The sequence below is a fragment of the Dendrobium catenatum genome, unplaced genomic scaffold (genome assembly GCF_001605985.2).
Source record: "Dendrobium catenatum unplaced genomic scaffold, ASM160598v2 fragScaff_scaffold_372, whole genome shotgun sequence".
Classification (NCBI taxonomy): Eukaryota; Viridiplantae; Streptophyta; class Magnoliopsida; order Asparagales; family Orchidaceae; genus Dendrobium; species Dendrobium catenatum.
The window spans coordinates 639,702-690,646 of NW_021318834.1; the positions used below are offsets into that span (position 1 = coordinate 639,702).

At 37.1% G+C, this 50,945-nt stretch overlaps 3 protein-coding genes across 3 annotated transcripts; 1 reads left to right on the forward strand and 2 right to left on the reverse strand.

The window, feature by feature from the left end:
* Window positions 1–6,705: 6,705 nt before the first annotated feature.
* On the reverse strand, window positions 6,706–7,584 carry LOC110094246. Its single transcript, XM_020819435.1, has one exon. It carries the CDS (start codon window positions 7,582–7,584, stop codon window positions 6,706–6,708), a length of 879 nt encoding a protein of 292 aa, XP_020675094.1.
* A 6,324-nt stretch (window positions 7,585–13,908) lies between these two features.
* LOC110094252 (CLK4-associating serine/arginine rich protein) lies at window positions 13,909–33,678 on the forward strand. The gene is made up of 13 exons (XM_020819446.2): window positions 13,909–14,230; window positions 21,446–21,484; window positions 21,560–21,708; window positions 21,900–21,975; window positions 30,357–30,654; window positions 30,741–30,847; window positions 30,934–30,981; window positions 31,077–31,283; window positions 31,844–31,942; window positions 32,445–32,572; window positions 32,667–32,823; window positions 33,264–33,368; window positions 33,449–33,678. The coding sequence occupies exons 1-13, from the start codon at window positions 14,034–14,036 to the stop codon at window positions 33,471–33,473; spliced, it is 1,635 nt and encodes a 544-aa protein (XP_020675105.1). The 5' UTR covers window positions 13,909–14,033; the 3' UTR covers window positions 33,474–33,678.
* Window positions 33,679–38,301: 4,623 nt separating this feature from the next.
* On the reverse strand, window positions 38,302–41,078 carry LOC110094244 (pentatricopeptide repeat-containing protein At4g33990). Its single transcript, XM_020819427.2, has one exon. It carries the CDS (start codon window positions 40,986–40,988, stop codon window positions 38,667–38,669), a length of 2,322 nt encoding a protein of 773 aa, XP_020675086.1. The 5' UTR covers window positions 40,989–41,078; the 3' UTR covers window positions 38,302–38,666.
* Window positions 41,079–50,945: the final 9,867 nt, after the last annotated feature.

Sequence of the window (50,945 nt, forward strand, 5' to 3'; positions counted from 1 at the left end):
GTTGTGGTTCTCTGCCAGCTTCAGGAGGAAGCAAAAGGAGGTAGGTTCTCTGCCTTGCCGGGGTGGCAAAAAGGAGGTTCTTGTGAGGGCTTCTCCGCCTAGTTGTGGGGGCTAAAGGAGAGTCACGTTTTGTAGTGCAATACTTGGAGGGTGCCTCCAAGGAGTGGACGTAGGTCGAGTTGACCGAACTACTATAAATTTCTGTGTTCTTATTTTTTGCTTCCGCACTTTTAATTCCGCATTTATTTTTATGGTGTGATTTTGGTTTATGCAATTTTTATTCTTTGTGAAAAGAAATTTTAAAATACCAATTCACCCCCCCTCTTGGTTAGCTTGGGCCAGTTCTATAGGGCTTAACATCCCTAACGAACTTTCACACCTATTTTCTGAATTGACATGCATCACAAAAGTGGTCCTTAATAAAATCTAGTTTTGGTATACCTCTCACTAAGTTCTTTTGGATAATCCTCCTAAGATTTTTCATGTTAAAGTGATAAAGTCTCATATGCCAAAGCCATGACTCATCAAAAATTGTTTTTAAATAAAAAGCAGTATGAGTTTTAATGCAATTCAAGTTAGGATATATACATTATTTACCCTTATACCATTCAAAACATCATTACCATTCAAGCTTAATATGCAGCTGGTAGGAAAAATTTTGCATAATAACCTTTATCATATAGCTGACTAATACTTAGAAGATTATGTTTCAAGCCTTCTACCAACAAAACATTTTCTATAAAAAAGTTTTTGAAATTTTCAATCATACCTAACCCTACCACCTTCCTTGTAGTGTTATCTCCAAGTGCAACCTTTCCTCCACTACTGGCTTCCAGTGATATGAATTGTGCAGTATCTCTAGTCATATGCTTTGAGCAATCGCTGTCCAGGTAACATATGCTCTCACAAGGCCTTGTGTGAGAGCGATCCTACAAAAACATCAAACATTAGACCTGAGAACCCAAATAAGTTTGAGTTCACCTTTTTGCAACTTATAAACATATGCATGTATGATATGTCTAGGTTTATGCATCTTAGGTTTCCACACCAAATGAGTTTTCTTCTTCACTGTACAGGTGTGAGCTATATGTCCAATTAATCCATAATTATGACATTTGACTCCTGAAAAAAGGTTTCTTAATCTTATATAGTTTCTGTATCTATTTATGAATTACATAAATTTAGGATACAAAATGTGATTGGTAAAATATTCAAGTCTTGGTGATATCATATTATCCTCGAGAGCTTCTATTTTTAGTTTATAAAATGAATTCATATCTTCGAAGATACGATTTATATAATTTACTCGATACATCTTGCTCTCAAATTCATCATTATTATTTTTTATTTCTTTTTGAAGTTCTGCATAGGTTGATTTTAAACTTTCATGGTTCTTATTCAAATCGTCAAACACATCAAGCAATTTCATGTGGTTGTTATCAATTAAAGCATGATCTTTTTTAAGGATCTCCTTTTCTCTTTGTAATTCCTAAAATTCTAAGTTCAGACTAGCATGCATTTTCTTTAACTTTCTATATGCATCATGTATGCATTCAGAGACATCAAAAAGTTCATTATAAGATAAGTCACATTCCTCTTCTTGATCTGACTGATCAAGATTATCTGCCATTAAGCATAGATTAATGACTTTCTCTTCCTTTTTAGAGTCTGACGAGTCTGAAGTTGAGTCCGCCCAGAAAGCTCTTTTGAATTTCTTCTTGTCCTTCTTTACAATTGGTTTCTCCTCTACCTTTTTCTTGCTAGGAGTGGCTTTGAGTTTTGGGCAATCTGACTTAATATATCCAGGTTTCCTGCACTCATAACAAATAACATCATTCAAAATCTTGACATTTCTATTAAATTTACCTCAATTCCATTGCTAGCATCTTTTTTGCTTCCTCTTCAGAAAGCTTTTGAACTGTCTAATCATCAGTGCGATGTCATCTTCATCCTCAGGTTATGAGAGATCACTTTATGACTCCTCCACTTTTAGTGCTATGTTCTTCTCCCTTCATTGTTCACCTGCATCAATCTTTCTTTGACTCACCCCTTGCTTGTAAGTAATTAGTGATTCAAGAAGATTGTCAATAGAGTAAATGTTTAAATCTTTAGACTCTATAATTGTAGTTATTTAAGCATTATAAGCAGTAGGTAAGCAACAAAGTATTCTTGTTAAAACTTGTTAAATATGAATTAGGTTGTTAGACCTAAGCTTATGTCACAGCAGCTAACCAAGAAAGGGGGTGAATTGGTAATTTAAATTTTTTCCTTTTATAATTTTAAATCGATTCAAACTTTTTAATGAATTTTTTTGAAAAGATTTTTCAACCACAAATCAAATAGAAATAATAAAGTAAAAAGCAGTGGAAAAGTAAAAAGATACAAGATTTATAGTGGTTCGGTCAAACACGACCTACATCCACTCCCTGAAGTCTCCCACTTAAGGTATTGCACTATTACCACTTAGTGTCTCTCCTTTTGCCCATACAGCAAGGCGGAGAAGCCTTCACAAAAACTCTCTTCCACCATTACCCGATGCGGTAGAGATCTGTCATCCTTTTACACCTTCCAAGTGTAGGCAGAGTACCTCCCGTTGCTCACACACTCTTCAAGTGCAGGCAGAGAACCTTCCCGTTGTTCACACTCTCCAAGTGTAGGAATAGAACACTTTATCCTTTCACACTTCTCCAAGTGTAGCCAGAGAACCCTCCCACTGTTCACACTCCTCGAGTGTTAGTAGAGAACCGGATCTCCTTGACAAGATCTTCTCATGAAAAATCTAGAAGGATAAGAAAAAGAGTGAAGTAATCATAATTCACAAACTAAGATCCTTACCTTTGAGTACCAAACGAACACTTTACTCTCCAATAGTAATAAATCTCCTTCTAACACTCACTCACACTCTTTCCTTCAATCTCTCTTCAGTTTGCACGAAGACCAGTTGACAAAAAGATTACATGACAGTTTTAAGTGGACCTTTTATAAGAAAGACACGAAAAACTATTCAATAATTGTAATTTTTCAAATATGTACATACTTAATCATCCCGTATAATCAAAATTCGTATGTACGAACAGTGTAAAAATTGTTGTGTATGAACTCCATGTGCATTGATACAAAATGACTTTGTACCCGATCATCATTTCGTACGAACATAGTTCGTCTGGTACGAATGGTTATTTCCAAGCTTCATTGAAACAAAACTGCATAACAGTCCATATATTTAAGGAACAGAGAATATTTTCCAGGGACGAATGTACAAGTTCGTCTGGACGAACAGTACGAAGCATGAGTCCAGAGAATATCGTCTGAGGACGAACATGGTAAAATTGTCTGGACGATTAGTTCAAGTTATGGGTCCAAAGGACATCGTCCTGGGACAAAATGGGCAAAATTGTCTGGACGAACTGTTTAAGTTGAGAATATAGAGGACATCGCACAGGGATGAATTGTTGTAAATTTGTTTTCATAGATTATGATTTTGATGATAGCAAACACTCTTATTTCTCTACGACTATCTTACTTACTGACATTTCAGGTCCACAAGATCAGACTGCAATTGGAACCAGGTCAAGATTTTGGAAAACTATTTTACTTGTAATTCTCACTAATTTAATTCTATATTCATGGGTTTTGTAACCTTGCACACACACACTTGGGAATTTTTTGTCTGATTTAGAGTTAACTGTTTTTGGTAACATCTTCTGAGACGATATTTATATTGGCCTGGATGATCAGTTCAAAAATAAAAACTCTAATTAGAGCATCCTTTTTAAGGCAGCCATCACTAAACACATCATCTTGAATGATTTTGTATTGGCCAGGATGATAGGCTCAAATTAGAAGGAATCTTCCATTAGATCTATTTAGGATTTGCTTATTTTTGGACATCATCCCGGGGATCAGCCTGGCCTATCATAGATCGGCCTGGCCAATCCAGCATAATTTTTCCTAAATAAATATAGTATTTAAGAAAAGTTATTAAGATTTTATTACATGATCACATCATCCTGGACGATCACAGGATTGGACGGGATGATCCACTAAACGATTGGACATCCGACAACTCTTATTCAGGGAAATGTTCAGGACGATATTCCATGATTTATACTGATCGGCAAGGATGATATATTATCGTCCTAGATGATATGAACAAATTTATTCTGATCATCCCAAATCATCCCGGCTGATTGAGCTTATTTTGCACTGATCGGCTAGGATGATATTCATATTGGCCTGGATGATAAAGTCGGTAAGTTGCATTAATGAGCTTATTTTGAGATCTTCTATTTAAGCTTTGACAAGAAACTTGATAAGTGTCTTTGGCAACCATTGTAGCTTCGTTCTTTTGGAGGGAACTTGAAGAGAGAGCTTGAAAGGGAGAGAGGAAAGGGTGGAATTTGAGCGAAGGAGAAAATCCTTGGAGGGGGTTTCAAGGGAGTGTGGAGGGGGATTCCACACGGTTGCTCCGGCGAGCATGCACCTTAGTACCATCAGATTCATGGCTTGTCTTGAGGGAAGTTCTGGGAAGAAGAATATCTCTTTGGTGTCAAAGGACCCGGCTACTCCGCCGCATTGGAGAAGGTGGATGTGATTTTGTAAGGGCTTCTCCGCCTAGCTGTGGGGGCTAAAGGAGAGACACTGAGTTTATCAATACTCGGAGGGAGCCTCCGAGGAGTGGACGTAAGTCAAGGTTTGACCGAACCACTATAAATCTAGTGTGTTCTTTCCTTTATTATTTTCATATTTAATTTTCACTTTGTGTTTTCTTTGTGGTGGATTTTGGTTTGGCTTATTTATTATGAAAGATTTTTTAAAATTCCAATTCACCTCTCTCTTAATTAGCCTTGGGCTAGTTCATAAGGGCCTAACATCCCTAACAAACTTTCATGAATGAGATAATTCATCTGGACGAACACTACAAATGAGAAATCAGAGAACATCATCCAGGGATGAATGGGGCAATTCATCTGGAAGAACAGCACAAAGTGAGAAATCAGAGGACATCATCTAAGGATGAATGAGATTATTCGTCTAGATGAACAGTACAAAATGAGAAATCAAAGAACATTATCTAGGGACGAATGGGATAATTCGTCTGGACGAACATCACAAAGTGAGAAATCAGAGGATATCATTCGTCTGGACGATCAGGACTTAGAAAATTTTTCTCACTTCCTATTCGTTCCATTGCTCTCCGAGGTATATAACTGACCTGGTCGTCCCGTACGAACTTGGTTCATCCCGTACGATCAGTATAAGAAATTTTAACTTTTAAAGATCTCCCTCAATGTGTGTGTGCTAAGTTACTCAATTACAATCACACTCTCTCTGACTCAAAGATGAACAAAATATAGACTCCAAATTACAAAATATTATAATCAGATCTTTATTTGAAGTCTTCAATAATCTAGAGTATGATTTTCCTGAAATGTTAGTACACACAAGTGCCAAAACTATTTATTCCAAAATGTGTTAGGAGAAATTACTAATCAATACAATAATATTTGGAATCATCAAAATAATAAGTTGCAAGAATATAAAATATGCAAAAGCTAAGTAGCAACCCTCTTAACATCTACCACTATGATTGTTTTAGAACATAATAATGCCTTTATCCCATTACTTGGGGTAAACTACAAGAATCATTTTTCTCTATTGTGTCCAAATAAAACTGCAAAGGCAATACTAAAAAAGTATTATGATATCTCATATCATATATGTGGATGATCTCTTTGTCTTTTGGGAATCAGTTCTTGCTATTTTTAATCTCCATATTGATGCATATCTAAGAACTTGATTCTTATTATTCTATACACTTAGCATGACTTCAAAACATTAATAATATTAAAGCACCGCCTTCAGGTCTTAATTGCAATTGAAATTATCCTCATTATTCTTCCATAGTAGCATTTATAAGATGCTTTATGATGACAACCCTTATATTGGTTGGGTGGGATATACTTACTTGGTTTATATTATGTGTATCTAAAGTTATTATTTTTTTTCCTAAAAAGATTAAATATGTGGACTTAAAACTAAGGATGCTTTGGTTGGAAGATGTTTTCATGCAATATTTTATAAGGTTTTAAAAATCAGATCGGACCGGCTCATTCAATCTTTTCAACCGTGAACTAGTCCTGTGGCCAATTGGGAATGCTGAAATAACTGGGTAAGCAATGAACCTAGAAAAAATTGGTTAAGAATCTGGTTAAATGGAGAGCCAGAGGATCAGGCAATTTTAGAAGAACTATCTGGTTCTTAAAATTATAAGTCTCAACCACATGGTTAAGATCGAATGGCTAAGATTTAGTAGGGAATTATATTACCTCAAATGTATGCCCTAAGGTTGTGTATATTGTCTCCCAGAGTACGTGTATTTTGTCTTCTCTCATTTCAAAATTATCTCAAAGCCGAAGGTTCTTTCACGATCTATATCATGCTCGAACGGCTGCCAGCACCGCTCATCATACCCGACTACTCTTGCATTTGGTTCCCTGAACTCATAAATTTTTTTGATCATGCTCGGGCATCTTATCATGCCCTAAGATATACTCTAATTGTGCTCATGCATTCTATAGTTTTGTGGATTTTGCCTCTGTTATAATAACTATTTATAATTTAAATGATCTTCTACTCCAACCTCTTCTTTTTTTTTTTTTTAAGACTTGCAACAATTGCATTAAGAGAACAAAGTAAAGCTAATTACACTTGAAAAGAATGAAAAGCATCACATTCCTCCTTGATAGCAAATAAAAGAAAGGAAGGAATGCTACTAAAAGTAAAGCTATCAAAGAAAAAGCTCCTACTACTAGCCATGGTATTACATAAGTTGGCCACCTTATTACAATTTCTATGAACATGATTAAAAACCACTTTATGAAAGTCATTTACAAAGAGAATCTCCTCCAATGGCCATCTGTCCACGATCTGTTTATTCTTCTTGAATGAGTCTTGAATGAATCTAATAACATTGAGATTATCACTCTCAATAATCACCCATTTGTACTCAAGCATCCAACTCCTAATATAATCTTTGACCGAGAAAACAGCCTCCATCTCGAGTTTGGTAATGTCCCAATGAATCTTCTTCTCCCCAAAAGCAAGAATAAACCTTCCCTTATGGTCTCTAAAAATTCCCCCCACTCCAGCATAATTGGATCTAAGCAGTGAAGCATCAACATTTATTTTCATCCAATCTTTCGGAGGAGGGCACCAAGACACACAAGACTCCCTAAGGAGATTGGTTCCCCAGTTTGAAAGATAAGGACTACCTTTAATACTAGCCAATGCCAAAGAATTGGAAGCCGTCACAGAAGAAGGCAATGCAGATTTCCCATGCTTCACACAGTTTCTATTCCTCCATGACAAATACACAACAGTGCAGTAAATCTTAACAATACCAGGATTTCGGATGGACATTCTCCTCAGCTCCTCTAGACAGCTGTTAATTGTTTGAAAAACAGGAATACCTATACCCCAATCTTGTATCTGTTTTATAACATCAATCAAATAATTGCAACGTACCATAATGTGCTCATAGCTTTCAATACTATTACAGCCCCTAACACAGGCCTTATCCATCACAAGTCTGTGGTAATGCAGAAAAACATTTGTGGGAATAGCAGATTTTCCAAGCCTCCACCAGAAAATTTCGACTCTCTTGTTGAGTTTTAGCTTAAACAACCAAGTGAAGTTTTCCTCACAATCAAAATTATAAGTGCACTTCAGAGTAAATTCAAAAGACAGCTGAAATAGACTTACCCGACAGCATCCTTATCAATTCTCTCCGATCCTCCATCCCAGGAATGATCTAAACATTACTGATCAACATGACAAAATCTGGATGAAAAACTTCCTTAAGCAACGTATAATACTCCAACCTCTTCACTTATATACTCGATTCACATTTTGTTTCTAAGTTAAAGACACTCATCCTACTAAGCATTCCATTTTGTTAAACCTATTGAGCATGCCCTTTCTAGTTTCTGAAAATTAGAGGTTGAGATTAAGGTTGGCTATAAAAAACAAATGTTAAGATTAAATTATATTTATTATTCTGAAAATATGTTAGGATGGAGAATTTTTGAAATTTTCCAATGATATAGTAATGGAATGTATTCATCCAAAGAAATAATTAAATTGTGAAAGTTCAGGGAGGTTATAAGACCTAAATGAACTATCCTGAGGTGCTCCAAGAGGGGGGGGGGGTGGTGTGAATTGGTACTCTTTTAAAAAATATTGCAATAATAATATTTTTTGTGTTTTATGCTAGAAAATAGTTTTAAAAATAAATCAAGTAATTAACTTAAAATATGCGAAAGCGAATCAGAGTTTAAATTTTTTTTTGTTTTAAGGCACAAATATATCAATTAAGATATGAAAATTTTTCTTTATCAAATCACAAATTAACCTAATTGCAGTTGATAACAAATGATGAGATTTGTGTAGTAAATTCAAATTGTATAAATAAAAATGCTGAAAAGTAAAAAAGTAAATAAGAAAGAGCACATTAGAGATTTTATAGTGGTTCGGTCAACCTTGACCTATGTCCACTCCCCAGAGTCCTCTACTCTAGGTATTACACTAACATTATAGTGCCTCTCCTTTTTTCCCCCACGGTAAGGTGTAGAAGCTCTTACAAGAATCACTTATATCAAACTTAGTGCAGTAGAAAACTGAAAGTTATGCCACCCTCCTGGTGATGGTAACTGACTTTCAATCCTTTATCGCACTCTTGGTTAAGGCAGAGAACTTGGAATCCTTCTTTACCCTCCCGGTGATGACAGAGAACCAAAATCCTTTTTCACTCTCCTGGTGAAGACAGAGAATCTAAAATTATTCTTCACCCTCTTGGTGATGGCAGAGCACTACAATCTTTTTTCACCCTCTTAATGAAGGTAGAGAATTATAGACTCTTGACTTTGAAGCTTCTCTCCCAAATAATTTTTAAGAACTCACCAAGGCTATAGGAGGAAGTTAGGTGCAAGCTTGCTTGGAGCAACCGTGTGAAACCCCTCATACACATTCTCCCTCACACACAACCTCACATTCTTCTTCCTCTCTAAGCCCAAAGTCTCTAAAGAACAATCTCCCTCAGAGTTCCTTCATAACCAAAGTCCTTATAAAAAAGTCTTTAAAAGGATAGTTAAGTACAAGGCTTAAAAAACTCTAAAATTTTAATTTGGATGTCTATGTTCGTACAATACAATATAGGTTCATATAGTGTGATTAGTTCAAAAGAAAGACTCATCCAATACAATGAAAATGGTCATTCTGAAAAACTGTTTAATTCAACAAACACTTCATACAGTACGATCGTAAGTTTGCATAGTATAATTAGTTTAATTTTTCTATATTCATACAGGATGATTAAAGGGATGATTGGAAATTGTCTTTGTCGATTGTTCGGTATGATTCACATCATATAGTATAGTCGGTGTAATATCAATATTTCATATCTCTTTCAACCGTATGATACGATCAAGATTGTATGGTACAATTAGCCACATTTAATAAGCCTTGCTTTAATTAACTAATCACGAGGGATAATTGAAGCAATATTTCAAATATCATACAATACGAGTAGGATCGTACAGTACGATTAGCTAATTTTTTTTTAATTCTTACTTAATTTATCTTACAACTAGGGTTTCCTAGATCGAAATAAATAGTATAGTATGATTGCTAGTGTATAGTACAAATAGTTCATTATAATTAATGATTCAATTAGTGATTAAATCTTTTTTTTCAAATAATAGATCGTACAGTATGATTGTAATAGTACAACATAATTAGTTCAAAAAATTTTCATTTCAAACTTTTCACAATCCCTCTGTATATGTGTGTACAGTTGCCAATTTTGCATACACCCTTATATGGCCAGACTAAAAAAATAGAAAATATAAGAAAGTTAAAATTACACTCTTTTTTATTGACAACTTATTTTACCCAAATTGAGTCATCAATAATTTTGAGCGGTGTATGATGTACCTAAAATATTTGTGCACAAAGACAAAATAATATCCAATATATATGCTTGGAGAAATAAAACCTCAATCAATAATATTTGTTATCATCAAAATCACAAGCTATGGATCCTAGATTGCAACAGATTGATTTGTTATTATTGATTTTACTAAAATTTTAGTATGGATTGAATGGTCTCCAACTATCTATATTAGACTTTTAAGATTTGGTTTATGCATGCTAAAATTTATTATTTTGGTATATGATTCTTCATCTGATTAAATTTAAGTTTTAGACTTTTAGAATAATAGAACTTATATTGCACATTGTGAAAAAAGGAAATATTATTATAATGCTAATGATATTAATTAACTTGTAATAAGAGTTCATGATTATTGAAATACAATTTGACTTTTAATAAGTGAAATTTGATGATGAAGCTTTTAATAAGTGAAATTTGATGATTAAGCCTATAATAAGTTGATGATGCTTGGTTATGCATGATTTTTTATTTAGATATTAAAAATGAAATCATTCATAACTAGAGTTTATATGAGCGGTTAGAATAGAGTATATCATTATTGATGTTTATTATAAAGCCAGTTGTCATTCATTTCATTGCTTTACTTTAGAATGGATCCACCAATAGCTTCAATTCATGGTGTACGTAAAAAGAAAAAAGATCTTGCTTGGAACCATTGTAAAGAGTCAAAAGGACTAGATGGAAAGAAATAATTTAAGTGTCTTTATTGTGTAACAACTTACAAAGGTTGAGGCATTAATAGGATAAAGCATCACATTGCACGAATCAAAGGAAACATTGCTTCATGCAAAAAAGTTCCATATGATGTCCAACATTAGATGCAAGAAAATTTGAAAGAAATATCTAAAAAAGAAACTAACATAAGAGGAGTTGGAGCATAATACACCTTTATTTGGTGATGACCCTATTGATGAAGAAAGGGGCTCCTTGTCACTTCCAAAGTCATAATCTTTATATGCACATCATAAAGTGATTGCTAGAGAAGTTGGTTGTTTGGATTCTTACCCAAACTTATTCATCTTGAGGATGTGAAAGAAATTGGAATGTGTTTGAGCAAATTTGTACGAAGAGATGAAATCATCTTGAACATCAAAAGCTCAAAGATCTTGTATTTATTCACTACAACCTCTATTTGAGGAATATGTATGATTTTCATTTATATTTAAAATATTTTTTTAGTTGAAGGATGCACAATATATTAAGATGACTCACATTAACTTATAGGTTTCAAAATAAAAAAATAAACTATGATCCATTAGACTACTCAAGTATTGAGATGGTTGATTTTTGGGTTCTTGATGATGAACTTGTTCCATAGCTTATGTTGGAGGATTTAGAGACCACAATTTACATATAGGGGATTACTCCAACTACTAAAAAATTGAATATGACTTATACTAGAGAAGCTCAAAGTAAGTTATCCATTCGAATTACTTATATTTTCTGAATAAAAGTTTTACAACGACATAATTTTTTATAATTTTATTTTACAGATGATGATATCTTAGAAAATGTGGGAGATGATGACATACTTTGAAAGTGTTGAAGTCGAAGCATTTGGTCGGGATGATTTTGATGATGGAGGATTTCGGGGCTCAATATTTGATATTACAAGGAGACAACTTTTATATTTACTTAGATGTTTTTTTATTTTTCTTATGTTTAAACATTGCATTGTGAATTGTTAAGAATAGTTAATTGAGAACTACTATTTGTTTTGCCTTTATTTCATGAATATGTGTTTCCACTTTTCATTATCTTCAAGAGTTTTATAGTGTATATGCATTTTTATAGTTTTTATTGTTTTCATTTTAAGACCATCAATGCATTCTCCTTATTTTACTAAAAATTATATTATTTTTTTCATGTTATTTACTTTTTTAGTTTGCCATGATTTATTTGTTATTTTCCAATTCTTCATGTAATTTTAGAATATCACCTATTGGAGGAAGAGATAAGAAGCTTTGGTGCAAAAGGTGTATTTATTATTTCCTATCATGAAGGGTTGTGCAAAAATCTAAGGTATGCATTACTCACACAATGCAATGTGGTAATAACAAATTAGTTGATTTGACCAACCTTTGCAAAAACCGAGAGCTGTGGGATGGCCAGACCACCTCGTGCTGAAACTTGAAGCTGCAAGGTATATCGTTTCGTTTTTGTGATTTTAAATTGCGTGTTTAAGTTTAATTGCTAAAATTGATATTCATATTTATTGAAATTGTGTTTTGTTACTTTTGTATATGATGAAATTGCATTTCTGTTATATTGAAATCAATCAAATGTACATATATTAATTCTAATATTTGCTAAAAATCGATATTATTACTTATATTGTCATATTATTGTGTAAAATGTATTAATTTTTAATAATATTATAATTCATTATGTCATCTGGTTCAACCTCAGTTCAACCGATACAACCGGTGGAATCGTGAACCTTTCCTTCATCTAATTTGTTGTGCGGTCCGATTTTCACAACTTTGATATTTTGGTCTGATGTCTATATCCTTTTGATATCTATTGTTTTGATATGTAACGAGTTTGTCTTCATTAACATATAGGTAGTTCTATGATATTCCTATTTTATTACTATGAGCTCACTTTAATGCTAGAAGAATTTTGATTAAATTTTACTATTTTACTCCATTTATTTCTTGAGATTTTTACATACATAACACTTGAAACTATTGAAATACATATTCAACAATTGAAACTATTGAAATATACCATCTAAAATTCTCCTTTTCCTCAATTCTGCTACTCCTTTTAAGCACCATCAAAAATCTTGTCTCGCGTCATCTTCCTTTTGTTCGCGTGAAGGAAATCATCGAGCAGTTGAAGTTTCATAATTATTTTCCTATCAAATACGATGTGCACAGAAGGCCTTGTACCTCACCATCGCGAAGACGATTGGGAATTCACCACCACCGCCAGCAACTTCCAGCTCCTCCCTTTGTAGCCATCTCCTAAACTTGCCATCTCCCACCACATCCTCATTGCAAAAATCATCTCCCTCTGATTAGATGTGGAAATTATGCTCGTTTCTACGCCAACAAACACAACAACAGATAAATTACTACAAACAATAGGAGGGTCGTTCCTCTAACAACTACTTCCATAATATAATTCCAACTTCCAAGTGTTCTTGCTTTTGGATGAGCTGGAGCTTGAGTTAGGGGGAGGTGAAATTGGATTCCCATACCCATCATAGGTTATCCCTCTCTCCTTATAGGTGAACTTAGATTTAAGTGATAAATTTCTATTAGCACTATTGTGAGGTACATAATATTGCTAGTAATTATCTTATAGATCCACATAAATAAAAGTAGAAACAGGATTGTAAAACCAGAAGAAATAGAATCATACATGAGATTATGCGATACATTAAATGAACCACCACTGGAGCCATTGGCTTTGATCTTTGAAAGCTTCGGCAGACTGCCCTTAAAGTTGTTTTAGGCGACATCAAGAATTGTCGCAAAGCTACTATCTTTGAAGCCAATGGCTCCAACGACACCAAGAACTACCGCACCGCTGGAGCCATCACCGTCATGGCAATCACTAACGAGGGAAGAAGCGACAGGTCGAGAATTTGGTTGAGCAATTCCACCGTTGGAGCCATCGTTGTCATGGCAATCGCTGACGAGGGAAGAAGCGGCAGTCACTGAGGAGTAATGGAGTGTTAGAATAGATGAAAAATAGGATTTTAAGTTGTATGTTAATAAATATAAAAATTTAGATGTTGAATATGTATTTACAATAATTTAAAGTGGTATGCATGTAAAAATCTCTTATTTGCTTTAGTGATATTATAAAGTCACATATTGTAATTTTTTATTTGATTTAAATAAATAAATTGGGCGTGGCTCTCATTTTATAGGCCGCAGTTTTTGTTAAAGGGTTCGATCCATATTTCCCCCTTTCAAGAGCGAAGCCTACCGCGACGAGAATTGTAAGGTTAGGGTTTTGACATCGGGAAGTGATTCTTGCAACTGGTGGGTAAGGCGCGACAGAACAGATGTGGCACGAGGCGAGGAGGTCAGAGAGGAAGGTCCACGATCTGATGGACGCCGCCCGACGGCGTGCCCAGCGGCGCGCTGTTTTCCTCGCCAAGAGGCGCGGCGACCCTCAACAGTCGCTTCAGGTCGTTGGATCACGGTGCCGCGTCCACCGAGACGAAGGACTCTACCAGGCCGCTCAGGACCAACAGGGCCTGTACATTCTTGCCTCTTTTGTTCTTATTGAATGATTTCTATGGCATATTTTGATTGTCATTAGCTTTTCTTTCAATTCATTTTGATCGTGGCAGATGCCCCATATCGCCCATATTTACTTTATTTGCATTGAGCTGATTAATGGATCACTGCCCTTATATTCAAATTCTCATATAGTTCTTGAAGTGTGTACCTCAAAGCTTTAGCAGACAGATATAGAGGGATAGCACCAACTTTAAAAGGGTATCAGAGAAGAGTTATGGATGATTTGATGATAACTTATATCTGTTGAATTGAGAGGAAAACGGTTGATTTGCTGTTGACAAGATGTTGATCTATAAATCAGCCTACTATCATCATAAACAAATGGTTTCATTTGACGATTTCTATCTGTTTACCATCCTGATGTTCTGTTTTATTTTTCCAAGATGCTGTATCTGATATCTTGAGTGTGACGGCTTATAAGCTGACTTGGAAGCTATCCAAGATCCGTGTTTCTTACCTAAGCATTAACTTCTAAATTATATTTATTATTGTTGCATGTCTAATTCGTTTATCTAGCTTGGTGGATAGCTTTATGTGAGGATCTCATGCAATTGTAGTTGAAGCAAGTGGTCAATATCTTATCAAAGGCTTTAACACATCGACAAGTGAAAAAGACAATGTGAACTGCAAGTCATTGCATGTTCAAAGTCCAAGAAGGCATCTTATTCCTTACAAGGATTCTTCTGCAAAAGTGAAAAGGGGATGCATTTTGAACTTAAAAATAAGGTTAAAGAGTAGAGAGGGAAATTGATGCGCTCTTATAAAAAATCCATTAAGATCAACATGGGTATGAAGGCATGCATGGATCCTAAGGCAAAGATTTTTATGTACTAATGAAACGACTAATGAAAAAGAATAATAAATTTTGGTGTGGTTTGAATCTTCTCCTTCCTCCTGTAAGACCCTTAGGAGCTTCTTTGAAAACTCTTTATCACATCTTGTTGATACCCCTTTGAAAACTCTACATGTCAAGGCTTTGCATTCATTGTTGATTCAACTCACCGTCACTCTCTTATGTCACCTTTGCCTCCAAACATCATTGATTGCAATTTTTGGATCACTTGATCTCTTTAGGTGCTTCGTGCTTGGCAAGTCATTATTAGATGCAAAGAGTTTAGATCTTGCCCTGCGCAAATATATTGAGTGAGTTGGTCTTATTGGTAAATGATTGCATTGAAGTGCACTTTTTGCTTGGAGTAGAGTTTGATGATGAAGTTTCCTAATGTTAGAGACCACACATTTCTTTCATGCTTGTATGGAGAGAAAGCTTGCCTATGATAATCCCTTCCAATTTTGGAATTTTGGTAGTGAGCTTGCATGTCGTGCTCCCCTTAGGGAGATTCGTTAGAAAGTAGGCATGTCATGTTCTCGTTGACCATGATGGGCATTGCAGTTTGCTTATTTTCTTGAGCATTGGAGTCTTCTCTTTTGGAAAAAATTCTCTTGAGAGGCACTTACCACTTGGCTTCAATTTCATGTATGCTAAATAAATTTTGAACTCATGTCATGACTTTCCATCTATACAACCATCTAATGACCTCAAAGATTTACAGAGAACCTAAACAATATTTATTAGGTATTCATAAATGTTTATTCAGTAACTATATTTAGTTTCCACAATTTTATTAGTTGCTTTCAAAATTAATTAGTGAACCATTTAAGCAATGAAACAAATAATAGTTAGTATATCGTTACTTCTCAAACAATGCTAATGCAAATGGGTTACTGTTACTAAAAATTATCAGAAACCCTTGCAATTATATGCTAAATTGGGCTAGTAGTTATGGTTAGTTGTCGTCTATTTTATTATTTTGAAATTTTGCGAGATGATTTATTGTAAGGAAGTTTGAAGTCTTGTAAAGAGTTTACCCAACAAAGAAAAATAAAGCTTTTAATTATTTATGTAGTTAGCTTAATATTAAGGAATGCAAGAATGAGATATATAGAATAATTAAGGAAATAGATAAGAGATCTAAAGAGTAGTTAAATTAAATGTATTAAAAATGAAAATGATAGGATCATAATTAAATTTGTAGAAAAATGAAAGATGTCAAATTTTACTTTAAGAAATCATTAAATGGGGTTTTAAAAGAAGAAATTTCCTATTAAGGGAATAATGAATAAAAAAACAAGTGCTTGATCCAAGAAGTGAAGTAGAATTAACCCTGACAAGAATGGATATTGGTAAAGTTTTTTATTAATATTTGGTGCCCATTAAGGTTTGGAGATTTATGGGAGATAATGAAGTGGTTAGGTTAGTAAATATTTTAAATAAAATTTTGAAGATTAAGAAGATTCTAAATGAATCGAAGAAGTATTTTGTTATCAATATGAATAACAAAAAAGATGTTCAAGATTATTCTAGTTATAGTGGAATTAGACTTATGAGTCATGCTATCAAACTATGAGAGAGTGATATAGCTTCTTACCTCATTCCTGCAACTTGACTTCAACCTTTGTGACATTAGATGAAGTATGAGGTTATTGCATTAATCATTTCATTTGTAATTTTATAAGTTATTTTTTCTATGCAACAAATTCACTATAGTTTTGGAGATTTTTTATGCTAGAAAGATTTACTATGGAAACAAATATATTTTAAGACGAAGGAAAAGTATACATAGAAAATATATGATCTTCAAATAAATTTATTTATCTTGAGAAAGCATATGGTCAAGTCAGAAGTTTGGTTTGCATTAAGGAAGAAATGTGTGTAAAAGATATGTTGAAGTTATTAAATATATGCATGATCAAGTACTGAATAATATTAAAGTATTTGTGGAGTGTCTAAAGAGCATTATGTACAATATGATTACATTAAGTTTCAACATTGTGTTTGTATTTTTTTTAATTGGTTATGGTGATGCTTATAAAAGATATTGCAAATTAGGTGACTTGGCATATTTTATTTGGATATGACAATTGTAGTTGGTGAGACATTTGTTGAAATAAGTCCACTAAGGTTGCTAGGGGATAAGGAGCCGATTAAACAACATAAGAAAGATGAGTTGAACTAGCAGTGTCAATGACTTTTGGATTAGGCTGTAGTGGAAGAACTTCGACATGGTGGTGAGTGAAAGTTTGTTAGGGTTGTTAAGCCTTTATGAACTAGCCCGAGGCTAATCAAGAGGGGGGGGGGGGGAATTGGTAGTTTTAAAAATCCTTAAACAAAAAGCACAATCTTTTTGAAATATTTTAAAACATTAAACCATGCAATGATCCACATGAAAATAAAGTGCTGAAATTAAAATGCAAAAACATAATAAGAAAGAATACACCATATTTTATAGTGGTTCGATCAACTTGTCATACGTCCACTCCCTGAAGCCTCTCCTCCAGGTATTGCACTAAAACAATAGTAACTTTCCTTTTTCTCCCACAACAAGGCGGAGAAGCCTTTACAAACTCCTTTTCACCGACCCTAGTGAGGCAGAGAAACCGGACTTCTTTTGCTTCCTCCTGAAGCAGATAGAGAACCCAGACTCCTTTTGCTTCCTCCTGAAGTAGGCAGAGAACATTGACCTTGTGCTGATGAAGACCTCCCTAGAGCCACCAAGGAACCAAGGACGAAGACTGAAGAAGACGACTCAGATCCTTGCTTGGAGCAACTTTTGTGAACCTCTCACAAACTCCCCCTCATAAGATCCTCTTTCTCTCTCTCTCTCCCAAGCTCTCCCTCTCATTCTCTTGGCTCTCTTAGGTCAGGACAACAACAAAAGATCTCACCTTGAATAAACAAGAGATCTTATAAAGAAGGGCTTAAAATATCGTCCTGTGTACGATCAACGTATTTTGATCCCTTTCACCCAGGACGATCTGGGGGGGTTGGATGATTAGAAGCCTTGTTTGTTCTTATCGTTCAGGACGATGTGGACATCGTCCTGTACGCTTAGTTCAAAATCATACATATCGTCCAGCACATCATTCTGATCATCTAGAAGATATATGTTGGACAGTGAAGAAATATAACTTATCGTCCAGTACGATTCTTTTAATCGTCTCGTACAATTAGTTCAAAACTAGGGATTTTCATTCAGCACATCATTCTGGTCGTCCAGGTGATACACGTGGACGATGGAGAATTTCAACTGACCGTCCAGCATATCGTTCGGGTCATCCAGTTGATTCAGGAGAAGACTAAGGTTTTTCTAACTGATCGTCCGGGACGATCCCGCGATCCTTAATTGTTTTCCTTAATCACCTGACTAATTTAGGCATGATTGTAATGAATCGTCAAGGACGATATGGGATTGTCCTGTATGATTTCAAAAAATAATATCATACCTAGAAGAGTTTGGCGGCTGATTCTTTTTTATTTGAGTCTTTCGTCTAGGATGATGTTAATATCGTCCAGAACGATTTGCTTAATTCGGTTGTCTTAACATGGATGCCCTAATTATGGTTTTTGTTTTTAACTGATCGTCCAGGATGATTTTGGATCGTCCCGGACGATATGATCAAAAATAGAAAACTTTAAAACATACAGAATTTCTCCCTCTGAGTGTGTGTGCAAGATTGTTTAGCATAAGGATCCACCTTATTACATTTGACTCAAGAACAGAAAAAACAACAGAAATTACACTTACAAACTGACTCAGTCCTAATCTACCCAATTTTGAACTGGCTTAATTTGCAATTTACCTTGTGGATCTAAAACGTTAGTAGGCAGACAATAGTAGATAAATAGAAATGTCAAAAATACTTGCTATCATCGAAATTATAATCTTTGGATCTAGGTTTGCAACAGTGAGGTCTCGCATGAGTGTCCTCAAATTAATCAATACTATTATGTTGATTTTGTGGTTGGAAAACTCCATCATATGCTATGATGCTATTCTCTACTAGCCGGACTCTTCTAGCAATTAATGTATTTGAACTTAATACTCTTCCTCCTTCGGCATGTGATCCTCTAGGGACATACCTTGAGGTCCTTCACTTGTTTGCCAAGTCCTTAGTTGAGGAATTGGTTTTGGATTGATGAGTGTTGGAATGAAAAGCCCTATTGTTGTTGGTGTTACTCCTATCATCCATCTTTCTGAAGTTTATAGGATGCTGAGATATCTTCCCATAAAAAATGCCAAAATGTTACATGCTTGAGAATTTGTGGCGATGGAGTGAGAGTTTTATGTATTAGCTTTTTACGAAGATTCCACACACACAAATGAAAGAAAAGTTCATAGGAGGTACTAGAGTTTTCATGTGGAAAACTTGGGAAGGAAAAAAAACTATGGGGCTTGATCCTCTTAATTAGAGTAGATGAGATTATAATGTTTAGAATGCTAGCTCAGTCTCCTATGATTGTAGTAGAGAATGCTAAACATACAATGAATGGTGACAATTTTGGTCAAGAGATAATGATCAAATAGGTAATCGGACCACGGTGCTTGAGTGATGAAGGTTGGGCAATTATTGTTGAATGATGGCGGCTGTGCAACGTTGGTCCGACGATAATGATCAGACTAACAATATGGCGACAATGGACTGGCTATCACGGTTTGGTGTTAGGTGGTTCAGTAACGATGGCGGAGCAACAATGCTAGTGTGACAGCAGTTGCTGGTAGTGATTGTCTACGTCTATCATTAGACAAAGCTCTGGCTTTCAATCTCTTAGCTCTATCCAATTTTAAATCACTTTTGTATAAAAAATGAGGGGCTATTTATAATTTTTTAGATTTTTTTGTCTATTTATAATTTTTTAGATTTTTTTGGTAATTTTATCGAAAATCCGCAAACATATCATTAGACAATTTGTGTGATTCTCTTGATCATATAATATTTTTTCGGTATTTAAGTGTTCTAATGATCTTGAAATTGAGCGATCTTGGACTTGATAGATTCATTCCATCGAGACTCTTGTTTTAAATGTAAGCATATATGATTCAGAGGATTTTTGTTCCTTCAATTAATGTCACAAAATTTTCAACTGCATCTCAAGCGCTTAATGTAGTCTCATTTAGACTTTCTTATATTAAAATGCTTTTGGTGTTATTTGACTCATCTCATCGAAAATTAATTTCAAATATAAGTTTGCTAAAATTGGAGTTTGGATGGTTTTGAATTTACTTTTAGAACTTTTCAATTCAAATATTGCTTCGTGATTCATGCCTGATCAAATAGATTTGTTGATGATTTATCATTTTAAAGATATGTATTGGAGCTGTTTGATTAGCTAATTTTTTTATGTTTTGTTATGTTATTAATTTATGTTGTTATTTGGTTCTCAGAATCTTGAAGGTGTTTTAATTCACATGTTAGTTTAACTTAAGATGACCATTGCCTAAATGAAGAGACAATTAACAGACATCAACCGATCTACATAGCCACCATCTGGTGCTCTAGTAGATTTGACAGAATTTAAACGAAAGAATTTATGTTGATCATCATTGATAGCATTGCACTATTTACATTCGATAGCATTAAATAGAGCAAACTGGAATTGATAAATTGCTCTGACATTTATATTACACAGTAATCTATATAACAGTGCATTCCAAATAAGAATATACTAAACTGCACGTATTTATTTTTGTGCAAATATATTGTAAATAGAGGCAATACTAGAGATCATTAACTGATACAGTGAAATTACAGCATTCAAACCCTTTCAAGGTCCAAAATTGAAATTGATTTTAAAACATTGGGAAGAGAGTAGACATGCTGTTCTTTCCGGTTATACTGGCTGGAGCCCTTCTAATGATTTTTTCTCTACAGGACCATAATAGATTATGCGTTTTGATTAGCTCAGTACAGAGTCAAATTTCTGTATAACATTATAGACAGAACGCACCATGATAATAAAAGCTAGTAATATAATTTAATATATACTTAATGGGGGAAGATTAGAGTGGTAGAAGATGATGGTTGCTCTTGATATATAAACTTTGAAAAATAAATATAAGTCAGGTTCAACTTAAGCAAGAAATCATACATACATATCAAGAACAATCATAAAGTTAGGAACACTTTTTATTGAAATCATAAAAATTAGGTGAGAAATGGTAATCTTTTGATATTTTATGATATCAATTCTTACATTAATTAAATTTTCTAGTAGACTTATTTATCATATTTGAAGTTTGAACATTATCTGGAATGTTCTAACAGCGATGATATTTTGATTCAGCATTGGTACTTATATATATGTTACTTGTTGCACGTTGTCAAATTGCAGGATACCTTGGAACGGGAAGCAGGATATTTTGATTGACAGGTGGTTATTTTGGCTTGTATACTTGTCATCAAGTGGAATGTTCCTGCCGCCTACAGTTTGCTTCTTCCTTGGCAGGTTTGATGGCCGTGCGCTTCTGGATTTCATACGGGATTCCAGCACTCGGCCTTTTCGTGCACAGCAAAAGTCTGAAGAAGAAGAAGAACTAGAAGAGTTTGTTAATTTTGAGCGTTACTGGGATTTAATTAAGCATCGACGTAGAGGATGTCGGTACTTTTTTTATATTTTTTTCTCAATTGTAGTACATAAAAGATTTGTTTTCTTGCATGACCTATAATGGAAATATTTGCGTCTCTCAACACTGCATAGTCCCTTATATGTAATTAGAATTGGTCTTCTAATTTTAATCTCGTATGTTGTGTCTTTATATTGCATACAACGTTATACCTCTCAACAGATACTGATGAAGAGGCCCTTCGCCATGTTTCTGAAGAATTAGAGACAAAATCTACTCCTTCCTTCATCTTTGAAAGGTTTGTCCTTTTGATCTTAAGTACTGTATTTTTGTTGTTTTGGTTAGTTTCTTTCTTAGGTACTTATGATGTTCTTAAATAATAAAATATTTTAGAAAAAAAATACAAGTACACGTTGCTGCATTCATTGTTGCTTGATATTCACTTTCTTTTTGATATTTTATTCACCAAATTCCATTAGTCTAATTGGAGCCATTTTGTTTGATGTCAGTTTGGAAATGAGAAAGCTTGTTGAACTTTGAGCTTTATAGGTGGATAGCCAGTTATAGCCATTTTGTTTGATAGCCAGTTATAGAAAATTTCACTTCAACTTAAGTTACCGTGGACCGTGTTTATTATGAAATGATGATGTGTTTTGAACTTAGTTATTAAATTAAATGTTTTTTTATGACTTGAATTAAAACTTTGTTTTTGAAATTTTCATCCTAGGGAAGACTAAATAGTAATGTGTACTATATTTGACGTGCATAGATGTTAACTTGGACTCCCATTAACTGGCTAGATTGTTGTGATAGTAGCTGAACAAAGTGAAGTTAGAATGAATATTTTTTATATTTGACAGCATTTTGTGCTGCACTGTTGTCTCTCGTCAGCATATTTCTTTTTTCCTACCTTTAAATATTAGGTCTTTTTATTGTTTAATGATTTTCTAGTCTGTTCTAGTTTTTGTAAGGACCTGATATCTTGCATCTCTGAACCAACCATTGTCTCAGTTATAATTACGTGAGTGCAAATAAATAAAGGAAAAGGATCATATCAATTACGTGAGTGCATCTCTGGTTTCACATCTAATAAAAGCTTGTTATAACTAAATAGTAAATATTTCATTGATAATTTGTTTCTATTTGAGGCTACTTTGATGATATTGTTTAAATTCATGTTATAGATGGGATGCTATAGGCGCTTTCAGTGAGGCTTTATCACAATGAATTTTCTTATTGTCATCAACATCAGCTTGTGGGCTTTGCAGCTTATTTGCATGGATTGCCCATCCTTGTGAGCAAAGGGAAATTAGAGTTTAATTGACTTCTGAGACTTGGAATACTTGGGAATGTGATAGGACTCAAGCATCAAAAAATCAGTGAACAAACGATAAAATTTAGCAAACCAACAGATTTTATTGATAAGAAAAGAAATACGAACAAGCAAGATACAATGATTCTCTTTTGAGAGGAGACCTTCTATCGCTACTCTCATAGAGTATCATTCACTACCTCCCCATGAAGACTATCGCTATTGAGACTGTTGTATAAGGTTGGCGAAGGGGAATGAAATGAGCATACTTACTCAACCGATCCAATACCACCACTATCGTAGAGTATCGTTCTGGCTTTTGCAACCCTTCAATGAAGTCCATGATCACCTCCTCCCATACCTTTTATGGTAGAGCTAACGGCTGGAGGAGCCCTTATGGAGACAGTTAAATACTTGTGCCTCTGACATATATCATTGCTAGCGACCATCTTTTTGACATCCTTTGACATATTCTCCTAATATAGATCTGCAGACAACCAACGATGTGTCTTTTTGACCCTTGAATGTCCTCCAATGATCGTCCCATGAAACTCCTGAAACATGTAGGGAATGTAAGAAGAGGTTTTTGGAAGCACAAAATAGCCCATAATGAAGCAAATTCTATCCCACTATTGAGTATCATGTATGGTTGTCCTTATTTTCCACCAGCTCCTCCCTAATTTTCCTCAACCCTGCAACCTGTTCATTCTCTCCTCAATGCTTCCCAATCAACCACTAAGGGCACAAATAATGCCATCATCTGGAGGCTACCCCATGCACTTGATAAACCATATGCTGCTTTGTTTTTAATCCCAGATCGATACTGAATCTCGAAGTTATAGCCCAATAAATTGAAAAGCCACCTTTGATACTCCTCAGTAACCATTATCTGCTCCAACAAATACTTCAAACTCGTCTAGTCAGTTCTGACGATGAAGTGTCTTCCTAATAAATATGGAAGTAGCAATTTTTGAATGGCCAACACAATTGCCATTAACTCTCTCATAGACTGACTTGAGTCGTGCCTTGGCCGTCAACACCCGACTGAAATAGGCCATTGGTCTTAGGTTCTGCATGAGCACCGCTCCCAACCCAAAACCTATGGCATCTGTCTCAACTAGAGACAACAAAAGGCTGGCTGAAATCTAGGAGTGCTAATACTGGCACACTGATCATAGCCTTCTTTAACTCCTCAAAAGCCTTTATGGCTAACTCTCCCCAATTGAAGTTGTCCTTCTTGAGCTGTTCCTTCAACAGCCCTATTATAGAACTATATCCCTTCACAATTTTTCGATAATAGCTTGTGAGCCACAATAATCCTCTCAGCTCCTTCAAAAACTTGGGTATGGGTCATCTGAGCGTTGCCTCAATCTTACCCTGATCAGCTGCCACTCTCTCTTGAGATACCCCATGCCCTAAATACTCCACTCTGGGTTGTGTAAAAGAACACTTCTTCTGATTGTCAAACAACGAGTGCTCTCTTAAGGTAGACTGCACAACTCCCAAATGCTTCAATTGCTTCCCCTTAGACGTGCTATATACCCACATATTGTCAAAAATACCATCGCAAACCTTCGTAAGTAAGGCTAGAATACCCTATTCATCAGATATTAGAAAGTGGTTGGTGCGTTGGTGAGACCAAATGGCATCACCAAGAACTTATAGTGTCTCTCGTGCATCCTAAAAGCTATCTTGTATGTTTCTCCTGATCACATTCTGATATGGTGGTACCCGAATTTTAAGTTGATCTTGGAGAATATCATAGATCCATGCAACTCATCTAACAGCTCGTCAATGACTGGTGTGGGAAACTTGTATGGTACAGTTTCCTTGTTCAACACAACCTACATCTTCCATCCTTTTTCACCAACAATACCGGATTAGAGAAAGGGCTCATGTTGGACTTGATAATTTATGCTTCGAGCATCTCCCGAATCAGTCTCTCAATCTTGTCCTTTTGTATCTGTGGCGTAATACTAATGGGGGAGACTCCATCCTTCAAAGCAATGGTATGCTTGTGCGCACATGGGGGTGGCAATCTCTGGGGAAGCTGGAATACCTCTCTGAATTGCTGAAAAAGTGGTTGGACAATGTTTGGAATGTCCTCTATCTCTTCCGCCTGTCCTTTCTCCAAACTCTAGAGCTTTTTTTAAAACCCCCCTCCTTCCTCTTATATGGCATGAACTATGATTTTCGAAGAAACCATTTTTGTAGATAAGTCGAGGCCTCCTTTGATTACCACATTTCTCCCCTCCACTTGGATCTCCATAACTAATGCCCTCCAGTTTATCTTTAGTCTCTCTCAAGGTTTATAGCCATTTCTTTCCCAAAATTAAGTCAGTACTTCCCAACTCTAATGGAAGAAAATTCTCCCTGATAAATCTCTCTACTCTTCTCCATCTTTCATGTGCCCATCATTACTCCAAAACATCTCATGTTCACTAGTTTCAGCCCTATTTTATTTACTGCTTGGTTTTATATGAAATTTTGTAGCCTCATTGTCCACTAGGATTGCCACTGCCTCTCCTCCTATATGTCCGCTGGCCTTCATAATGTGATTTGGGGTGAATCCCACAACATAGTTAAATGAAACTTCGACCACCTCCAAGTGTAAGGGCTCCTCTTCTTCTACCTCTTCTCTTGTTGTCTCTGCCTTATCCATCTCCTCATCGTCACATAAGAAGAGAACCTACAATGTATGATTTTTGCATCTGTCCCGGTGTAAATTTCTCGTCGCATATGAAATATAGCCACTTAGCCCTCTTGTCTTGTAGTTCAGTATATGTTAGCCTCTTTAAGTTTCCTCTTTGTCAAATTCCCGAACCTCCCTCCTTTGGAGCCTTCCTTTGAACTGGTATAGTCTGCACCCTAGGCGCCAGAAAAGTGGTCCTTGTGTGGAAGGAACCCTCCCAAACTGACCCCTTTACTACTCTTCTGTAGTGAATTCTTATCCTCAACCAGCTAAGTCAGCTCTATTGCCTCTCCCAAGCCACAGGGCCTTTCCACCTGCACCCCTGCTCTCAACTCTGGTTTGAGGCCTTTCATAAAATTACGCTCTATTACTATCTCCGGTAGCCTCCCTACCTGTCTTGACAAAAGCTCAAATTTTTCCTAATACTCCATCACAGTGCCTTCCTGTGTCAATGCAAAGAATTGTTCATAGTAATCCCCATCCTATTTGGCTTAAAATCGCTCCAACAAGCGGTCCTTAAACTCCTCCCACGAACGGATTGGGTGCCTCGTCTCCCTCTATTGGTACCATGCCAGTGCCTTCCCCTTAAGACATAGAGTTGCTGTCATAAGTCTCTCACCTTTCATTAACTCTTTCACCGCAAAGTATCTCTCCATCTTATATATCCACCCATGCGCGTCCTCCCTTTCGTTCCCCGTCCCATCTCTTCTTGTCGTATCCCGCTTGCTTTTCCTCCTCTTTCTATTCCCTCCTACCTCCATTTCCCTTATCTATACCCCTCCTCAGTAAAGGCTCAAGGGGGATATTCCTCCCTATTCTTCTCCAATTTCCACCTCCTCCATATCCCCTATCCATATCACTCCTTGACATGTCATTTTTCTAATTACCCCTTGCTTCTGATGGAGCCGCTTTAGTTTGAAACTTCAACATCTGCTTCATCATCTCCTCTAAATTCTCAAACTTTTCTTTCATCACTGAAGAACGCTCATTCAGCGATTTTACATCTGTTCACAGCTGCTCTACTTCCCTCTCAATCTTTTCTTCCAACGCTTCAACTCTTCTCTCGACCGTAGGTTCCCAAAACTTGCACTGATATCAATTTGATAGGACTCAAGAAAAAAAAAATCAACAAACAAAAAGTAAAATTTAGCTAACCAACAGATTTTATTGATAAGAAAAAAATACAAGCAAACATGATACAATGATCCTCTTTCGAGAGGAGGACCTTCTCTCCCAAATCCTATATGCCGTTAGAATTAATCACAAAAACAGTGGACAAAAAACTCACAAAAATATACGTACGAAACATAACCTTAACCCTAGGGTAAATCAGCTACTTAAAGCAAACAATAAACAATAAATATCAAAATAGCCCTACCCAAATCAACCCCCATATTTGCCCTATTTCCTTAATTATTTTCCTCCCAAATCAGCTCTCAAATTTGCCCCCAAATCAACCTTCTTCAATTAGAAAACGTTTCCGAATTAATCCCCTCCCAAATCAGCTCCCAATTTTGTCACTTTTCAATTAGAAAACATCTCCTAATTAATCCTCTGTTAGACCAGTCCATTGCTAGCCCATGCGGGATCGGCTCACACTAACAGAGGCGGAAATTTTTCGCCTCCTGAACGTGCTGAATGCACGCATGGCATGCGTGAGCTGTTTTAGGAAGGATTTTTGAGAGAGTTAGGAGGGAAATTTGAATGTAGAGACTGTTTAGAGATTTCCTTTTGAATTGTATGCATTAAATAATATGTTTTCCTAGGGTTAGGGCATCTTGAATTTGGCTGAAATTTGAGATCTCTTAGATTTAGGTTTTCGTATGGGCACTAGCGGCGTCTAGAGATTGGGAGAGATCAATCCTCCTCTCGAGTAGAGGATCAATTGTATCTTGGTATTTTCCACTTCTTTTTCATCAAATAATACAAATTATTTACTATTTTTGTGGTTGTGTGGATTTTTGTGGAGGATTTTTGTTGTTTTCTAAAGATTGATAGAAATTACTTGAGATCTACCGGTGTTTCCTATCAAATTGGTATCAAAGAGCTTTCTTGGGCAGAAAAATAAGATATCTTGGCTGTTTTTGCAATTGGAGCAAAGATCCAATTAATGACAACAAAGAAGATGAAGGCGTTGGAAGGTTGGATGGAGCAATTCAAAATCGGCTTGGAGAAGTTTTCTACTTGGGGAGAAAGATTTTCATATATGGAAAACCGTATGGAAAATCAATTTAGAAGGGTGGAGGAGATGTTAAGAAGGCTCTTGGAGATGCAAATAAACACTTCACTAGTGGCACCGATGGCTAACCCTAACCAAGATTTGGCCGGGATTCACTTGGCCGAATCGAAGGGAAAGGAGATCGGACAAGAGGAGTTTGACGAGTGGAGTTTCTTTCATCAAGGGCCACCTCTTGTGGCTCCAATAAGGGTTGGATCAGGGTTTCTGGATGAGGGGACAACAACGATGAAATCTTTTGGTGGAGGTGGTAGGGAGGCCGACCACTATGAGAGGCATTTTGGGCAAGTGGAGCCACTCATCGGAGAAGGAGGGGGTCAAGGGCCACCTCCTAAGGCTTCGATAGGGAGCAGAATAGGGTTAGCGGATGGGAGAACAACAGGAAGGGCATTTCGTGGTGAAGGTGGCGGGGTGGTTGACCACTATGGGAGGTCTTTTGGGCAAGGGGAGTGGACGACCGAAGGAGGGGGACAGGCCGAACCATGGGGATGGGTCATGTGAGGCGAAGGGAAGAAAGGGGGGATTCCCACCCTCGATGCATGGGGAAATATGGAGAGATCACGACAACCGCTACACTGGAGGAGGAAGAAGATATTTGGGTGGTAGTGATCCTAGGGTAAGGAAGCTGGGGATGCCAATATTGGAAAGGGAGGATGTTTGTAGGTGGGTGTACCGGGTGGAGATGTATCTCATGGTGAATGGGGTGACAGAGTAGGAGAGACTGACGACAGCGACCTTATGTTTGGAAGGGAAAGCTTTAGCTTGGTTCCAGTGGACGATAGCATGACCACTAACAGAGCATCTGAAGAAAGCTACCAACACCATCCCATCCTTCCATCTTGAGGACAAGGTGGATCTTTGGGAGGGGAGTATTGTTAGACCGGTCCATTGGACCAGTCTAGCCGGTCCATGCGGGACCGGCTCACGCTAATAGAGGCGGAACTTCTCCTCCTGTACGTGCCAAACGCACGCATGTCGTGCGTGAGCTGTTTCAGGAAGGATTTTTGCATGGAGTAAACCATGGCCAGTCCCTCCTAAACCGACTGGACCGATCCCTCCTGGACTGGTCTAACATAATGGTTTGGTGCTGTAAGATTGCATTATTTCTGTCCTCATGCCCACTTAGATTGATGAAATGAAGAATGAGAGGAAAGAAAGTAAGAGATTTTATTGTCAAATAGCAATCTTCATCACCTTCCAATTGTTTTCCAAATTTTATTTTTAGAATTGTTGCCTTGCGTTAACTTAGTATGCAAACCAAGTGCTACTTGTCTGCTTAGACTTCACTGTTTTTTATGCAACTTTTTTACATGGATTATATAAATTCATGTTAGAGGTGTAATGGGATAACGTAATAATTCATAGAATGAGGTTTTATCAGAATAAGTTTTTTAATGTTGTCTACATTTTCTCTGTGGGGCTTCGAAGTTGTTTTAAATGGCTTGTCCGTCCATATTTATGAGGAAAGGGCAACTAGATTTGTATGATTTTTCATTGATTGAAAATTATTTGTGCAGTTTTGTTAATCAACTTTATGCATTCATTGCATTACCTTTCAGCCATTAGACAGGTGAAAAGCAGAAGAGGAAGGAATGGGAATAACTTTATATTGTTTAATATGAAGCTTGAGCAAATTTATTATGGATCACATATCTTTCGAATTTTTTACTTTGCGTCAGCTGGTATGTTAAGCTGTCGCTAGTTGCTACTTGTCTGAGTTGATTCTGGTTTCCGCAGTCTTGTGGGATTGTTGTTTCACTGGTCTTTTGTGAAATTTGTTGTTTATCATGTCCTCCAGTAGTTAGGACGAGCTCTGTTACTGCTGCATCATATAAACCGGTAGGTCCATTTTGGTCATTCACTTGAGATTTCTCAAGTGTTTATTGCTTCTACTGAGCATTCCACTAGTCTCTTTTGATATATAGTGGTTCTATGTATAATTACAAATTTTGAAATGTGAAAGTTGGATGTGTATCTGGTTTTTTTTTTTTTGGTTTCATTTTACTGCATCTATCGAGTCTTGTGTTCATTATTCAGTGTATGCATTGCTAAAGGTTATGTAGCTATAGAATAGTGATCATATGTTTGTCATTTTCTTGCTTTGTACTGTATGGAAAACTTCGTTCAAATTTGAAAATTTTTTTGGTTTGTATTAAACGTGATGCATCGTTTCTATTTTGTGTTTTCAGACCCTTTTATGGCACGGTGTTTTGTTTGTGAAAAGGTTTAAAATTCAAGTGGTTTATTTTACCTTATGAGTTAATATTCAAAGCATTAATTTATCTTTCGAGTTATATCCAATACTGTAAGTTTATGTACTTTATGGAACCTCTAAATGGCTAAATTTTACATCTGTACTAATCAATGATTGATAATACTTTTTTATGAATGAATTTGCAAATTTAATTTTTTCTTTTCATAATTATATCATTTCCACAGGGCACACTCATCTCAACCAACAGCAAGCAAAGGTTCTTATTCTCAGGTAGGATTCTCCTATAAAGGAGATGGCAATGAGGAACCCCATGCTATTGATACTGATGAAGATGATGAAGATGATGAGGATGATGATGAGGATGAGAAGGATGTTAGTAGTGATGAAAGCAATGATGAAGGAATGGAGCTGCTTGCCAAAGATTTTGGTATCAAGAGGTATAATTGGCTTGTTTATATGGACAAAAAAGCCAAGGAGGAAGAGAAAAGACAAAAAGAAGTAATAAGAGGGGATCCATCTATTGTAAGTTTCTCATGGCTTTAAATATCTGCCATATGGATTTGATAATTTACAGTGAATTGTGTACTTAAGCACCTTAAAATTTGCAGAGGAAATTAAGCAGGAAGGAAAGAAGGAAAGCTTCTCAAATGGAAAGGGAAAAGGAGAGAGAAGCTGCACGAATTCTAGGAAGAGCGCCATATAATGATCCGTATAGGTACAATACTTTAGCATATCATTTTATGGTTCATTAAAGATACTATTTTTATGTTAAGTTTCCTTAATCTGAAGTATCTATTGTAGGGAGTCTAGGCGAAGTCCCACATACGATGCTTATCCTCACTCCAGAAGGTATATGCTACAATTACATTGTTGATGATCTTTGCTGATAATACCAAGCCATCTCTTTGGAGATGAAATCTCATGTGTGTTATTCTGTTTGGCAGATCAAGATCCAAGTCTAGGTCGCATTCACCTTCATACTCAAGGAGACATGACAGAGTACATTCTGATAATGGTCATCATAGAAGCAAACCAAAGCCTCCGAAAATTGAGTACATTACAGAGTTTGGTGGCTCCATTGACATGAATGATCGAAAAATTGGAGCAATTTCTCCACCATCATCTCCATTACAAGATGATTCTCAGAACCGGTCGGAGCACTCGACCTTTAATATTTGCAAAGATAGATTGGGCCATGTTTACTCTGCTACAACTTATTCTGGTGGTGTTCTGATTTCTTAGGGACTATTATATGGGCCTTTAAAGTGGCGGAATTAGGATTTCAATTAAGATTGGATGGAGAAAGTGTTTATCCAAAATAAAGAGGGGAGGGGAGCCTGATTTACTAAGCTTTTATAATATAAATAGACATGAAAAAGTTTTAGGATTAGGATTTTCTCAAATCTAGGGAGCAGGAGTCCATTACTACCCCAGTTTCACCATTGGGCCTTTGGTGACAGATATAGCCCAGGATTATGCATATTTTAGTCTTGTTTTTTGGAGAAAAGTTCTTTTGTAGGTTCCATGGTGGCGAGGGAGGATATTGGGGTTGGGTTTGCCGAACTTACAAGCTGTTAAAAGCTTATTTCTTTTCTTCCTTCATATGCAGATGAGCACATTTTTTTCTTTTAACTGAAGGAATGTGAGAGTTCAACAGTTGCCTATATTGGAAAGTATACATCATTGATTTTTTTGTCTTTTTCTATTGCAGGTCATCAGGAAACCGGATACTCGAAGCACTGCATGTTGATCCTGCATCAGCTTTATCCCTAGAAAATGAAAAGAACACTAAAATTTCTAGAAATGCCAGGTATTTAATGTTCTTCATTTTTAGTTGTCCTTTTAATTTTTTTTTATTTTTTAATTTTTGTTTAGTTGTCCTTTTAGTTGGGAAATGAGATAGGTTGTATTTTGTAGGGCTGTAAACAAAATGAGTTGTAAATATATTTTAAATTAATCGAGTTATTCATTGAGCTTAGGAGCCAAGCCAGGTTGGGCTCAAGCTCGAACTCGTGGCTTGATAAGCTCGACTTTTGAGCTCATTAATGAGTCGAGTTCGAGCCAACTCGACTCACTCACCCCCCCCCCTAATATTGTGCTATTTAATGAACTTGGTTCTTGACTCCTAACAATCTCATTTATAGTATGCAGGCGTTCACTCTTTTTTAAATATAGAAGAATTGAATAGTGAAAGCAATTAGGTTTTATACGGGCTTAATGTTTCATGAATATCCTTGTTTTATTTATGTAGTATGTTATCATGATTTTTGTGATGATTATTGATGTAAATTGTAAATGTTTCATGATTCTAGCACCACTGGAATTGCTAAACTTAGCAAGGCTGCTCCAGGGGGAGCCGTGAAGGCCGAGCAGATTGAAAAGAAGGAAACTCCTCAAGAACGTCTTAAAAGAATAATGAACAAACAACTGAACAAACAGAGTAAGATGACTTAATAATCATGACATCAATTATATATCATATTGGTACACCATAATAATCTTTCCTTCTGGTAAATCATAAATAAATCTTATAGTTAAGAAGGATTCTGCCGCCGAAATGGCCAAGAAGCGCGAGCAGGAACGACAAAGGCTGGAAAAACTTGCAGAAACAAGTAGATTAAGCCGCTACAGACACCGTAGTCATAGCCGAAGCCGAAGCCGAAGCCGAAGCCGAAGCCATTCTCCAGCAAGGTATCAATGTCGTCTAATCCATCATTATGTATATCATTTGATTTCATGTAGTTTATTTGCTGCTATACTTTGGACAGTTCTTTCATTCCCTTGTTTTTCAAAATGTTGACATACTTTTGCTATGCTATTGTTTTTTTGTTCCTTATAAGAAATTTTTGTGCAGAAGTTGCTTTTTATAGTTAGATCTACTAGAGTGTAATAGTTGTAAGAAAGTTGGCTGATTTTTTAAAAAATAAAAATGCAGCCGTTCCAAATGAACTTGTAGGCTTCATTTGGGACGGCTTTCTTACTGTTTTTTAAAGCAGCTTTCAAGTATAAAAAATTTAATTTTAAAAATAAAAAGCTGTTTTAAGGAGCAATAAAAAACCCGTCCTAAACGAAGCCTTAATTTCACGACCTGTAGCTCATTGTTTATTAAAATCTCTACTATGTTGTTACAGAAAGCATAGACGCAGCAGAAGCCGCGGACGGAGCCGAAGTAGGAGTCCAAGGAGATACTACTCTCGGTCAAGCTCTCGATCAAGTTCGCCGTCGCATTCGCCGAGGTGACTTCATAGTATGCCGTAATTGATGCTATTGGTACAGACTTGGTTTGGTTAATTAAATGAATCTTTTTTATTTGTAGGTTGAGAAGTCGCTCCAGATATTGAGTTGGCCTTGATAGGCTCAACACCGAGGATATGGCTCTGTAATTATGCTTTAGAAAAAAAAAACCCTAAAACTATAGTGCGAGTACATTATAGAGAATCAAATCAACATAATGTGCCAATTGAACTACCAGAACGTTATAATATTTGCATGCTTTTGCAGTATTTTGATGCTGGAAATATGTAGCTAAAGATGAATTTGTATGCATTTTTTGTAGTAGTTTAATAGAGGTAGAATGAATCCTGGCTGCTGAGTTTGGGCGAGCTGGTTATTTGAAATATTTTTTTTTAATGTATTAATTATTTTATATTACTCATAACTACCGTCTAAGTGGTGAAAGTTTATAAAAAAATATCAACAAAATTAGAAAATTCGATTTATGACTTTAAAAGAGCTATAGCCAAACCTTGATTTAGTAAATTAGTGGAAATCTATATTTTTTGAAATCTATATTTTCCGATATTTTGATTTGAGTTTTTCGAAGCCGCAGGTCAAATATTATCCATTCCCAATAATTTGATAATTTTTCTAATTTATGTGGCATTTTAAATAATTTCTCAAACCTTAGGTGTTAATTGTAAGAAATAGTAAAAAATCGTTGAAATAACCTAAATGTTTGGTAATATATTTTAACTTGATTAAAAATAGTTGGCATGTTAAAAAAAATAGTTGGCATAGTCAAAATTTTTTTTTTTAAAAAAACCTAAATTTCTTTAATCATTTGCTTTTTTTTTTTTTTTGAGAAGATGCAAAAATTGCATTTAAGAAGAAAAAGTGATCATTTGCTTAATTAAGGATTGATACATTGTCAAAAAATAATCTTGATAGGGCACAAATTTTGACTCAAAATCAAGTTAGAAACTTCTGAAATTAAAATTGGGACCATTTGAATTTCGATTTTAGCAAACTTATAATCAATGAATGTCTTGGAAATATGAACCCAATGATCCCAAGTTCTACTTAATTTAGTCCAAATCTAGGGCCCGAAGTGTTATTGGAGGGTTTGAACCATAATTTGGATTACTAAATTGTTTCTAAATGTGACATGCTTATAGTCGAATTGAGCGGCTCGACGAGAAGAATCCAACGAGCATAAGATCACTGAATTCCTATATCATTGATACCTTTAAATGTTTAACAAATGGTCTACGATTAAATAGATTCAACATCAACCGTCCATTTAAATCACTCCCCATTTACCCTTGATCCCCATACACCTTTTCTTTAGTCCCACATCCCTTAGAAACACTTTCTTGCTATTGTTTATATAGCATATTTAGATTCCTTGCACCAAGGGAGCACATGGGGAGGTTATGTGAAGATGTTTCATGATCCTTTGAGGACAAAAGTACTTATTATATAAAATATATGTAACTTTAATTAAATGTTTTTAATATATATTAATTTATTTATTTAAAAAAATACTTAAAATTTGTGAGATGTGAGATTTGAACCGGCCGGTTCAAAAATAACCGGACCGATTCACCGGTTCGCCGGTTGAACCACCGGTTCTGACCGGTTCAGTATGGTTCTTTGTAGAAGCGGTTTTAGGGCTGAACCGGACTGGCCTTGTGACCGGTTCATGGTTGAACCGGTCGAACCGGCCGGTCCGGTCCGGTTTTTTAAGCACTGGAAAAAATATTGATAACTTAACAAATTTTATTTAAAAAATTATGGTGAAATTGGTTTGTAAAACGGACACCTAACGGTCTCAAAACCCCCACTTGTACCCACAGGTACCGATTTCTTAAGAAATTTCGACAGTACCCAAAAATTACAAAAAAATTAAGGAAGCTAAAATACGATATTATAAATGTTCTGGAAAGACGATTTGTGATTTGAACTTCTCTAAGTTAACCAAAAAAATCATGAAAATTCAAAGGGTTTCACAATCTACCCACCTTAAGAAAAATTTTGTCCTCGACATTCTCAAAGCATAATGAGTCAGAATACTTCTGGATACAACTGTCTCATATCAGATTCCTTCTCCCAAGTAGTCTCTCTAGCTTTCCTATACTTCCACTGCACCTTAACCATAAGAACATTTTTGCTTCTCAAATTTCTCACATCATATGCCAAAATTCTTTCTGGTTCTTCTCTATACTGCAGATTTGAATGAACCTCAACATCATCAACATATAATCTCTTCCCAGAATCAGATACTCACTTTCTTAAAGATGATACATGAAACACATTGTGTATATCGGACATATGATCAGGTAACAATAACTTGTAAACAGAACTATCAATCCTCTCACTGATCTCAAAAGGTCCAATATACCTTAGACTGAGCTTGCTAATTCTCTCAAATATGCTAACACCTTTCATAGGATTGACTTTGACATATATTAGGTCACTAATCTGAAACTCAACCAATCTGCGCTTCTAACTGTAATACTTCTTCTATTTATCTTGTGCGAATTTCAACATCTCTCTAATCAAATTGATCTTTGCAGTATAATCATCTACAAAGGCTGAAACTATCACCTATCTATCTCACACCTTTGTCAAAGTCAAAGGAGTCCTATATTTTTTGCCATAGAGAGCTTCATAAGAAGCCATTCCTATGCTGAACTGATAACTATTATTATATGCAAACTCTATCAACGGGATATGATCCTCCCAACTACCTCCAAAATCCAAAACACATAATCTCATAAGATTCTCCAATACCTGAATAGTCATTTCGGACTATCCGTCTTTTTGCGGATGAAAAGCCGTACTGAAATGCAACTTCATACTCATTCCATGTTGAATACCTCTCAATAATCTAGAGGTAAACCTTCCATCCCAATAAGATACAATCACTTTCGGTACACCATGCAACCTGATAATATCTTTAACATGGATATGTGCTAACTTGTCCACTAGATCTATCTGTCTAATCGAAAGGAAATTGGCAGATTTTGTCAGTCGATCAATAACAACCAAAATAGCATCATGTCCCTGCCTCAATCTGGGGAAACCCATAGCAAAATCCATTGTCACCTCTTTCCATTTCCACTCAGGAATAGGTAACGACTACAGAAGACCTCTCGGTCGCTGATGCTCCGCCTTCACTACCTGACAGGTCTCACATTTTGAAACAAACTCCGCTATGTCTTTCTTCAATCTAGGCCACCAAAACATACTCTTCAGATTTCCGTACATCTTGCTACTTCCTTGATGAATAATATAGCATGAATAATGAGCCTTATGTAAAATCTCCTACCTCAGATCTCCAAAAATAGGAACCCATTATCTATCCTTACAGAAAATTACACCATAATCATAAGCTTGTAGTTCATATTTTTTACTAGATCTAATCTGATCAATCAACCTCGAATATTCTGCATCTAATTTTTGAGCTTCATGAATCCTTTCTTCTAAAGAGGGTAGAATGATCATCTGAGTCACTATACCAGAATCCCAATCAGTAGAAGAAATCACCTCCAACTATAATTTCTCCATATCTCGTATCAAATACTCATCCAAAGTGAGTTGCATATATGATAATCCAGAAGACTTCCTGCTCAAAGCGTCTGCCATCACATTAACCTTATTAGACTGATACTGAATAGACAGATCATAGTCCTTGATCAACTCAAGCCGCCTCATTTGCCTCAAATTCAAATCTTTTTGAGTGAATATGTACTTCAAACTCTGATGATCCGTAAAAATCTCACACCTGACACCATACAAGTAATGACGCTAAATCTTCAAAGCAAATACAACAACAGCCAACTCTAGATCATGTGTCAGATAATTCCTTTCATGTGGCTTCAATTGTCTTGAAGCATAAGCTATCACCCGACCATGCTGCATCAAAACACACCCCAAACCTCTCAGCGAAGCATCACTGGATACATGAAATCCTCTATACCAGAGGGAAGAGCCAAAACTGGAGCATAAGTCAAATAATCCTTCAATCTCTGAAAACTAGCCTCACATTCAATTGTCCAGACAAAAGCTATTGACTTTTGAGTCAGTCTCGTCAGAGGTGCTGAAATATGAAAAAACCCCTTCACAAACTTCTTATAATATCCAGCCATATCCAAGAAACTGCGTATCTCAAACACCATAGAATTTAATATAACTTCATAATGCTATTTTGAGAAAATTCAAAATATTTAAAATCAAAGTTTCATTTGATTTGATTTTATTAGTCTAAAACATTATACACATATTAACTTAAACAACATTAAACACACTTATATAGATAATAGTCTTATATATATTGCCTACTTTTGATGTTAACCTAAACCCTAAATCAAAATGCAAGCATATTTCTTTTATTGAGAGCATCTCTTGTATGTGTCATCGGGTATAATTATATTAGAAAATCCACTCCCTTTGGGAGATTGATCGTTTCCAAATTTTCTTACTTGATTTTCACTTTGATAGTATAATTCCTCATAGTATTTTATATCAATTGAGATAAGATTTGTTGATCCTATCTCGCTGGATCTCTTTTCTAATATCTTCTCATGAATTATCTTATATGAGAACATCTTCATATCATCACCTATTGTCCCCTCAACAAGGGCATAGTTGATGAGAAGACTAAGAGGGTTTGAGCACCTTGTTGGAAGTGTAAGCAAAGCAGTAGACAATATCTACCACAAATGAATTTATAACAATAATGTCAAAACCTGAAATTTAAGAAAGATTGTACCAGGTAGCATAGCATTTTAGAGCCAATACTGTCGAAGCAAGGGCTATAAGGAAAAATTTTACCAATACAAGTTATTGCTGTCATTAACTCAATAAGAGGAGAGATTATTCAGTGCGGATATCGAACGCAGCTCTACATCCGGATACCAACCATAATGAGCTACACAGTGATATCGAGCCGCGGTATTGAGGTACCGAGCTGCATGCTTAGTTATCCGGACGGGATTCGACTTCCGCACAGAATAATTTTTCCAATAAGAGATGGTGAGAGGCTGTTGATCACTGTTTGCTTGAAAAAAAATATGTGCTGGACAACTATGGCCAACAAACTATGTTGAATACAGGCGAGGAACATCGAGTGGTTGCAGCATAAACAATGGCATGCCCACCACCTGTACCTCATCCAAATCCTACCTCACCTGGCTCATCATCATCTATGTACACCAATTCTTGCAGGCTCTTGGTCTATTGGTGTTACTTCCAAACTTCAAGTAATTGTCTCTCTCTTCTTTAGCTCTTATAGGGAGTTGAATAATTTAAGATCACCAGTAATCTCCACAAGAGCAATTTCCTTCTTTAAAATGATGAAAACGATTGGAGTCTCTCACAACGATCTCTCTTTCTGTAACCCTTGATATATACTTAGTAGCATTATGGCAGTCTCCACAAACTCTTAGATTTTTAAAAATATAAAGAGCACTTTTAGGCTTTGTGCTTATAATACCAAATGCTATAGCCAACCTCTCACTATGACTTGCTAAAATATGTTCCTTTTCATCATCCTCCACATCCTGTAGCACAAAGCTGTAGTCAGGAATATAACCAATGTTCTTCATTTTTGCCAACAAGATCACTAGCTCTTTGTACATCTCTTCATACTGAGGATGGGACTGATTTCCTGTAAAAAATACGTTTACCTTATTATTTACCTCAATAGAGCTCCATCCAGGTGTCTTTAACAAACTCCTTTGTTTTGCCAGAGATCTAACTTCATTAACACCTTTCCATTCTCCACCTCTCGCATACAAATTCGATAACAAGACATAGTAGCCAACATTCTCAGGATCAATTTCAAACAGCCATGTTGAAGCTAATCTTCCTAGCTCAACATTTCCATGGATCCTACAAGCAGCTAGAAAAGCTCCCCAAACACCAGCATCTGGCTTCAATGGCATATTCTGTATAAGTTTGTAGGCTTCATTCAAATGCCCAGCTCGACCCAACAAGTCTACAATACATGCATAATGCTTCACCATTGGTTCAATACCATACCTTGACTTCATAAGCTGAAAGTATTCTTTGCCAAGCTGAACTAGCCCAGCATGGCTAAAAGCTGATAATAATGAAACAAATGTGACATGATCTGGATTTACTCCTTCCCTCTGCATTTCCGAAAATAGTTCCAATGCCTTCTTGCCTTGCCCATGACTCCCATGTCCAGCTATGATGGCATTCCAAGGACCAGAGCTGCTTATAGGCATCCCAACAAACAAAGCCATCGCATCAACTAACTTACCGCATTTTGCATACATGTCTATGAGACATGTGCCGACGAACACGTCGAAATGCAAACCCGCTTTGATGGTCTGTCCATGAATTTGCGTTCCTTTTCTTAAAGCTCCAATGTGCGAGCATGCGGGAAGAATACTAGCAAATGTTCCTTGAACTGGTTTCAACCCCTCATACCTTCCCATGTTTTCATATATCTCAATAGCCTCATTAGCAAGTCCATTCTGTGAATAACTTGTGATCAAAGTATTCCATGAGATCACATCTCTTACATGCATTCTATCAAACACATCCTGAGAATATTTAACTTTGTTGATCTTCCCATACATATCAATAATCGCATTGCCGGCAAATATGTCGTCCTCATCCCATCCTCTTCTCACAAAAAAACCATGAACTGCACGACAATTACCTTCATGTTGAATCTGAGAAACTGCAGAAGACAGGCTAACCAATGTTAAAATATCAGGCTTCAGTCCATTCCTCTTCATCAAACCGAAAAATTCAAGCACCACAGTCGAATCGCCAAATTGTTCGTAAGCGGTAATCATAGTGTTCCAAGTAACCAAATCTCTGCACTCCATCGAATCAAATATATGTCTTGCATCCTCCAAACAACATAGTTTGCTATACATATCAATCAAAGCATTTGATACAAAAATATCAGAATCCAAACCATGTTTTATGCTATAAACATGCACAGTCATACCCATCAATAAGTCATTAAGCGAAGCATATACAGGAAGAATGCTTGAAATAGTAACTTTATCCACACAAGCCTCCACTTTGACCATCTGGTTAAAAACCTGAACCGCATAATCCTCCCTTCCACTCTGGCAAAGCCCAGATACCATAGCATTCCAGCAACCTGAATCTCTAAGAGGCATTTCGTCAAACACCTTCTCTGCATATTCCACGGACCCAAACTTTGAATATCCGCTGATCAATGAAGACGACACGAACAAATCCGTCCCAAAACCGGACCTTTTTACCAAAGAATGCATCTTTTTGATATCTTCCAACGCCGTGCAGCATTTGAGGGCGACGGGGAAGGTGAAGGAATCAGGTCGAAGATGGGGGACCGCAAGTAGGCTGTGGAAACAGAGGAAGGCGTCGGTAAAGAAGCCATGGCGAACGAAGGAAGAGATCATGGAGTTATAGGAGAAGATGTTCTGTTTGGGTATTTGGTTAAAGGAGAGAGCGGCTGCGGGGAGATCGCCCAGGCGGGAGTAGAGGTTGAGGAGGTCGGTGGCAAGAAGAATATCGGCTGACTGGCCGGAGATAAGTAGAAGGGCATGGAGGGTGCGGGAGGAGCGGAGTGAGGTGCAGGAGAGGAGGCGGCGGTGAAAGTCCATCTTCTCAAGTCGGCGGCGATGGAATTACACATGGTCGGCGATGGAGGAGCGCGGGAACGGCGGTACCCGGGTAAAATTAATTTAAAAACATTAAATTTACTGAAAATTAAAAATTTTACGTTATATATATATATATACTTTTTTTTCCTACAACACTAATTTTAATGAAATTTAACAAAATACTTTATGGGAGTATAAATAATATTAGAATATCTTAATAATTTCTTCTTTTTGAAAAAAAAAAAGAATTATTTGGTTATTTTCTTATTGATTATGTTAAATATAAAAGTTTATTTTTAAACAACATTTAAAAATTTTACACTTCCTATTTCTTTTTAATCTTATGACAATATGCTCCATGAAATATCAATTTGTTGTAAAATTAGAGCATGATTTAAAACTATTTTGGCTAGTTTTTAAGTGTTTTTAAATGAAAAATGCGTAAATATCAAAATTTAATTCTTATATAAATATATTATATAAGTACTCTAGTGTATATCTTTTTCATAATTCAAGATTGAGTGCAACTTCAATAGTTTTAGTATATCCCAAAATACAAGATATTATGTCATCTATAACTTTGCTCTATCAAGATTTCATCAAGCTTTCACTTCCTCTCCTCTGTGTGACACCTTCTCCCTCCTTTGGGCTCTTCTCTTATCCTTCCTTCACTACTATTATCCTAGTCTTTAGCTTGCATCCATTTTTTTTGTGAGAGAGTATTTATATCATACTTCTCTCTACTACTAACTCCAACGAGCTCTCCCTTATCCTCAATCAACACAAAGCTTATGATTGATTACTATTCCTATAGGAGGGGAGACCTAGAGTAAGGAAGATGAGCATGAATCATTGCAATTGACAAATATTGAACGTTGCTAGAATTTGAATAATGGTATATTAGGTATGTCCAATGTTTGCTGACAATTAGTAGTCTGCTTAGTCATTCTTGGAACGAGGACATTAGACATCAATGTTTGACAAAAAGCCAATCATTGTTAGCCATTAAATGAATGTTGACTAAGAACATCAAATGTCATATGACTTGAAATGTTAGGTGTTTAGATGGTGGGAATATCAAATGTTGAATAATTGAGAATGTCCGATAGAGTGTGACGACTGATTGAGAATATCTGATATTGGGTGATATTCAATCATTATTCTTATTAGAAGAAGAGATTAGAAAAGTAGAAAGATGGGCAATAGATGATTACTAATGTAGATTGATCTTTAGTATGCATTTGGAAAAAGTTGACTAGGAATGTTTGAGGTTGGGTGATGTCGAGCAGTCTAACTTGATCTATTTCTTTGTAAAGGAGGGTTGTTTGCAAACATTTCTAGTTGGATGATTATAGATAATGGTGATTATATGTGTTGGCATTAGTTGATGGACAATGTTTAGCAATTGAGAGAACAATAAAAGTGCAGAAGGCACACTATGGACCTCCGAAAGAGCACCGCGCGAACGAGTTAATTGGAAGTGACAGATTGGATCGTGCATACGACTAACCATTGAGGATAGAGGCTGTCGCCAACACACCCGATGTGTAGTAATATACACAACCTAGTCACGGGTTTCCCCCACCTAATACAACAGTTCGAATGGGGTTTAGTTGATGTGGGACCGAGTTTCCCACAGGCGCAAGCCCCTGTGGTTAATTACATCCCAGACCGGAGCCCGAGAAAACTCTCGATTAAGGATCGTATATTATCCTTCCCAAAAGTGGGATCAACATGAGGGTATAGACTAGGAAATCCTACTCAAAGGGAAGAAAGGTCCGAAGGGTTCAATCAACATGCATGGCTCATATCAGCATTCGGAGGCTCTAGAGCACTAGAGGGAAACTGGGAAAATAAAATCAAGCACTCAATCACATGCGTGAGAGAAGAGATGGAGGTGGCGTCATCCTGTGACGCAGATAAGTAGGATTTAGGATTCCTGAACAGAAGGGACCTACCTACTATTTAAGGCATACTAGGAGACCGAATGTAGTAGCCTCGAATCCTAAATCTAAGTTGGGCTTAGTGTTCTACGAAACACTAAGACCCGTGCCCTAGCTAATGCAGTGCAAAACCTAGGCTTATCCTAGCCTAGATTGGGGAAGCCAGCTAACCACCTAATCGATTTAAAACAATGCTATCAAGTCAATTATGAGAGATGGGTGGGTGGTACAGTTATTGGAAATAGGACCGACATCTAGAGAATTTGCTAAATGGTCTTGGACTTATGTGGGTCAGATGTTCCTAGCTAATGCAATTAAATTTTATTTAGTTGGTTACTAATGCAATGCATGCTAGTTGAAATGTCAGCTCATGAATGTTATAAAATCTTAAAAACAGACTTATAAAAAAGAATTTTTTGAAAAGACTGAGTCTCCCTAGGTCCGGCACTTCATTCTCATAGGCCAGATTATTCGGACTCTACCCGCAGGCAGGGAGATGTCTTATAACAAGGAAAGAAGGATGCAGTAATATGCATGCGATGATCCATTTTAATTATTTCAGTTTGTTGATCAGTTTTAAGACCTGAGGATACTGATATTTAAAGTCCAAGAGATATTAGCCAATTTTAGAAAGTCCCGGGTCCTCCTAGGAACTAGACTAAGGGTCCAAAAAGTCACTATGGGAAATGGGCTAGGTTTGGGTCTCCTAACACCCTAGGAAAAATATTAGACCTTAAGAGGAGTAGTTGACATGTAGTACACTGAAATTGGAGTTTTCTAGGCAAAGTTATGAAATTTCTAAGTTTCGGGCCCTAAATGAATTACGGTTGACCAAAAAGTTGATTTTCTAATCTAGGCCATTTTCTGAAAACCTAATATTTTTAATAAATATTAGACCCTAATTGGAGTCTAATGCAAGTGAGTTTTCTTAATTTGAAATTTTCTACAATTAGTTATGAGTTTTTTAAGTTCAGACCTAAAATGTATTTATTGTAATTTTCGGAAGGTCTCGAGACCTTATTTAGCAGCTTAATTAGGGTTGGTTAACTAAGGGGTCTAACAAGCCCTAAAAATTCCTAGAAAATTCTAGGAGGTTTATGATGTCACTAAGTTTAAGTGTTGAGGTTTTCATGTCAATCAGTGATATACCCTAAGCCCTAAAAAATTTCTAAGTTCGCTAGACGGGTCCTTAATTTTTGTCTTTAAGGTTTCACTACGTTATATGGGTTTAAATTGAAGTTTACACTAACCCTCGAGGTAATAATGCATGGGAAAACATATAAAAGCAGTAAACACACCTGTCCTTAGATCTAGAAGAGCCTAAATTAAGTGCTCGTGGTGCAACCTACACATGCAGATTAAAAATAAAAAGTAAGTACGACTAATAAAGAGACTAGTGAATGGTTGGGACTCAGCCATTCACTAATCTAACTCCCATATATCTAAAGCCATCCCACTCGATCTCCCAAATGAAAAAAGACTCTCCCCTATGAGGATGCCTTCTTCTTTTGGGATTCAAGTGAGATAAGAATATCCACACTCAAAGTTGCATTTTCACAACTCTTAATAAATTATTACAAATTTTACATCAAATATAAAGCAGAAAAAAAATTTTAAAGGACCTACATGGTTATCCTAATAAAAATCCCAAGCAGATATATATAGAAATGAAAATAGCTCAAACCATTGACCCTGTGCTAAGCCATGCTCTTAATCATAAGGGATAAGCAGCTCCACCTGTAGCAGTTATAATTATTTAATGATTTTAGCCCTCATTATATCAGGGGGTCTGAGCACGCACCTGCATAAGATAGTATTAGAAATCATAACGGTGCCCCTCATTTATTAGCTTGAGTATGGTCACCTGCACCGAAGAACAGTATATATATATATATATATATGGCGTTCTTAACCTAGGGGAAAATCTAGCGCTCATCACATCATCTACAGAGTATAGAAAAAGTAAGCAAACACACCAATCATTTTCAAACAGCATGCAATGAAATCCACAAAAAGCTCCGGCACACAGCAGAAAAATAGAACCAAGCAGCCTAACCTAGATCTAGAAGTGGTGCCCAAGCAAACAGTTCTATGTGTGTGTTAGGCTGGTGTGGTTTAGATAGGTCCTAAGCAGGGTAGTTAGTTAAAGTTTTCTAGAGTTCAGGTTTGTTTGGAGTCTAAAAAGTATGTTTTAGTTGAAATTCAAATATTAGTGGATTATGATCCATTTTAATTATTTCAGTTTGTTGATCAGTTTTAAGAACTTAGGATTAAAAATAATTTTAAATTAAAGAGGACAAGAATACGAACAATTCGAGGTATTGCATCCATTTTTCGGCTCAAAAATGAATTTTTGGCGATTTTTTGAAGAAAATAAGGTTTAAAAACATTTAAAATCTATTTTAAATCTGAATTATCCAGCGTTTGATACTTGGCAGCATCTGATTGGTGGGTTAAACCGCGGCTAATCATTGCCGGTGGCACAATGATTACGCCGCCATACAATGATTGCCGCAATCATGCGGCAATCACGGCGTCATCCACTTATCCACGTGGGCGACGTCCCGTGACCGTCCGATCCGCGCCATTCAAATCCGACGGCTCAGATCGCGTTGGACCAAAGAATTGAATACGGGATCGAATCTGTGGTTTGATCATGCCGCAGAATGACAGGATCAGAGCCGTCGATCCACAGATCAACGGCCAGGATCTCGCCTAGTTCAAATAGATTAAACTGAAGCCCTAGAACACTATTTCACTTCGTTCTCTCTCGATACTCAACAAAACTTTGCGAAATTTTAAATACAAGTCCTATACATGAACAGAAATCATGGGGGAAAATCCGTTTGGAAAATAATCAGCTTTTAGAAAAGCTATTTAACCCGAAGCTATGTGACATATTATAAGGGTTTTTGAGAGATCTAACCGTCAGATTTTCGTGTTCTTGGTCTCGTTGGATTCGTTGAAACTGCAGGAGTATTTCTCTAGTTGACGTCAAACCCTGGTTCTCCTTGGATCGAGCAAAAATCAGCCTAAAATGGACATGGGGCTCGGTTTTGCCGGAGTTCTCGCCACCGGCGGGCCTAGGACGCCGGGATCTGGTCGGGGAAGATGGGGAAACTCTCCAAGAGTGCTCACGCGAAATCTCAGAGGGTTTAGGGGCTTGGATAGGGAGAAAGAGCCAAAAAGTTCAAAAAAAACTTAAGATTTTGATATTTAAAGCTCTATGATTCAAACCAACGGCCACGATCGAATCTAGATCTAATTGGGAGGGAAAATAGCAGGATTTGGTCATGGTTTTCAATTTGAATCCAAGGGAATTGAATTAGAGCCTTTAAATGCATTAAATAGCTCTTAAATCCACTTAAATAGGTTGATTTGATCTATTAAGGGCCTTATTTGACCAAGTTAGAGTTTGACTTGGTCAAACCCATCAAGGGAGTCAAGGGAGAGTGAGGATCAAGCCATGAAAGAAAGATTGGATTTGATTTGGGCTCTAAAATGGCTTAATGGGTCAATTTTGACCCATTAAGGCTTGGGTTGACCAAGTCAAAGGTTGACTTGGTCAACTTAAGCCACCATGCCCATGTCTGGACAAAATCGAGGTCAACAAACGGACCCCCAACAGGAGTGGCGAACAACTAGTGAACCGCTCGTGTTGGCGTTGACCGACAAGCAAAAAAAAATAGAGTAAAGAACACCAACGATGGTGTAAAAAGGTAGGAAACTCCTCTTCTGGCCTTAACCTACAGCGAGGGCAGAGCCTAGGAGAGAGGGAAGAACAGTAGTGCACATGTAAAGTATCACCAAACATGATGAACAAGTAGAAGGGTCTTCTCTTGGCCTTACCCTTCAACAGCGGTAGAGCCAAGGAGAGAACTCAAGTAAAGATCACTTATAAAGGTGAAAATAAGGTAAAGGAGGATTCTCCCATAGCCTTGCCCTGTAACAGGGGCAGAGCCGAGGGAAGAACCAATGGTAAAGATCACCTAAAAGGTGAAAACAAGGTAGAGATCACCACAAGGGTGAAAAAAAAAGGAGGTATCTCTCCTTGCCTTGCCCTATGGATAGGGTAGAGCTAAAGAGAGGACCAACAGTAACGATCACCTCAAGGGTGAAAAAGGTAGAGGGGTTCTCCCCTGGCCTTACCCTGTAGCAGAGGCAGAGCCAAGAGAAGAACCAAAAGGTAGAGTAGCAAAAGCATACCGACTATCTGTCTGACTATATCGAATCAGCAGAATAGAAGGTGAAAGGGTCACATATCCTCCTGCCCATCCCATAGCAGTGGATTGGGGTGACTCAGTATCTGCCTGACCAAATTGGGTCAGCAAACAAAGAAATCACGAATCTGGTGTCTTCCTAATCGGAACAAGACACTCAGGGAAAAGGGTGGCGGGGAGTTCCTGCCAGGTGCCATGTCAGGCCCTCTCTACCAAGTAAGTCAAACCAGCTTCCTATCTGTTCATTTCAAATAGCAGGATAGAAGATGAAAAGATCCCATCTCCTCCTGCCTATTTCAGGACAGTGGATTGGGGTGACTCAGTATTTGTGTGATCAACTCAAGACAGCAAACAAAAGAGTCACAAAATATGGTGTCTGTTTGATCAGAACAGAATACTCAGGGAAGATGTCACGACCCGACCCGAGACGAGACGGATCCCGCCCGCGCTGGATCGCGACGGAGCTGCACTAACCAGGATCTAGCTTTGGAATTTGGTTCGGAACTGAATCTTCCAAATAATTAATTCACACAGACTAACAAACACAGAGCTACTATGTATCATCAAATGCAGCGGAACAAAACATCAATCCGTGGCCACTACTTCTGTCTGACCTCAGCAAGAAGCTCATGAACCACGAAATGGAAGCCTGCTTAGTCTTTTACAGGACATCCGAAGTAAAGGGTTGTTGAGGAATTGCGCCTCCCAGGGACTCTGTCGGGCTCACTCAACGGTAAAGTAAAACCAACTACCAGGCTGACCGCATCTGGACAGCGGGTAGAGGGTGAAAGGATCCCGCCCCTCCTGCTCTTCTCAGAACAGTGGATTGGGGTGGCCACTACTTCTGCCTGACCTCAGCAAGAAGCTCATGAACCACGAAATGGAAGCCTGCTTAGTCTTTTACAGGACATCCGAGTAAAGGGGTGTTGAGGAATTGCGCCTCCCAGGGACTCTATCGGGCTCACTCAACGGTAGGTAAAACCAATTACCAGTCTGACCGCATATGGACAGTGGGGTAGAAGGTTAAAAGGATCCCGCCCCTCCTGCTCCTTTCGGAACAGTGGATTGGGGTGGCCACTACTTCTGCCTGACCTCAGCGAGAAGCTCATGAACCACGAAGTGGAAGCCTGCGTAGTCTTTTACAGGACATCCGGGGTAAAAAGAGAACTGTTGAGGAATTGCGCCTCCCAGGGACTCTGTCGGGCTCACTCAACGGGTAAGCTTCAACATCTGCTCAACCAGCTCGGCTTTGCAAATGAAGAAGAGCTTAATACCCACTCAGTCATTTCAACTGAGTGAATAAAGAGTCAGGCTCTGATGCCTGCCTGATCAAAACAGGACAATCAAAAGCGTGGCGAGGAGAACCTGCCTGGTGCTCTGTTAGGTCCTCTCTACCAAGTAAGACCAACTACATGTCTGTTCATTTCAAACAGCATGATAGAAGGTAAAAGTCACCTCAACATCAGTCTGACACGTATCTGTGTAGGGATGTGAGGGAGAAAGAAGTAAATGGGATAATTTTAAGGGTAGAGCCACCTAGGAAACTCCTTCTAGCGCTTTGGTAACCATATGGTAGAGGACAAATCGTCGTGGCCATGTGTATCCAAATGCCATCAGGATCTCCTAGGGAACCCTAACACTATACAAAAGGGAAGGAAGACATCAGGATGATGTCTCCCAAACAGAGCTGGAAGAGATACACCCTCAGTAGAGTGTGCAAAGGGGTAATCTCATTCCAACGAAGCCAAATGAACTGAAGTAGCGAGGGGACACCTATACTACAGAAAGTAGGACTAAGCCTAGGAAAGACTACCCTCAAGGGAGCTACAGGGGTATTCCCATACTAACTGATGGGGACCTTGTAAGAAGTGGAAACAATAACAAAACATCCAAAGGACCTCTCAAGCAGCTAGGAGTCGGGTCTCAATGAGAAAATAAGTGGTAGAAGTATCTGAAAGAGCTGAATCTCTACTAGAGAATCAAAGTTCAAGGAAAAGGTGATGATAACATCTAAGGTATGATGCTCCATATCACCAGGCAGGAGAAAAAGAGTCAAAGTAGCGAGGGAGCACCCTCTCCACTAAGGGCAACAACTCTAAGTAGAAGAAATCTTACAGTGGTAACACCCACACAAACTGGTGGTACCCTGTGGGAAGTGAAAGTGACCTCAACCCATTTATAAGACTAACCCGACGACTGAGCCTAGTGTATAAATGGTAGGATAGGTCAAAGAAAAGAGTAGAAGAACTGATCTTCTGCTAGAAGCTCAAAGTTCTCAAAGTGGTGATGTTAGTATTCAGGGCAAGGTATACTTCATCATAAGGAGAGCAGCTCTAGGTAGTAAAGGGGACACACTTACTACCTGAGGACGGTAATCATGTATAGAAGTGAAGAATCATCAAAAGGGTCACAGTGGTAACACCTACCCTGATCGAGTAAGACCTTATGGGGAACAAAAGCAACAAAACAACAATCATATGGCTACTCTAGCAGCTAAGAGTAGGGTACGAATGTAGAAAGTAGGTGAGTAAAGAAACTAAGGAGTCGATCTCCCAATGGAAAATCGGAGCTCCTGAAACTTTGGTGCTAACACTTGAGGACAGGTGTACTACACCACAGCTAAGAAAACAAATCTGAGGTGCCAAGGGAGCATACCTGACACCTAGTCCGATAATCATGAGTGAGATCTATGATTATCAGCAGGTCACAGTGGTAACACCTACCCTAATCAGGTAGGACCCTGTGCAAAGTGAAAGTAATACTACAATATTCATAGGACCACTCTGGCAGCTTGGAGCAGTGTATGAATGGGAGAGTAGGCTGCCAAAAGAGGGCAGCAGGGAGCGATCTTTTCTCAAAAAGACCTGAGCCCGGGAGGTAGTGATGTTGACATCTACAATATAATGCACTACATCACTAGCAAAGAAAAGTATTTAGAACTATATAGATTTACAACTAACTTAGTAGAAACCCAACCTTGAAGAAACCATCAAAGTGTTCTCAAGGGGGGAAAGTGAAACCCAACCTCACTTGACTAACATGGGTGGGCATGAACCCAGAAACCTCTCTCAAAAGAGTCTAATCTAAAAAGACTACGACATCCCCGATCAGATTCAACTCATGTGAATGGACTGGGGTTTCAACTATCAGAGCAGGACTGATAGAAAGAAGAGAATCTCATCCCAGTAGAGGATCAACATCACCAAACCTAACCAATGTAGGAGGGTGTGGACCCAATAACACATCTCTAAATGGTCTAAATGAATGATTTAAACATTCCCTATCACATTCATCTTATATGAATGGACTGTGGGCTTCAACTATCAAAGTAGGGCTGATAGGAAGTGTTGCAAATCTATGGTTTATAGTTTTGATGATAGCAAACATTCCTTATTTTCCTATGATTGCCTTTTAAACTAACGTTTCAGGTCCACATGATCAGACTATAATTTGGAACCAGCTCAAGATTGGGTAGACTAGGTCTATGTCAGTTTGTAATCTTTTTTATTTCTTGAGTCTGTTGTATTTAGTGTGGCTATAACTTGGTAGAAATTCTCTTGCTCCCTATATGATTTCTATTTTTGATAACATCGTCCGGGACGATATTAATATCAGCCTGGACGATATGTCCAAAATCAGACACCCTAATTAGGGCATCCTCATTAAGGCAGTCGTCAACTGATCTGCCTGGACGATAGTTGTATCGGCCAGGACGATATGTTCAATTAAGAAAGAATCAACCGCCATGATCAGATTAGGCCTTAATATTTTAGGAAATCGGCCAGGACGATATA

Bases quoted from the DNA above. Each gene is read 5' to 3' on its own strand.
- LOC110094246 (XM_020819435.1), bottom strand. From the start codon at position 7,584: ATGGATAAGGCCTGTGTTAGGGGCTGTAATAGTATTGAAAGCTATGAG.
- LOC110094252 (XM_020819446.2), top strand. From the start codon at position 14,034: ATGTGGCACGAGGCGAGGAGGTCAGAGAGGAAGGTCCACGATCTGATG. The intron at 21,485-21,559 runs GTGGTTATTTTG...CTTCCTTGGCAG, and splicing joins CAGGATATTTTGATTGACAG to GTTTGATGGCCGTGCGCTTC. The intron at 21,709-21,899 runs GTCGGTACTTTT...ACCTCTCAACAG, and splicing joins TAAGCATCGACGTAGAGGAT to ATACTGATGAAGAGGCCCTT.
- LOC110094244 (XM_020819427.2), bottom strand. From the start codon at position 40,988: ATGGACTTTCACCGCCGCCTCCTCTCCTGCACCTCACTCCGCTCCTCC.